This window comes from Petromyzon marinus, unplaced genomic scaffold, assembly GCF_048934315.1.
Source record: "Petromyzon marinus isolate PM22_M1 ecotype Great Lakes invasive population unplaced genomic scaffold, UKy_Petmar_22M1.pri1.0 PM_Scaffold_24, whole genome shotgun sequence".
NCBI lineage: Eukaryota > Metazoa > Chordata > Hyperoartia > Petromyzontiformes > Petromyzontidae > Petromyzon > Petromyzon marinus.
Genome location: NW_027423213.1, coordinates 1,310,382 through 1,382,470, shown reverse-complemented (window position 1 = coordinate 1,382,470; position 72,089 = coordinate 1,310,382). Strand labels below are relative to the sequence as shown.

The following is a 72,089-nucleotide window of genomic DNA, read 5'->3' as shown; positions in this document are numbered from 1 at the left end:
AATGCTATTGCCAATAAACTGCAACTTGAATCACTACCCATGAGATCTTCACTCAAAACTGCTCTAGAGGAGTTGTACAACCCTAGCTGCCACTGCTATTCAGTGGCCTAAAACATGGCTCTAGATTTTGGTGTTATAATTAATGTAGTTCATTGTAAAAAATTCGGTCACAGTCCCTATGATCACTGTTACATTGGATTTATGGCTTTTATTTTGGTGATTTCGAAAAGTTTTTTTTGTTTTAGCCATGTTTTTTTATTGTAGTACGGAGTTGACTGATGGCCTTAATCTTAGTTGTCTTGTGGTTGTTGTTGTTATTTTGACTTGCATCCCACTGGGATTTTTGTGCACAGCGTTGGTGTACGGTGCTATTTCAGGAATATTTTGATATTTTTTTCCTGTATTTTCTGTTTGCACAGTCACATAATCACTTTAAGACGTTTTCTTGTTCATGTTTTTTGTTTGTTGCGGTTGCACCCGATTCAAGAGCCGAATGGCTCACAGGGCTATACCAAATAAATGAACTATGAACTTATTATTGGTACTTACAGCACACACGGCGTCGCTAGGCAACCGAGCGCGAGGAAAGGGGGGTAGAGATGGTGTTTCTTCATTTGAGTTTAGAAAAAAGTTGATTGGCAACTTGCAGCAACAAAAACATCATCGTCAACATCATCAACATAATGACTCATTCCTATTGTGTTCCAGTTATGGTGGTTGCTTTGGTGACGGTGGTTACTACGATGATTGCTGTGGTGATGGTGGTTTGCTGCTAGAGTGAATGTGGTTTATATGCTGTGATTGCAACTATGTTGATTGCTGTGTTGTCATTGCCATATTGGTGGCTGTGGTGATGGTGGTTGTTGCTAGACTGATTGTGGTTTCTACGCTGTGGTTGCTGCGACAGTGATGGTGGTAACTACGGTGATTACTGTGGTGATGGTGGTTGCTGCTATGGCGATGGAAGTTGTTATAATCATGGCGGTCTCTACGGTGACCATCGCGGTGATGTTGGTTGCCGCGATTGCTACGGCGGTTGCCGTGGAGATGCACGCAGTGGTCCTGGCAGTGGAGCAGATCCAGGAGCTCCTGGGCGAAGGACTCCTGGGTGCGAGTCCAGGACGAGACGCGAGACTCGCCGCTGGAGAACTCCGCCTTGAGAGATTCACAGTTACGCGATCAGAGCTGCCTCAACGCATCCAGGGGGTCCTGAGAGAGACACGGAGACTCGTGAACTCGCACAAAGACGCACGCTAAGACTCGCAAATAAACTCACCTCATGATTCACAGACTCGCACAGAGACACGGAGGCTTAAACAGAGACACACAGACTCACAGCTTCACGAGCAGCGCTGCCACTCGCTCACAACTCGCCCACCCGCTCACCCACTCACTCACCCTCCCACTCACCCACCAGCCAGTTACCCATTCACCATCCAGCAATTCACCTACCCCTTCACCACCCAACCACTCAACCGCCTGCTCACCCACTCGCTCACCCAGCCGCTCACCTCCTAACTCACCCACCACTCATACACCTACCCGCTTGCTCGCTCACACACTCACCACCGGCTCACCAACTCGCTCGCCGATTTGCTCACCACTCACTCGTCCACCAACTCGTCCACCCACTCACTCGGTCACCCACGCTCTCAACCACTCACTCACCATCCACCCATTCCTTCATTCACACACTCACCAACCACCTACTCACCCGCCCATCCACTCACCAACCCACCCGCTCACCTACCCACCCACTCACCCACCCGCTCACTTACCCGCTCACTCACCCACTCACACACCTGCCATCTGCTTACCCACCCACCCACCCGCTCGTCCACCCACCCGCTCACTCGCTCATTCACCTACTCACACACCCACCATCTTGCTTACCCACCCATCCACTCACCCAATCGCTTACCCACTCACTCACCACCCTTCTGCCCACCCGCCCACCCACTCACCAACCATACCCGCTCACCAACCCAAGTGCTCAACCACCCACCTGCTCACTCACCCACCCACTCACACACCTGCCACCTGCTCAACCACTCACCCACTCACCCATTCGCTCATCCACTCACTCACACATCCACCCAACCACTCACCACCCACCCATTCATCCACCCACTCACCACCCACCCACTCACCACCCACCCACATCCACCTGCTCACCCACCCATCCATCCACACATTCACCCGCTCACCCATCCACACATTCATCCGCTCACCCACCCACACCCATCCGCTCACTCACCCGCTCTTGAGAAGATAGACTTTAAGTTAGTAAAACATCTGTAAACAAATCAGGATTACTTGTTTTACAGATGATAAAATAGATCAGTAGACAGGGGCTGTATGCGTTTCTACGTTGTAATTTATATTCTGCACAAAGGCGACTCCACAGCAGCTGTGGCGAGGCAAGGCCGGCGATCACGAGAGCCAGATGACAGCAGATAACTCGAGAGAAGCACGCGTTATCGTCTAGCTGTGGGTGTGCTCAACTGAGCGTGTGTTTGTGGCTAAATGCGAGAATGTGGATCGGTGTTATTAAATTACGAGGCTGCAATAAGATCCTTGTATGTATGTCGACCTTCTGTTGCACCGTGCTTAGCCAACCGTGATAATCGGACATTACTCAATTGTATTTTACATCGAGCAATCAGCACCCCTACGTGCAGAGCAAAGCCGCTTGCAGGTGAAATGCTGAGTCGCCTTCTTATTGTGCAAAAAAAAAAGTTGCCACTAGGGGTGCCCTTTAGAAGTGCAAAGGGGATTGCATTCCTCGCAAACCACGTGGCCCAGCTTTGCCTTTGAGAGGCAGTCGCGCCGTGCAGGCGTCCCAGTGTCAGCGCTGTCACCACCGTCACCATCGTCACCACCGTCACCATCGTGACTATCGTCACCACCGTCACTATCATCACCACCCACACCATCGTTACCACCGTCACCACTTTCACCATCGTTACCACCGTCACCAACGTCACCACCCACACCATCGTTACCACCATCACCCTCCACGTGTAGGATTCACGGAATTTGAAGGGACGGGGAGTAATATTAGATGAAAAATCATACATAGGTGTGCAGCATGCATGCACCCACGCTCTCCAACTTATCTAGACCAACAGCTCAGAAAAACTGAATTTGTGACCAAGTTGTCGTTTAGACCGGCGGTCCCCAACCTTTTTGGCACCAGGGACCGGTTTCGTGGAAGACATTTTTTTACGCACTGGAGGGGGGGTCATCATTGGGCCTTTCCCCCTTTTCAAAGAAACTCTCCAGCGACGTTTGTTTTTTGCTCATTTTGGCGAGGGTTAGCTTGTGGGATTTATACCAAAACTGTGACTGAGACAAGTGCGCAGTGCGGGAGAGAGGCGCGGACGGAAGTGGTAAATACAATAATGGGCAGGCCACGCGCAGACTATAATAAGTTACGGATTCCGACTTCTCATAAGGAGCGCGCAATCTAGATCCCTGGCATGCGCAGTTGACAGTAGGGTTCGCGCGCCTATGAGAATCTAATGCCGCCGCTGATCTGACAGGAGGCGGATCTCAGACGGTAATGCAAGCGATGGGGAGCGGCTGTAAATACAGATGAAGCTTCACTCGCTCACCCACCGCTCGCCTCCTGCTGTGCGGCCCGGTTCCTAACAGGCCACGGACCGGTACCGGTCCGCGGCCCGGGGGTTGGCGACCCCTGGTTTAGACCACAGACTCAAAGCGTTGAGAACACGTGGCCGTCCCAGCAACAGGCAGCAGTGAGACAAAGACAACTGTGGACCGGTTTCGTCTAATTAGGACTCATTAGTGCAGGACGGTAATCAATACTTTCTCTTGCCATATGCCTCTGGCAGCCCCATATATGGAGATGACCTTTACACTATGGTGACCCCATAGACAGTTGTCTAAAGGTAACAGTAATCAAATCTGTAAATGATGAGAAAACCAATCACAACAAATATAAATTATGCAGGCTGGAAACAATAGATTTCACAATGGTATCAGTGAAAATAGTATACTTGTTTTCTTCTTCTTTGGTTCTTTCGGTAAAGTCACGTAGAATGAGAATAAAATAATAAATTGATAAAATAAAATAACACAATAACACAATAATATTGGTGAGAATATTATTGTGTTATTTTATTTTATCAATTTATTATTTTATTCTCATTCTACGTGACTTTACCGAAAGAACCAAAGAAGATGAATCATTGCAGTCACGAAAGCTTTAAATCGAAAAGTATACTTGTTTTTTTACGGTAAAGTCACGTTTACACGTTCAGATACAAAAACACTCCGCATGTACCCTCCCCGAGCGAATCTAAGTAATTAAAATAAAACAAAAACAGCACCATGCATTACTGCTCTACTTTGTAGTCGCGAAAGTCTAGTGTGACAAGTCTTGATCAAATCGTGTTTATGCATATACACGTGCCTGAGTAAACATTTTAACGATGATAATCCTCTACAATTGAAAAAAACATCGCATTAAGAAGATGTGTGGGAATATTTACAAGGCCTAAAAGTTGCACAGCGCATACGACTTAGGGGTCTATAGCTGTACGCACTGCCGTGCAGTTGAAATCCTTTAAATTGTGAGAAAAAATCACACGCGGGCAGAGTTATTTGTGGTTGGCGCACTGCTTTATGAACCACATATGTATTAGACAGTCACCCACAGAAGTTGATATAACAGAGCTACCTCTAATTACAAATGTAATTTTCTTCTTGATTTCCCCGCATCTGCCCTCATTCCCCTCCACCAAATAAAAAAATATTCTGCACGAGTTATTTTCAATCTCCCCTTTAATTCTCACACTTTGCCTCTCCTCCTTCAACTCCAATGGCTTCTCGTTCACTACCACTGTCTTTTAAAATACCTGTCGCTGGTCTTTAAACCTCTCCATGGACTTGCCCTACATAATTTTGCCTCTTTCATCTCCTTCCATGTCCTCTCTCATCCTCTTTGTTCCCAATCTTCTGTCTCTGTCCCTCCTCTTTGTGCCAAACCTCATTTATGGTCCATCTACTTAACCTTCTTCCATTCCTCCCATAAAGCCCCACCTCTTCTCCATTGCCCATTCTCTACCTCTTCTCTCCCCTTAAGCCTCCACTCCTTCTCGTCCCTACTCTTCTCCGATCCCATTGCTGTCTATCGCTGTCACTTATTCCTCAAACTATGTACACCCCTGCCATCTAAATCATTCCATTCTGTCACCGCCTTGTGCTTGTTATGTCAAGAGAGAAGGCACTCTATAAATATACACCAAAGCCACCACCGCCACCACCGTCACCACCGCCACCAAGAAAAGGAACAGATTTATTTGTTGGGTCTGGAAGTGGCCAAAGTGCAAATCGGCCATGAAAAAATTTTACATTTAAAATTACACCGCCACCAATTAAAACATTAAACACAAACACAAAGGTTGTCTGTATAACCTCAACGGACTCTTGAGGCAAGTGCTTTTAGCGAGCAACTATGAAAGCCAGCATGGTACACAATGGGGAGGGTGGCCAGCACCATGCCTGGCCGCCTTTATCTCCCGAGTAGTGATGTTTACACACCGCACCAGGTACTCATTGGAGGCTGAGTCGACCTCGGGTTAGCCCAAAACCACTTTAGTGCATCGGTACTGGTGTTGCCAAGTTCATAGCGCAATACGCGAAACACTATACAATTACCGGATAATATGCATACCCACACAGGCTTGTGCATGTGTGGGTGGGTTATTTATACAGCAGTATGCAGCATGGCAGTCAGTCGGCACCTTCCGCAATGCACGTTTGTTATTCATGAGGGTGCACATCCTGATGTATTCATTGGCTGATCACCCGAAGCCACCGTGTGAGCTGAGAGTTTTTCGATCTTACCGGGTACTCGATAGAGCTGAGAAATGCACTGCGGTCAATACTCAGAGTCAACATTTAGAGGTAGAGACCCAGAGATGAAGAGAATCCTTAGCAGCCCGTACATATTAATGGATAGCAGTGATGGTCCCAGCTGCTGACTTGTACACCAGGGGTGAAGAATTGAGACAAGGCTGTGGTCCCAAGATAATTTCACTCCTTCCATTTGTTTTGTATTGAGTGGCATCCTGACGGGCACGACACGGTTCAGACGCGGCCACCAGCTCAAAAAACACGTACAGAACAAACCCTGCGCAGAGAAGCATGCAGAGACACGTGCTCGAAATCACACCAAGACAGAGGAACGCGCAGATGAGAGAACATACACAGAGGTAAGATCCCTCCTCATGTTGACCATGATGAGAAGGAAAGAGCAACATGCAGATGAAAACGTTTCTGGAAGTGACGATGGCTGATGATCAAGAGTAACTTGGAGGGGAGGAGGTGGGAAGCTCATGCACAGGAGGTGCTGGGGCCGATTGTCACAGCGCAGGCGTCACGAGAAGTGACGTTGGTTTGGGGAGGCCTTCATCAAACAGTGGATTTACCACTGGTGATGATGCCCATAATGATGATGAATGCATGGGCAGTCCACTCACATTCGTGCATAATCAGGTGCACGTCCACTCCCCTAGTCACCCCTCCACTAATCTCACTCCCCGAGTCACCCCTCCACTCACCTCACCCCCATTCCCCGAGTCACTCTCACCTCGACTTCTCCACTCTATCGCCAGTTGCCCTGAAGAGGCCCAACTCCGGAGCCTCCCCCAGTGCCACGTTCACTCTCAGCACGAACATCGTGCGGTGCCACCCCCTCCTCTGCTGCATCCCTCCAACTCTTCCTCCGCCATTGCGAGAATCGGCTCCACGAAGGGTCCCACGCTGTCCCCGTCCCTCAATGGACTCGTGTCCTTTGTTGATGAAGGCCATTTAATAAAATAATGATAATTAATTATGCACACACACACAGGTCACCGAAGTAGCCTCAATAGACATGTTAGGGCAAGTTGTGGAGCCTTGTGCTGTGGAACACACGAGGGGGTGGTATGTATTTTGTATGTTGAACTTCTTTTGCACGGTACGTAGCCAACCGTGCTAATCGGAGGTGCAGGGGAAGGGCAACAAAGTAAGCACAAAAAGTAGTTCCAAAGAAATGAGTTTTCAATCTAGATGTAAAAGTGCACAGCTCCAGTGGCTTCTAATATCAGAAGGAAGAGCGTTCGAGACGGCCGCAGAAGCGCTTCTGAAAGTGCGATGCAGCGACCGCCTTTGTTCGATGGTTCGCCAAAATCCGCTGTGGGGATGTGATGTGGCCAACACCATGCACGCGGCCACCTTTGTCTCTCCCAATTGCTGATGTTTATTATAGACACTGCACCAGGTACTCTTTAGAGGGTGAGTCGACCGAGGGAAGGTCCAGGACTGGGTCACACAGACACACACACAGAAAAAGATGCCCTATGTCAAATCCAGAGGCTTCTAAGAAAATGGAGGTGTAAGACGGACACAGCTATTACATGGATGAAGGTGTAATACAGATATTTGTGTTAAGGTGGTGCTGCTCACCTGAGACCAATAACAAAAATCCCACCACTCATTCATCTGTTTAATCTCTGATTGGAAAACGCTGGGCGAGACCTGCGACATTCGAGTGAGCTCACCTACTCACTCACAAACACACAACACTCAACCCAGTCAATCAACATGTTACACACCCTAAATATGACCTGCCTTGTCCTGGGGAAGACCTGCAACATGCTACTGAGCTCACCTCTTCACTCACCTACTCACCCACTATTGCTATGTCATCCACACACACTCGCTTATCTTAACAGACCTCAATAATTGACATTTAGCTCCTGAAGATATTGCTACATGCAATAAAACGCGAGTGTGTGAGTGATTGAGTGATTGATTGAATGTGTAAGTGAGCGTCTGGTTGCGTGAATGAGTGAGCATGTGAGTGCGTGTGAGTGTGTAAGGTGAACGGTAGTGTATCGGCGAATGTGCTGTGCTACAAATCTGGTGATCCGAGTTCAAATCTTGCTCACCAGTCTTTGGGTCTCTGTGTAAGTCTTTACCTCTCTGTAAGTCTATGGGTCTCTGTGTAAGTCTATACCTCTCTGTAAGTCTATGCGTCTCTGTGAGTCTACGGGTCTGGTAAGTTTACTGGTCTCTGTGTGAGTCCATGGGTCTCAATGTGAGTTCATGGGTATCTGTTATCATCATCTGTGTTTGAATGAGTCGATGGCTCTGTGTGATTGACTCCAAGTCTCTCTGTTCGAGTGAGTTTATGGCTTTCTGTGCGAGTCTATGTCTACGTGACTTTACCGAAATAACCAAAGAGTAATTCGTGCAGTCACGAAAGTGCCAAATCAAGTTTGAGTCTATGTCTCTCTGTGTAAGTGAGTACAACATATCCTTGCTTAACGCGGGGGTTGCGTTGTCGAAAATTGCTGCTTAAAGCTATTTTACGTCAAGCAGAAAACTTTTCTACAAGGAAAAACGGTAAAGGGGGAGGCTCCGTTTTAGCACAATATAACTTTTATTATTATTTTTAATTGAGAGTACAGTACACTGTTTTCTATGTTCATTTTAAATGGGTTGTGTATATGTAGAAGATCTATATTATAATCTTTATTTATACTGGAGGAATCTAAAAAGCCCTTTTTCACAGATTTCCAGTTGGGGTGGTACAGAAAGTTACAAGAACAAACGATGCAAAAACACAATCGAAGTGAAAAGTATAGGAAAGGTAAGCAAATCACAAAAAAATAAACTATTTTTTATCTTACCTAGTAAAGCCCTCTAAGCTATTAGCTTCTATTTCAGAAGCGAACTGGCCACAAATGATAGATGAATGAAGTAGCTTATGACGTGGAAATTTATAGCAGCCAAATAATAATAAAAAATTGTGTTACATTTATCAAAATACATACAAAGGACATGAAAGGGAGATATGATGAGTGAAAACTATAAGGGAGTGAGTGAGATGACACTACACACAGATGCTGGAACAAAGGCTGAGGAAGAGGATGACACGCCACGTAACACAGTGCGCACCGGTACAGCATCAGCTCCCAGCAATACAAAACAACGCTGCCAACACCCACACCACTCATAAGAGCAGTCCGTCATGTGCTAATCGAGTTATAGTGGGTGTGGTGTGCGCTAAGCGAAACACATTACATAAAAGACGAGGATGTACTGCATATAGTCCTCTACGTCAGTGAGTCTATGTCTCTCTGTGTGAGTCTGTGCGAGTGACTCTGTGGTTCTCTGTGTGGGTTAATCAATGGTTCTCTGTTTGAGTGAGTCTATGTGTCTCCATGTGAGTGAGTCTATGGCTCTGTGTCAGTGAGACGTTGGCTCTCTGTGTGAGTGCTCTCTCTGAGTGAGTCTATGGCTCTCTGTGGGAGTAAGTGGGTCTCTAAGGCCACCACCATCTTGCTCCCTGCCCAGTGCATCCACCTGGTTGAGCTGCAGAAGTCTATTGTCCACCGCTCCAGACCGCACAGATATCCGACGTCCACCTACAGCACAAACACCGGCAGATTCTTAAACCTGGTGGTGGAAGTAAGGACACGGGAGGGGTAATAGTCAACCACCATTACCACCATTAATACCACCATTACAACCACCAAAATCACCGCTATCGTTAACACCACCATCAATATCACCACCTCCACCACAACGATCACAATCAAAATTACAATCACAATACTCTTTGGTTATTTCGGTAGTCATGTAGGTAGAAAAAATAATAGATCACGACGTTTCGATCGCAACACAAGCAACCATCATCAGGTGAAAAAATATAGCGAGAAAGCTGCTGAAACACGAAGTTATTTTGGCTTGAGATAAGCTCAGCCCAAGGGTAAGTGGGAAGGAGCTAGAGGTAGAATTTGCATGTAAATACAACACCACATCGTGGAAAAGGAAAGAGAGACACAGACACCGAGAGACATCCACACACAGAGAGAGGCACACACAAAGAGACACACGAGAGACGCATATAGAGAAAAACACACCGGCAGAGAGAGACACCCACACAGACAGATGCAGAGAGAGATAGACACAAAGGGAATTACATAATTGCCCATGAATTACTATGGTGTGACAATGCCAATTACCAATGTCAAAGGGAACATCAATGAATGGTAAATGTGGGGTAATATCCCCAGAAGAGCATGTAGACTACATTAAAAAATAAAATAATCAGGCAATATAATATCACATATGGGTTCAGTTTAAAGTTTACTTATGACAAATAATACTGAAATAATTGTGCTCCATAGATTATCTTAATGGCCAAGTTACATAACCATCACGGAATCACTTAAGCTGACCATTTTAAAAGACATTAATTGCAAGATGTTGAGCAAAGGAAATTGTTTGGAAGTTCATCTCACACTAAGTACATGTTACTATAAATCTAAATCTGCATAGTTCTCGATCAGCAAAGTCGCAAACATGTTTTACCACAAGCAAGGAGTTCGGTGTAAAGCTGTTAAGCAAATTAACCACTGCACACGGTTGTAAAGCTCTCTGCCTCAAAGACAGCACTCTACCAAGTGTCACGACGCAGCTGCACACGCCGCATGACAATAGGCGGAGTGAGTGAATCTAAGGAGACACTGACCCTGTCAAAGGGGATCCCATGTCTAGAGTATTTGTGGCTGGTGCTACACATTTCTATGTGATTAGCCATTTCGCTGATCTATCATTTGTGGACAGGTCGCTTCTGGAAAACAGCCACATAGCTCAGTGGGTCTCACCTGGTAAAATAAAAATAGTTTATAGAGTTCGTTCTGCCTCAACGCGTGTTTTCATAACGCCATTTGGATATAGCACGATGGATGTATTAGGGAACACGTTTTATAACACGGATGCTAAGTGGATATAACGCGATTGAGTCAACAGAACCACGTCGCGCGAGTAGGAATGTGCGGTTGTACGGCTGCCTGGGCACAGCGTCACACGAGGCATTGGGATGCTGCTGGATGCTTCCTGATGCTCCCCACGCGCCTCAGTCTTTGTTCAGCCGACACACGCATCTCACGCTGTTATCACGGACTGTGCTTTACCCTGTATTAGTCATTGTAACGAGGGAGTTTACACAACGCGGTGTTATTCAGCAACGCAACTGCCGCGTTATAGAACACTGCAGTAAATATTGTCGCGGTGTGGAAGGAGCAATGAACGTCATCTTGTGGCATGGAAAGGCATCGCAGCCCTAGCGAGCAGCCAGAGACAAAGCCTGCACGCACGGCAAAGTTGTGATTGACCCGGGGACTATTAGCAAGTGACACGTATGGACTAATGGTTACTCTAAATGACGATGTTGACGATGGTTATAACGTGCTACAAATATGCAAAACGCACATCGCATTAGCTCTGACAAATAGCGGACTTTTTTAAAGTTATCGTTTACAATGGTTAATTTGTATATCATGCCAAGTGAGTAATTTGCGTGTGGACCCTGACAGCGGCACTCAATGTCCAACTCTTGCGAATGCTCTCAGGGGATCTTTACCGTGCGCTGCGTTCACTCACTCAGCCCCAATCTCCCTGTCGTGAACTCACCACTCACCCACTCACTCACCTCACCCTTCAACTCACTCACCCTCCTCACCTATTAATTCTCCTCATTAACTCACTCACCCTGCAATCCCCCCCCCTCCATCACCCGGCACTCACCGCCTGTCCGTGACCACCTCTCCCGTGCCTACAACCACAAACACCACCACCACCTCTCCCGTGCCTACAACCACAAACACCACCACCACCTCTCCCGTGCCTACAACCACAAACACCACCACCACCACCACCACCTCTCCCGTGCCTCCAACCACAAACACCACCACCTCTCCCGTGCCTACAACCACAAACACCACCACCTCTCCCGTGCCTACAACCACAAACACCACCACCTCTCCCGTGCCTACAACCACAAACACCACCACCACCACCTCCTGCTGCTGCTGCTGTCGCGGTCTCCGCGTGGCGCCGCGGGTCCAGGGGGAGGCCTCGCGGCCCAAGAGCGGCGCCACGGCTCCCCCCCTCCCGCTCCTGGCCCCTCCCCCTCGTCCCTCCTGGCCCCTCCCCCTCGTCCTTCCTGGCCCCTCCCCCTCGTCCCTCCTGGCCCCTCCCCCTCGTCAATCCTCCTCCCGTTCGCGACGTGGAGTGAACTCAGCCCCGCCCCCCCCGCCCCCACCGCCCCCCCCCCTGCGCGGCCCCGCTGCCCATTGCAAGAATGGCGGGAAGCGGTCGCGGGGCCTACCGCGCGCCGCCTCTCGCGTGATTGGCTCGCTTCGCGTCACGTGGGGAAGGCGGAAGAAGAGTATGGGGGAGGAGCTGCGCGGTAAGGGGCGGGGCCGTGGAGTCACGTGGTGGGCAATGATTGCCAATAAGCGGGCAGGGATGGCTGTACGTCACATCCGGTGATATAGGACACGCCCCTTCGTGACGTGCCTCACACTTCCTTCCGTCCCGCGTGCCGTCAACACGAGCTCAGCATGGCCCTGTTGACCGTTTGCGTTCTGTTAGCCATGCTTGGGATGGAGATCTTCATTTATCTTCGTTTTAAGCTTTCCATCTCATACTTTTACCGCGAGACCACGACGCTGCAAACGGAGAGGATGGGCCTGCAGAATGTGGAGCTCTGTCAGAAGAACAAGACCATGGAAGTGGAGAAAGATGGTAAGCTACCATTTTCTTTGGTTCTTTCGGTAAAGTCACGTAGAATGAGAATAAAATAATAAATTGATAAAATAAAATAACACAATAATATTCTCACGACGTTTCGGCCACAATACAAGCGGCCTTCATCAGGTGAAAGGGACGAGACTGTCTGGAGGACAGCGCTGGAGTGAGAAAGCCACGCTGAGATCGCGATCTTTAAGCTGTGAGAAGAAACAAAGCGCCTTGACAAAGGAATTAACATATAATTTAGCATTGAAATGACTGAGTGATTAGCTTGTGACTGGTCACAGAAAAGGTTATGTTACAGTTAAAGCATACACATCCGCAAAGGCACCCCTTGACAAAGGAATTAGCATAGAATTTAGCATTGAAATAGCTGAGTGATTAGCTTGTAACTGGTCACAGAAATAGCTATGTTAAAGTCAGAGCATATACATTCACCGAGGCACCTAGTACAAATCAAACAAGAGAATGTAGCATTGAAATAACTAGGCGAATTTAGCATTGAAATAACTGAGTGATTAGCTTGTGACTGGTCACAGAAATGGCTATGTTGAAGTTGAGGCCTACACATCTGAGCTAATCACAGTAACTGGGTATACAATACAATATATAATGAATACTATATACTGAACCAATAAAAAATACAAAAATTTTAATTACCTCAATGTTTTCAATAAACTCTATATTCTCCAATCAGCTAAGCTACCAACAATAAGTCGTTATATATCACAATGCTATATGGCGAAAAATGGGTGGATTCTTACGCTCAACTTTAGCACCACGGATAGCTACGGGTCCCGTTCAGACGGACGAGTTCATCGATGGTCGGAACAGAGGAGGGGGAGAGAGACAGCTGCGAGGCGCTGTTATACTCCATGTTGTAAACCATACCATTAACCACGGTTAAGCTATCCGTGTTGCTAAAGTTGAGGGTGGATTCTTACAGCGCCTCGCAGCTGTCTCTCTCCCCCTCCTCTGTTCCGACCATCGATGAACTCGTCCGTCTCAACGGGACCCGTAGCTATCCGTGGTGCTAAAGTTGAGGGTAAGAATCCACCCATTTTTCGCCATATAGCATTGTGATATATAACGACTTATTGTTGGTAGCTTAGCTGATTGGAGAATATAGAGTTTATTGATAACATTGAGGTAATTTATATTTTAGTATTTTTTTTGGTTCATGATATAGTATTCATTATATATTGTATTGTATACCCAGTTACAGTGAATAGCTCAGATGTGTAGGCCTTAACTTCAACAGCCATTTCTGTGACCAGTCACAAGCTAATCACTCAGTTATTTAAATGCTAAATTCGCCTAGTTATTTCAATGCTAAATTCTCCTGTTTGATTTGTACTAGGTGCCTCGGTGAATGTATATGCTCTGACTTTAACATAGCTATTTCTGTGACCAGTTACAAGCTAATCATTCAGCTATTTCAATGCTAAATTCTATGCTAATTCCTTTGTCAAGGAGTGCCTCTGCGGATGTGTATACTTTAACTTAGCTATTTCAATGCTAAATTCTATGCTAATTCCTTTGTCAAGGGGTGCCTTTGCGGATGTGTATGCTTTAACTTTAATATAGCCTTTTCTGTGACCAGTCACAAGCTAATCACTCAGCCATTTCAATGCTAAATTAAATGCTAATTCCTTTGTCAAGGCGCTTTGTTTCTTCTCACAGCTTAAAGATCGCGATCTCAGCGTGGCTTTCTCACTCCAGCGCTGTCCTCCAGACAGTCTCGTCCCCTTCACCTGATGAAGGCCGCTTGTGTTGTGGCCGAAACGTCGTGAGAATATTATTGTGTTATTTTATTTTATCAATTTATTATTTTATTCTCATTCTACGTGACTTTACCGAAAGAACCAAAGAAGATGAATCCTTGCAGTCACGAAAACTTTAAATCGAAATTTAAGCTACCATTCTTAGATGTTCTGTTTGAGAGGAGACCTGATGGCTCATTGGGGCATTCTGTCTACAGGAAACCCACCCACACAGATTCCTACTTGAAACCTGATTCCCACCACCACCCAGCCCAAAAGAATTCTCTCATCAAAACTTCATACCATAGGGCTCATTGCATTTCGGACCAACACCACCTGACCAGTGAATTAAAACATGTACACCTGGCCCTCAAAAGGAATGGTTACTCTGACCGTACCATCCGCCAAGCTGTTTCTCCCTCCATACAGAAACAACCACTTGATACTCCGGCCAAAACCATCACACTACCATATATAGCAGGCGTTACTAAAAAGATTTCCAAAATTCTAAACAAACACAAGATCCAGGTCCGGTTCAATACAGTACACAAAATTCGTGATCTGATCCCATCCGTGAAGGATGGCATTCCTGACTTACAGTACCCCGGGGTTTACAAATTGAGTTGTACCTGCGGTGATTGCTATATCGGGGAGACAAAGCGACATGTCTCTGACCGAATTCACGAGCACAAATCAGATTTGAAACACAGCAAAACGAATTCTTTGCTGATCACTGTTACAATGCTGTGGGTGATCACGATATAATTTTCTCCGATACCAAGGTTCTTTGCAAACCCACGGGTTTTTATCAGAGATTTGTTCACGAGGCAATTCAGATCTACAAACACAGACACAATTTCAACCGAGAAGTTGGTTTCAAATTAAGCAACCATTGGAAAGATGTTCTAAATCGAACTAAACATAAACTAATTTCTGTGGTACAGTATATTTTTCAAGTAGTGGTACCCCAAACTTTCGCAGCTCTCAGCTCCGCCCCCCTCCCGCTCCTGGCCCCTCCCCCTCGTCCCTCCTGGCCCCTCCCCCTCGTCCCTCCTGGCCCCTCCCCCTCGTCCCTCCTCCCGACTCGCGACGTGGAGTGAACTCGCCCCCGCGCCCCGCGCCCCACCCTGAGCGGCCCCGCCGCCCATTGCAAGAATGGCGGGAAGCGGACGCGGGGCCGACCGCGCGCCGCCTCTCGCGTGATTGGCTCGCTTCGCGTCACGTGGGGAAGGCGGAAGAAGAGTATGGGGGAGGAGCTGCACGGTTAGGGGCAGGGCCGTGGAGTCACGTGGTGGGCAATGATTGACAATAAGTGGGCAGAGATGGCTGTTACGTCATAGTGTACGTCACATCCGGTAATGACGTCACGATAAATAACACGCCCCTTCGTGACGTGTCTCACACTTGCTTCTGTCCCGCGTGCCGTCAACTCGAACTGAGCATGGTGCTGCTGATCGTTGGCGTTCTGGTCTTGGCCATGCTTGGGATGGGGATCTTCATATATCTTCTTTTTACGCTTTCCATTTCAGACTTTGACCATGAGACCACGACGCTGTCTACGGAGAGGATGGGCCTGCAGAATGTGGAGCTCTGTCAGAAGAGCAAGATGCTCCGTCTGGAGCTACAGCATCAGCTGGAGGAGTTCATGGAGAACCGAGAGACTCTCCAGAGAGAGATCAGGAGCCTGGTTCAACAGCTTAAAGAGCGCCAGTTGGAGCTGGAGCCCACGAGAGTGCCTTGCAGGGAGAGCAAGTCTCTCCATGCGGATTTTCTCCGAGACTGCAATGCAGCACAGCGGCAAATGTCGCTGCGCTGTGAAAACGAAGATCTCCGGAGGTCGCTGCACGCCCACCTGAGGAAGTTGACCTTCCTGAATCCGCAGAGAGGGCAGGAACAGTTTAGGCTGCGCGGGAAGCTGGTGCGTCACGAGGACATGTGGCATGGGGAAAAGAGGCTGCAAGAAGAGAACCTGCATCTCCGTAGCCAGCTGAAAGAGCTAATATGGACCGTGTCTCAAATGTACAATGCCACCACCACCGACGCCACTTCCACCGCCGCTGCCACAGCTTCCACCACCGCAACCGTTTCCACCACCACTTCTGCCACCACCACCAAGCCCAAGAAGATGAAGAGATTTAGCCATTGGTTCCGAAAATTGCTGAAGCGCAAGTCGGCCATTTAAAAATATTGGGGAAATTGTGAAAATGACACCACCCTAATTAAAACATTACTCAGAAAGACAAACATACCCCATAGAACATCAACTAAGTCATATATAAGACAAAATATTGTACATTTGCATGCAACACTCTAATAAATACTGTATTGTGAGCAAAACATAAAGTTACTTAAATGGAAAAAAAATATGTTATTGTCACTTACCTTTAGTCCGGATGCCGGTCTGCTTGTCGGGAGGGGGCGTAATGAGTCCCTGCACACACGGGGGAGGGGGGTGAACGTCCATACACACACACAACAGCGACAATCATCCGCTGTATAGCCTTACCAGAATGTTGGGGCAAGCGCCTATGAAGCTCTGAATGGCACACGGGGTGAATGGCCAGCACCCTGCCCGGCTGCCTCTCTTTATCTCTCCATACACGAGACTCACAGGCATGCATGCGTCCGTGCACACACGCACAACAACAACGCGACAACCGTCGTTCACCCCTAAGTGGCGGTGACATCACCACAGCACTTGTGCCATGCTCGGTGCATTTTGAGGCCACGTGAAGTGTCGAAGGCTGGCTGGCAGGAGGTCATGTAATAGACGCAGGTGCCATGGATTGACTTAGGAAGATGATGGGCAGATGCAACAGCCGTGCTCCCCACTGTGCCAACTTTATTTGTGTCAGTTGTTTGGCGCTCTGCTCGTTGTTTTGAGCCTCGCTCCTCTGCCCTATGCTGTTGCTGGAGGGCAACTGCCTCCACTTCCCCAGCAGCACCTTTCATGAACCTCCTCCACAGAAGCCGATCATGACACTGCTGATACCAGTCATCAATAAGTCCAATCAGCTCCACATCCTTCTGCACCACATCAGTCCATCTCTTCTCTACCCCGTACCACGCCCATTTAGCACCATCTATCCAGCCAAATTGAAGCTGCTTGGGGATGCCGTGACTGCATACGGACTGCATGACACAATCAACGCAGCCTCGCTTGCTGGAGGAGCCCACAGATGGGCATTTGTCCAGATATTCTAGGAATCTGTGAGCTTACAAAGTCCAGTCTGGTTAAACCCTGAATAGATCGTAGGCAAGCTAACCTTAATGTTCCTTTCGAGAGATATAAGGAAGGGTATAACTGTGGCCAAGAAGACATGAAGATTTTTATGGAGTGACATGCCAGGTAGCTTCCACACTGTTGAGCAGTTGATGAAAATATAATGCTGCTCGAATTATTTTAAATGAGACCTCGGCTCCCAAAACGGACTTGATCATCAGCACACTGCCCACTTCACTCTCTCCTCAGGTGCCCCAAATACATGAGAAATTGAGGAAGGGAGCATTTTTATGATGTAAAATACCCAGGGAGGTGATTTGTTTTCGTGGGGCTGATGGTAACGGCCCATATTTTAGTAGCATGCTTCATGTTTAGCTGTAGTGTCTCCAACTTCTCCTTAGAGTGGGCAGTAATCACCAGATCATCCGCATTCATAATATGGTTTAACAATAGAGAGCCATACCATGACCGGCTCAGGCATCGATCAGCCTCCCATTATATATATACCAGATAAATTCTACTGGTACATCCATGGAAATCGTCTCAAACTACGTAGTCAAAGAAAATGTTCAGTCGTGTAGGGGGCAGAGGACATCCATGTCGCACATTACTCACACATTCTATCATCCCTTAGCTCCATTACGTCGATTTTTCATGAGACAGCAGTTGTCTTTCTATTGTTTATATATGCTTTATCGAAAGAAGAAAATAGTATGTTTGCTTTAATTACTGTAACTCTGTGTTTTATTTAGCTTTGGTAATTTGGGTGATCCAGGTCTCTCTTGCAAATGAGACTCATCCTGGTCGCTTTAGTTCTCGCCTTGTTCAACTCAATAAACTGGTACTCACTCCATTATGAACTCACCCACTTCCTTAAATCTATGACTCACGTAAATACTCCCTCTCTCTCCTCATGAGTCATATATTTACCTGATCACACAATCACCCGATCATTCACTGTGTCAACCTCACGCACTTTTTCATGCTCTCAAGAATGACCCACCCATTCTATCACTACATTAATCATCATCCCCTTCCCTCATTGACCCACTGGTAAAATTAAAATACTCGACAGCAACAACACGTGAGATTGTACTCAGGCTTACACTCACATCAGTGTAAAGAAGCTCCTTTGCAGGTTCCATTTGATAGATTATTTATTTCACGATAACGTATTTACAACGCAAGAATACGACTCACACGAACCTTCCCCCGTACAGTAACCTGTACCTGTTTCAACCCATCTCCACTGCCCCCACTATAAACTTTGCCATCCAAGAGAAGTGAAGTAGAAGACAATAGAGTCTGCTGAGATAATCTACCGGGGAAAACTGCTGGAAGTTACCAGGGCGTGGCCGTGCGGGTATATAAGGGGGAGTGTGGCCCACAAATGGGCTGATGCCTTGGGGACTGAAGAACAACTGCAGGTGGACGACATCGGGGCCGACTGTTGGAAATCAACATGGTGGAAACCATCAAGAAAGACTTTTCGAGATTAATCTACTCTATTAGAAACCACCGGGACTGCAGATAGTCATAGCCTTGTGCAACGTGTGAGTTGCACTCTCACCTTGTAAATATGTTATCGTCGGGAATAAATCATCTAGAAAATGAAACCTGCGAAGGAGCTTCTTTACACATGTAAGAATGCAGGACATGCTTTATCAGCAGGCCGTTGTTTTTGTCTACAACAGACTTATGCACACGATCTTGAAAATGGCATTTGATTAGGATTGTCACCTGCAACCCATTATGAAATCGTCCAACTACCAAAACCCTTGTCTGCATTATACCTAAGACTTTTGACTTGTACATCTCGTAATTTTCAGACGACGGGTTGACCAACGTGGCAATGTTATTTTCTCATTTTATTGACAGTAAACAAAAAACATGGCATAGTTTTTAATTTCCCTGTTAACTTGTACATACGAGTGAAACGGTGGCACAATGGTTTGTGCATTGCACTATGAATCAGGCCACTTGAGTTTGATTCTCGGTTATAGTTAACATCAAACAAACTGACCATGAGCCTTTTCGTTATCAACCCACGTTGAAAAGCATGATGGCGTATGGTGAAACAATCTCCATGACTGATCCAGTATGGGAAGACTTCACCCATGACAATGGTTATACATTTATCACTGTTTTTGTTGTATATTAACACCAAAGGAGTAACTTCATACCTGTCAGCCAGCCTATATATACTCATAGATAAACTTTCGCCTAAACAGCACCATTGGGATGAAGCTGACTTGGTATCTTCCATACTCTTTGGTTCTTTCGGTAAAGTCACGTAGGTATAAAATAAAATAAATCACGACGTTTCGGGTGCAACACAAGCGTCCGTCATCAGATGGCAAAGCATGATCTGCTGTTGAGGCAGAATGTTTAAAAGAGTTTGAAATGGGTGTAGCCCAAGGGCCATAAATAAGTGGACGGGGCCAGTGATGTTAATGTGAGAAATTAGCATGTAAATGTAAGAACGGAGAGCGGCCTCCTCATAGAGGGCATGAAAGGGGCTATGTTAATGTGAGAGATTAGCATGTTAAAGTAATATCGAAGAGTGGTGGAATCCAAAGGCATGAGAGTGCAGGGATTATTCCAGCAAACTTTACCGTCTTCTACCTCGAACCTTCCCTCGTACGGTACCATGCACCTGTTTCCACCCATCTCCACTGACACCACTATAACTTTTGCCATGTACAGTACCCTACATCACCCTCTTCTGCCCATAAAAATATCTGTCCCGGCTAAAACTCTAATTTAACAGGTCCCTGCAGGGTGGGCTGGTAGGAACATTGGAATTTTGCGCAATTTTATTTTTACACCCCAATAGCACGAGATTTCACTTCGTTAAAGTATTGAAAGGGGACGGACGGACGCATTAATCTATTGCAAGCTGGTACACTCATCTATTGCAGGCTGGTACACTCAGTTTACAACTTCGTTCCTACCAGTAATAGGGAACTCTATGTGGGAATCAATGGGATCGCACACGGGATTCAGTGATGTGGGCATGGAGTACAAAACATTTAACCTCTGGGTTAATGCTTAACATAGGCGCTTGAATCAAGGGGGGGAAGGCATTACAACCCAACTTGACCATTCAGTATCATCACCAAACTCTTACGTGGGCTGCCCTATTGAAGGTGTACATTCTTAGGCAAACAATACGCAACATCATTAGCCCTACATTTACAACAAGCCATCAATATGTACTGTAGGTGTGGTCGAGCAGCACATTCGACCTGGTGACACTCCTTCTCGGCACCTCTCTAAATTAGTCCGTCGGCCTCCCTCATCGTGGCCATCTTCATTCCGGTCGATCCTGAGAGGAGAGTGCGGGGGCAGTATTTCTGTGAGGAGGATGCTCCCCTCCCTGGCATTCATCACGACGCCCCTGGACACGGCTTTGTGAGCCTGAACGATCCCTTGTGACGTCAGTTCTCTATATGGTTTAGGGCGACTCGGATTAACCACCCATCTCTGGCGTCCCATTTGGATGCGAACACTTTGCGGGCAGAGGATTTTAACAATTCCACTGGGCTTTGCCAAGGATGGTGTAGTTTGGCGGATTTTCTAACCCGGACCTCAGGACAGTGTAACCAGGCCCGATCACCCTGTTCAGAGGGTACAGGCGTCTCCGTTCATTTCCGCAACCGTTTGTTTGCTATTTGCGATCTGCCTGACTCTGCTATCGCGGCTTCACGAGCTTCACAGAGCTTTTTTAGTGGCAGTCTGAGGGAGGCTGGTGACGACACAACTTTAGCAGGGAAAGCCACCAGTTGGTCCTCAATAGGTGGCTCAGGGTCTCTCCCATACATCAAAAAGAAGGGGAAGAGCCCGGCCGATGCATGTGGCACTCTACAATATGCCCCTAGGACCCCTGGGATGTGCAAGTCCCAGTCCATCTGATCACCATTTACAACATGGCACAACATTGCGGACAGCGTGCGGTTAAGCCTATCTACTTGTCCATCACAATGCAGGTGGTATGGTGGCGTTCGAATTTTTCTTAGTGCCCACGATATTACAAACCTCTCGCAACAGGTTAGTAGAAAAATTCTGACCCTGGCCTGCTAGACGTTTCTCAGTGGGGCCCTTGTCCAATACATAGCCATGGAGAAAGGCTTCTGCTATTATTGCAGCCGTTTGGTCATTTATCGGCCATGCAACGAGCCAGTGTGTGCAATACTCCATCCCCTCGAGCAAATATTTATTTTATCCTTGCTGTTTTAGGAAATGCACCCAGGATATCCAACGCTACTAGTTCGTTTACCCTCACCACTGCGATCGACTGCAGTGGAGGCTGTATAGGATGGGGAGCAGGTTTCCTTTTTGCACACTCCTGACAATGATTACCCGCTCGTGTACATCTTTTGACATAACTGGCCAAAAATATCGAGCCTGCAGTGTGAGCAATGTGTTTCGGTGGCCCAAGTGCATTTGTTGTTTGGCGTGCACTTCTAGTAGCAACTGTTTTTGCAAGGGTTTTTGCACCACTAGGCAACAACGCTGCATCTTCATGTCCCACCTCATCAGGAGTCCTCGCCATGGGATGAATGGCTCCCCATTTTGACCAGTTTGAGCACATTCAGCTGCCTGTGCAGCCAATGACTGTATAATTTCATCCTGTTTTTGCAATCGGATTCATTCGGTCCTTATCAGCCCAAGATCATGATCTGTGGGTGGTACATCATTTTCTATCGTTGCTGTGTTTATTGACATCACCTGTCTTGGCGAGTCAGGGAGGGTCGGTTTACACCATGCTGCTCCTGTCGCTGCTGCTACGACCGATCTCACTAACTTTTTCCACTTAGCCCGAGATGTTGGCCGAATTTTCCCTGTTGTTTCACTCCAGGTCGATGTGATCGAGTGGTGTGCTAGTGATGTTGGTGATGAGGGTTTTGGAAATGAGGTGCACGTGTGATCTGGCTGGGTGTACAGGCGACACGCCTGGGTGTTTCTTGGTTGTCTCGGGATGACTTCCCCTCGGCAACCTCTCGCGATGTGGCCCGACCTCCCGCAGTGGTAGCAGTACATCACCGCATGGTCCTGAATTCCTCCGTGGTTGTGCCATGGTCGCTGATGCTGTAGTTGACACCTTGAATCGTTGAACCCCTGGATGGCCACAGCCATCTCTTCCAAGGTCGCCTGCAGATCACCCTCCATGCTGGGCATTGCGGCGGTCCCTGTTGTTGCTGTCCCTGTTGGCTCCGTTGGTCCTCCTGCTCCTCCATTCTCCATCACCCTTGTCACATGGGCTGCTACTTCACATGGTGCCCTGGGATCTGTGTGTGCCCAGAGGCATTTAGCAAACTACATTGAAGTTTGCTCACTCTCTGGCAAAATCGGCAATGTAATGCCACTTTGATAGAGGAGAATTTGTAGCCGCTCCGCCACTAGCACGTCTCAGGTTGTCATGTCCATCCTTGGAAATGCCACATCTGCAACCGCATGCAAGGCACTTCTATAAGCCATCAGTGGCTCGCTATCTCCTCTTCTCCAGGATGAAAATTGCTGCCTTGCGCTGGACGCAGGACAGAAAACATCGGCCATCCCTTGACAACCTTGTTGGGTTGTGGCAGGTTGATTTTCCGGGATCATAAAGAAGGCCAATAGTGCTCTGTCATCCAACACCGTAGGCAGCAGTCGTAGCACTTCATCGTCAATCAATCGGCTGACTCTGACAGCTGCTTCAAATCTTTTGATGAATGCAATACAATCACCTCCCGTATTTTTATGCATGGTGGTCAAGGTCTGTTGAACAGCTTCTAGTTGTGGTTGAGTCATTTGATTGGTTCCCGCCTGCTGCTCGACGGGGGGAAGCGATGGCTGCTGCCCTATGGCGCTTTCTCCTCGCCATTGCGGTCCATGGTGGAGATGGATCTGGCTTCAGCCGCGCACTACCTGTTCCTTCCTCTTCTCTTTTCTTCATCATCGAAATTATCAGTCGATCCACCACTGAGGTAAGGTGGTCCAACCTGTCCAACAGCTGCCGCCAATTTTCTTTGTTCGGCGATGCTGGTTCTTGGGTCTTTGGCGGAGCATCCACTTCCATCGGGAACTTGGCTGCCAACGGGGTCCGGCTCTCACTCCCGCCATTTGCCGAGTCTGAAAAACCTGGAGCGCTTAGGGTTGATAACTCGTTCTCTGCAGGAGCTCTTCGGCGGGTCTTCCTTCTTGAACTTGTAGACTGTATCCCACCACTGCCACCAGAAGCTTCTTTGCAGGTTCCATTTTTGAGAAGAGAGTGCAACTCACACGCTTCACAAGGGTATGACTATCTGCAGCCCCAGTGTTTTCCACTACATTCATCTCGAACAATCTTTCTTAATGGTTTCCACCATATACAACAGTCGGCCCCGATGTCATCCACCTGCAGTCGTCCTTCAGTCTCCGAGCTAGCGCCCCAATTGCGGGCCTCGCTCTCCCTTTTCTACCCACGCAGCCTCGCCCTGGCAGCTTGCAGCAGTTTCCTTGGTACATTCTTCCAGCAGACTCAACCGTCTTCTACGTCCTTTCTCTTAGATGGCAAAGGATATAGTGGTGTCAGTGTTGATGGGTGGAACAGATGCAGGGTACTGTACGAGGGACGGTTCATGTGAGTCGTACTTTTGCGTTGTAAATACGTTATCGTGAAATAAATCATCTAGACAATCTAACCTGCGAAGGAGCTTCTTTAAACACGTGAGTGTTAGACTGCGTATTTCCATTTTACCAGTGGGTCAATGAGGGAAGCGGATGGTGAGTAAGGTAGTGAGTGATGGGATGAGTAGGTCATTGGTGAGATTGTGAAATAGTGCGTGAGTGATGTTGGCACAGTGAATTATCAGGTGGTTGCCTGAGTTATCAGGTCAATATATGACTCATGAGGAAGGAGAGGACGTATTTATGTGAGTCATAAAGTAAGGGAAGTGGGTGAGTTCATAATGGAGTAAGTAGTAATTTATTTAGTTAAAACAGGCGAGAACTAAAGAGACTAGGATGATTCTCATTTGCAAGAGAGACCTGGATCACCAAAATAACAAAAGCTAAATAAAAACACAGAGTTACAGTAATGAAAAGCATATATAAACAATAGAAAAACAACTGCTGTGTCTCATGGGAAATCGATATAATGGAGTTAAGGGATGATAGAATATGTGAGTAATGTGCGACATGGATGTCCTCTGGCCCCTACACGACTTAACATTTTCTTTGACTACTTAGTAATGAGACGATTTCCATGGATGTACCAGTAGAATTTATATCTGGTATAGATATAATGGGAGGCTGATCGATGCACGAGTCCGGTCATGGTATGGCTCTCTATAGTTAAACCATATTATGAATGCGGATGATCTGGTGATTACTGCCCACTCTAAGGAGTTGGAGACACTCCATCTAAACACGGAACATGCTACTAAAATATGGGCCGTTACCATCAGCCCCACAAAATCAAATCACCTCCCTGGGTATTTTACATCATCAAAATGCTCCCCTCCCTCAATTCCCCATGTATTTTGAGGCAGTTGTGGAGAGAGTGGAGATATTTCCGTACTTGGGCAGTGTGCTCATGACCAACTCTGTTTTGGGAGCCGAGGTCTCACTTCGATTCATTCGAGCGGCATTATATTTTCATCAGCTGCGTAACATTGTATGGAAGCTACCTGATCTGTTACTCCATACAAACCTTCATGTCTTCTGGACCACAGTTATGCCTTCCCTTATTTCTCTCTATAGGATTATCTGCAATGGTTTGAAACATTTGGTCTAGCCTGCCTACGATCTATCCAGGGTTTAACCAGACTGGACTTTGTGAGGAGGCCAAAATTTCCTAAAATATCTAGACAAAGGCTCATCAGTGGGCTCTTCCGGCAAGTCAGGCTCCATTGGCTGGGTCATGAAGTCTATATGCACTGTCACCGCATCCCCAAGCAGCTTCAATTTGGGCGGATAGATCATGCTAAACAGGCGCGGCATGGGCTACAGAAGAGATGGACTGATGTGGTACAGAAGGATGTGGAGCTGATTGAACTTGCTGATGACTGGTAGCAGCAGTGTCGCGATAGGCCTATGTGGAGGAGGTTCATGAAAGACTCTACTGGGGAGGTGGAGGCAGTTGCCCTCCAGCAATAGCGTAGGGCAGCGGAGCGACACTCATAACAATGAGCAGAGCGCTATACGACTGAAACACTGAAATTTGGCACAGTGGGGAGCACGGCTTTTGCATCTGCCCATCATCACCTTAATTCAACCCATGGTACCTGTGTCTATTCATGACTTCCTGCCAGCCATCCTTCGACACTTCAAGTGACCTCAAAATGCACCAAGCACCGCACAAAAGCGCTGTGGTGATGTCACTGCCACTTAGGGGCAAACGGCGAATATTGTCTTCTTGTTGTGCGTGTGTGCACGGACGCATATACCCCTGTGAGTGTGTGTGTGGGGAGAGAGTGCAATGGTGAACACTGTCTACCATCCCACCGATCCCAGTTCGATTCCCACTCACGACCAACACCTTTAACGATTATATTAATGGTTGCTGGGCTTTCCGTCGATTGACTCAGCCTCAAATAAGTGCCTGGTGTGGTGTGTAAATATCACCACTGGCGAGACAAAGGCAGCCGGGCGTGGTGCTGTCCACGCACCCCCTCGTGCGACATTCCAGCCTTCATAGGCGCTGCTGGCTAACAGCACTTGCCCCAACATTCTGGTTAGGCTATTCGGGGGATGACTGTCGCTGTTGTGTGTGTGTGTGCTTGCGGGCGTTCACCCCCAACCCTCCCGTGTGCAGTTATGGGGACTCATTATGCCCCCTCCCGACAAAAGGTCCCACATCCAGACTCAAGGTAAGTGACATTAAAAACATATTTCTTGTCCTATTTACGTAACTTTATTTTTTGTTTACCATACAGTATTTATTACAGTATTATTTGCAAATGTATAATATTCCGTGTTATGACTTTAACAATGCTTCAAAATTTTTGTTAAACCGTAATACATTTTACAACACTTCCAGTATGTGAATTTAAATACAGTACACTATTTTATTCAGACTTATGAACTGTTCGACTCACTAACGATTCTCTGTAATGGAATCCAAAAGTTGTACTATTCATTAACATCTCCCATTGGTATGGTTGACTACATGTGATGCAAAATAAGTTAAACATAGATAAATATATATTGTACAACACTTTCCCCAACAGTGTTGAGGCTACATGGGGGACCTTTGTGTTTGTGCTTGTGATTGTATTGTGGAGGTCTTCTTAGGTGCTGCTCCTTGCTAATAGCACTTGCCCCAATAGTCTCTTGAATCTATACGGGGAACGTTTGTCTTTGTGAATAATGTTTTAATTGGGGCGCTGTCATTTTCTAAATTGCCCCAATGTTTTAAAATGGTCGACTTGCGTTTCAGCCATTTTCGGACCCAATTAATACATCTCTTCATTTCTGGGGCTTGGTGGCGGTGGTGGCAGCTGTGGCAGTGGCGGTGGCAGTGGCGTTGGTGGTGGTGGCATCTTTGTAAATTTGAGAAATGGCGCATTTCAGCTCTTTCAGCTGTCTATTGAGATGCCGGCACTCTTTGCGCATCTGCACTTCGCCGTGCCACTTTTCCTCGTGACGCGCCAGCTTCCCGCGCAGCCTAAACTGCTCCTGCCCTCTCTGTGGATTCAGGAAGTTCAACTCCCTCAGGTGGATGCGCAGCGACCTACGGAGACCTTCCTTTTTACAGCGCAGCGACATTTGCCGCTGTGCTGCATTGCAGTCTCGGAGAAAATCCGCACGGAGAGACGCACGCTCGCAGCCAGGCACTCTCGTGGACTCCAGCTCTAACTGGCGCTCTTTAAGCTGTTGAACCAGGCCCCTGTTCTCTCTCTGGAGAGTCTCTCGGTTATCCATCAACTCCTCCTGCTGATACTGTAGCTTCAGATGGGGCGTCTTGTTCCCCTGACAGAGCTCCACATTCTGCTGGCCCATCCTCTCCGTTTGCAGCGTCGTGGTCTCGCGGTGAAAGTCTGAGATGGAAAGCGTACAACGAAGATAAATGAAGATCTCCATCCCAAGCAGGGCCAAGAGCAGAACGCCAACGATCAGCAGCGCCATGCTCAGCTCGTGTTGACGGCACGCGGGACAGAAGCAAGTGTGAGGCACGTCACGAAGGGGCGTTATTTATATAACTTCTTTACCGGATGTGACGTACACGTTGACGTAACAGCCATCCCTGCCCACTTATTGTCAATCATTGCCAACCACGTGATTCCACGGCCCCGCCCCTAACAGCGCAGCTCCTCCCCCATACTCCTCTTCCGCCTTCCCCACGTGACGCGAAGCGAGCCAATCACGCGAGAGGCGGCGCGATGGGCGGTGGGGGGGCGAGATCACTCCACGTCGCGAGCGGGAGGAGGAGGGACTAGGGGGAGGGGCCAGCAGGGACGAGGGGGAGGGGCCAGTTGGAACGAGGGGGAGGGGCCAGGAGGGACGAGGGGGAGGGGCCAGGAGGGACGAGGGGCCAGGAGGGACGAGGGGGAGGGGCCAGGAGCGGGAGGGGGGGAGCCGTGGCGCCGCTCTTGGGCCGCGAGGCCTCCCCCTGGGCCCGCGGCGCCACGCGGAGACCGCGACAGCAGCAGCAGCAGGAGGTGGTGGTGGTGGTGTTTGTGGTTGTAGGCACGGGAGAGGTGGTGGTGTTTGTGTTTGTAGGCACGGGAGAGGTGGTGGTGGTGTTTGTGGTTGTAGGCACGGGAGAGGTGGTGGTGGTGTTTGTGGTTGTAGGCACGGGAGAGGTGGTGGTGGTGTTTGTGGTTGTAGGCACGGGAGAGGTGGTCACGGACAGGCGGTGAGTGCCGGGTGATGGAGGGGGGGGATTGCAGGGTGAGTGAGTTAATGAGGAGAATTAATAGGTGAGGAGGGTGAGTGAGTTGAAGGGTGAGGTGAGTGAGTGGGTGAGTGGTGAGTTCACGACAGGGAGATTGGGGCTGAGTGAGTGAACGCAGCGCACGGTAAAGATCCCCTGAGAGCATTCGCAAGAGTTGGACATTGAGTGCCGCTGTCAGGGTCCACACGCAAATTACTCACTTGGCATGATATACAAATTAACCATTGTAAACGATAACTTTAAAAAAGTCCGCTATTTGTCAGAGCTAATGCGATGTGCGTTTTGCATATTTGTAGCACGTTATAACCATCGTCAACATCGTCATTTAGAGTAACCATTAGTCCATACGTGTCACTTGCTAATAGTCCCCGGGTCAATCACAACTTTGCCGTGCGTGCAGGCTTTGTCTCTGGCTGCTCGCTAGGGCTGCGATGCCTTTCCATGCCACAAGATGACGTTCATTGCTCCTTCCACACCGCGACAATATTTACTGCAGTGTTCTATAACGCGGCAGTTGCGTTGCTGAATAACACCGCGTTGTGTAAACTCCCTCGTTACAATGACTAATACAGGGTAAAGCACAGTCCGTGATAACAGCGTGAGATGCGTGTGTCGGCTGAACAAAGACTGAGGCGCGTGGGGAGCATCAGGAAGCATCCAGCAGCATCCCAATGCCTCGTGTGACGCTGTGCCCAGGCAGCCGTACAACCGCACATTCCTACTCGCGCGACGTGGTTCTGTTGACTCAATCGCGTTATATCCATTTAGCATCTGCGTTATAAAACGTGTTCCCTATTACATCCATCGTGCCATATCCAAATGGCGTTATGAAAACACGCGTTGAGGCAGAACGAACTCTATAAACTATTTTTATTTTACCAGGTGAGACCCACTGAGCTATGTGGCTGTTTTCCAGAAGCGACCTTTCCACAAATGATAGATCAGCTAAATGGCTAATCACGTTAGAAATGTGTAGCACCAGCCACAAATACTCTAGACATGGGATCCCCTTTGACAGGGTCAGTGTCTACTTAGATTCACTCACTCCGCCTATTGTCATGCGGCATCCGCAGCTGCGTCGCGACACTTGGTAGAGTGCTGTCTTTGAGGCAGAGAGCTTTACAACCGTGTGCAGTGGTTAATTTGCTTAACAGCTTTACACCGAACTCCTTGCTTGTGGTAAAACATGTTTGCGACTTTGCTGATCGAGAACTATGCAGATTTAGATTTATAGTAACATGTACTTGGTGTGAGATGAACTTCCAAACAATTTCCTTTGCTCAACATCTTGCAATTAATGTCTTTTTAAATGGTCAGCTTAAGTGATTCCGTGATGGTTATGTAACTTGACCATTAAGATAATCTATGGAGCACAATTATTTCAGTATTATTTGTCGTAAGTAAACTTTAAACAGAACCCATATGTGATATTATATTGCCTGATTATTTTAATTTTTAATGTAGTCTACATGCTCTTCTGGGGATATTACCCCACATTTACCATTCATTGATGTTCCCTTTGACATTGGTAATTGGCATTGTCACACCATAGTAATTCATGGGCAATTATGTAATTCTCTCTGTGTCTATCTCTATCTGCATCTGTCTGTGTGGGTATCTCTCTCTGCCGGTGTGTTTTTCTCTATATGCGTCTCTCGTGTGTCTCTTTGTGTGTGCCTCTCTCTGTGTGTGGATCTCTCGGTGTCTGTGTCTCTCTTTCCTTTTCCACGATGTGGTGTTGTATTTACATGCAAATTCTACCTCTAGCCCTGCCCACTTACCCTTGGGCTGAGCTTATCTCAAGCCAATATAACTTTGTGTTTCAGCAGCTTTCTCGCTATATTTTTTCACCTGATGATGGTTGCTTGTGTTGCGATCGAAACGTCGTGATCTATTATTTTTTTCTACCTACGTGACTTTACCTAAAGAACCAAAGAGTATTGTGATTTTGATAGTGATCTTTGTGGTGGAGGTGGTGATATTGATGGTGGTGTTAACGATAGCGGTGATTTTGGTGGTTGTAATGGTGGTATTGATGGTGGTAATGGTGGTTGACTATTACCCCTCTCGTGTCCTTACTTCCACAACCAGGTTTAAGAATCTGCTGGTGTCTGTGCTGGAGGTGGACGTCGGATATCTGTGCGGTCTGGAGCGGTGGACAATAGACTCCTGCAGCTCATCCAGGTGGACGCACTGGGCAGGGGGCAAGATGGTTGTGGCCTTAGAGACCCACTTACTCCCACAGAGAGCCATAGACTCACTCACAGAGTACACTCACACAGAGAGCCAAAGTCTCACTGACACAGAGCCATAGGCTCACTCACATGGAGACACATAGACTCACTCACACAGAGAACCATTGATTAACTCATTGGTTTTTTCGGTAAAGTCACGTATGTAGAAATACCATAAAATTATATTAAAATAAATCAATCACGACGTTTCGACCGCAACACAAGCGATCTTCATCAGGTGTAAAAACAAATAGCACATAGGGTGACATCAGCGCAACACATAGAGAGCGTTAAACTGCACGGAGGTAAATACAACAAGAAGATGAGAGACGAGAATTCAAAAAACCGAAGAAAAATTTACGTGATGCAAAACCAGTCGGCCAACGACACAGTTAGACACCTGCCTGGCAGACCACGAATTTCAGAAGAGTGCTAAATTTCGTGTTCATCCTCTGGGTTGAACATACCAGCATAGACAGAGTGAACAAATACGAGGTATAAGATAGCAGAAATACATATACAGGGACACAAGAGGTAAGAAGAGGAAAGACGGACAGAGAAGCAAGAAAAAAGGGGCCGGAGGGATGAACAGACAGAGGCTTAAAATAAGTAGTAGAGGTGGGGGGAGGGGCGGAAGAAAGCAAGGGGCACCCCACCCACCCCACCCCACCCACCCATCCCCACCCATCCCCACCCATCCCCACCCCACCCACCCCACCCCACCCACCCCACCCCACCCCTCCCACCCCTCCCACCGATCCTCCCCCCAACCCTCCCCTCAACGCTCCTTTCACTCCTCCCGTCACCCCTCCACCCCTCTCCTTTCTGCTGCGTCAGGGCCAGAGGCTGAGAGCACGGGAGAGGAGGCTACACGGGGAACTGGGCCGCGTCAGGGGCGAGAGACGCGGGGCGACTCGACACTTCACAGCGTGGGTGAGTGTGGGGAGTTCGTGGTGCATGGGGGACGGTGGGTGGTGTGGTCCAGAATATAAACCACCTGTGTAGGATACACGGGGGATTTTTGATTGGTGCTTAAATGTGTGTGTGTGGAAAACGGTGTAGTGTGTGAGTGTGTGTGCGGTGGGGGGTAGGGAGGTAAATGTGTGTGTAATGCAAATTAGTATCTGGGGCGGTGTGTAAACATCACACATTGGGGAGACAAAGGCGGTCCGGCGTGGTTCTGACCACTTACCATTTCGTGTACTATGCCAGCCTTCATAGGAGCTCAATAACAGCACTTGCCCCACCAGTCTGTGGAGCTCCATGGGGGATGTTTGTGTTGGAGCTCGTGCTGTAGGTGTAGACGACGCACGACCGTGGATCCTCTGTAGGGAGCGCGCGTCTGCTGTGGGTCGCATGGAGCTGCACAAGCGGACACCGCCGCAGCGATTCCCATACCGAGTCACGAGATAGGCGCTGGGAAACACCACCATGGTGTGCTTGCCTTGTATGGTCAGTCGTGTGACTGATTATTATAATATATTAATTCACACCTGTGCACCGTGTCATGGCAGTTTCTCTGTTTTTCCTTCATTGCATTTTTATTTCAGAAATATTTCACCTGCAAAATAGATTGAGTTTGAATATCTCATGCGAAAGGGTGCCCAGGGCATGTGGGGTCGTCCAATTGCACAGTGTTTAGCGCACATCACTACACACCCATGGACTAAATCCAGAGGCGAGTGACAAATGAATCAGTTCTGCCCCCCTCGCTTCACCAACCCGCACTAGTCAGCGTGGTGAAATATGGTAAAAAATCAACACGACCGACAGGGCATAGGGTGCCCATTATCCAGAAGTGCTTTACTTTATGATCACATCCACATCTAATGTGGATTTGGTTATTTTTCTTTAGTTTTCTTTGTTGCATAAATACAACTTGACAAGATGTGTACTGCTTCATTCTGGTACATTTACTGTTTTTCAGTGCATTTCAGCACTGGGTGTGTTTGTTGGATTTATTGTTTGTCACGTGAGGTTAAACACTAACAAAATATTTTATGAACCAGGCAAAGTTCACTAAGCTATTAGATTTTTCATTAAACTGACAGATGCTGTAACCTGGTCCCTTGGGTACCCAGGCCTTCCTATAGTATAACTCCAGGAATCGGCAGATTTTTATTTTATTGTACCAAGTAAGGTCCACTGAGCTATATAGCTGTTTTTCAAAAGCAACCTGGCCACAAATCGTAGCTCAACGAAGTGGCTTATCACGTGGAAATTTGTAGCAGCCAAATACTGTAAACGCATATTTCTAAATGTGGAGGGAAAAAAACTCGAGGATCCAGAGAAAAACCCACGCCACCACGGGGAGAATATGCAAACTCCAAATATCCAGGCGTCGGGGTTGGAATCGAACCCACGACCTCCTGCATTCCAGGCGAAGGGGATAACTTGTTGCCACCACTGAGCCCCTTGTTAATCTGATGTGGTATACTGGTACAGCCCCTGGTGGCCTCGGTCACTTTACTGACCTTTGCACCATTGTGTAGTCGGTTCAATTGAGTCGCAGACATACTCTTTGGAGGCAACAAATTTATTTATACCAACACGAAGGGGTAACTTCCCTTTTACCAGATAACAACCTATGGTGGTGGACCACCAGGCTATCTGCGCTAACACTCTGGGATAGCTACAATGAGCAGGACTCCAGCTTGAGTCCTGCCCATGTGTTGGTGACTCTTCACGGACGTTGAATGTAGATCTTTCAGAAGACAACAGCAAAGCTGAACCCCGGTCCCTCTGGGGACCCGGTTTATATGCTCACCAGTCGTGGCCGGCTCTGCCCTTGGCCACGACTACCTTCTCGATTCCTATTGCAAGATCTCGCCCTGATACGTGACTACCCACTAGCCCCAACTTGGGGCCCCTGTGTAGACTTTACCCGTCATGTACCTTCCAGGGTCAACCAGAGTGCAATGGCCCACATTAACCTCATTCATGGTTGACACTTTCACACCCCTCCTATAGAGAACAGCACTGCACGCCACACGTGGTGCCACTCAGCGCCATGACTCAGCGCTCACCAAGCCCCACTAGGGCTGGTACTACACCCACATATATGGGGTGTCGGTGATGTAATTACATCGCACGCCGTGCCTCTCAGGCCGGCACTACACAGTGGCATTCCCGATGTCACTACATTACCCCCCCCCCCCCCATTCGTAGCATTCAGCCGTCCTGGCTGTCAACTCCCCCTTAAAACTAACCAAGTGAATAAGTTCTAGATTTGAAGCTTTCGTGACTGCAAGGATCCATACTCTTTGGTTCTATTCGGTAAAGTCACGTAGGTAAAAAATAAAACAACAAAAATCATGACGTTTCTTCCACAACACAAGTGGCCTTTATCAGGTGAAGGGGACCGTACTGTCATGAGGACAGCGTTGGAGTGAAGACAGTCCATCCCAGGTCGCGTCCTTTTAAGCTGTGTGGGAGGAAACAAAATGCTTTGACAAAGGAATTAGCATAAAATGACCGTAACGCACAAGAGGACCGGCACGGAGGGGGGGAGGGGGTGTGAATTGGAACGTAGAGGACCGGCACGGGGCGGGGGGGGAGTTTACAAATGTAGGTGTGAAGTGAAATAAGCTTCTATGAAAGTTTGGTATATCACTATTTGGATAAATACCATTGAAAATTAGTTTAATGTTTGGTATGATTTAGAACATCTTTCCAATGGTTGCTTAAGTGAATAAGGTGAAAAAAACGAGTAAAAGTGACTAAACGCTATGTGTGCCTCAATAACAATAACAAATAGCATATAAATAACCAAGCCCACCTATACAATATATACACTAGCTGCAAATGTACAGAACAACACGAGAAAATATAAAACGCGAATGCACGGAATCCCCTCCATCACCAACAACTCCCATCCTCACCGTGTAACAATACCCATAAGCACAACAAAGGCTAGGTTCAGCCAATAACCGATATGGCCTACTGAGTGTGACAAGCAACTGATGGTGTGGGAGTGTGTGTGCATGGGTGTCACAAAATCCGAAGAGTTTTTGAGCGAGTCCTCGTGGCTGGGCCTCCAGTGGAGGTGGGCTCACTCTCCCTGGAGGTCCCAGGGGGAATATGCAACTGTCCAGTCGAATCCGGCTCCTAACGAAGAGCAGTAGGCCGGGTCGACGGGTTCTCCTCTCTCGAATCAAGTGAAGACAGCGCAGGCGGCGGCTCGGGGGACATCAGGCGCGCGGCACCTGAGGGAGGAAGCACACGACTCCGCTGAGGACCAACCTCAACGTGCACACATGCCAGCTCGCCGGACACATCTGTCCCTGGGCGCCCACAGTGTGGAGATGGAACAAACTCACAGGGAGCAATAAAGGGCTTAGGGCAAGAGGAGTGTACAAATCAACTCCGCCGCCCCAAGCGGATCTGGACACACTGCGGTCGAATGACCCGAATCACATCAACCAGCCCTCTCCAGGGTTTGAGCAATTTGGGCGATGTACCCACCGGTACCTGTGGACAGTGCAACCAAGCTCTGTCCCCAGGTGCCCATTCATGTTTTTGAAGTACGGAAGCCCCTCAGCCATTCATTGGCCAATCGGCACGAATCAGAATTTACCCTGGAAGTCTCCCGCACTTCTGAAAGCTTTTGAAGGGTACAGCACACGGAGTCAGAGATTTAAGATTTAGCCTTGTTGGGTGCGGCTTGTAACTGAACATGAATCAGGGGGTCGTGTTCTCGCTGACCTGATGACTCAACATGGAGGTCAGAGTTCTGTGCAGCCACCTCAACCATACCATCCATCTGCGGATTGTGCGGTGACATGCGTACTTTCTTGGTTCACAACTAACGCACACCTCTTGCAATAATTTTGAAGAAAATGTTTTGCCCTGATTGTTCAGAAGACGTTCGGGAGCACTCTTGTCCATTATGTAGTGGGTAATAAACTGGAGGAAGCTTACTCTGAGGCAACACATTTATTATAACATTAACAGGTTATTACACAATGGGGTAATGGCCCCTTTCACCCGATACTCTATGGAGGTAGTCCCTCCAGACTAGCTTGCCTCTCACTGGCTATCACGACATCTATACTGCTGGGGCTTGAGTCTTCGCTTGAGTCTTCACTGGTTATCAGCTGGAGCTTTCACTGGTACAAGCTCGAGCCGACCCTAGCCAGGGGTTCGGCTCTGCCCATTGGGCTCTACTCTTCAGGGCTCCAGGATGCTCTTCAGTCTTCGGCCGGACAACAACTGCTGGGACCGCTCAGGGACCTGACTTATATATAGGCTCCTGGCTCACTCCGCCCCTGGCCACGCCTTCCTTCTAGGACCGTCTCCGAGGGTCTGGAGAATGACATCATCTCCCCAGCCCCCTTCCCGGGATCTGGGGTCCCGACCGTTGGTCACGATGCTCCCCCAGGGATTGCCTTGGCCAACGGCCCGTCATCATTAATCCAGCAGGTTCAGCCTCCCCTCTGCTCCCTACTGACACAAGCTAGTACTGCCGGCTATGATTAGTGGCGATCATGTTCAACCATGCCACTACAATTACATAGCCATTGAGGAATGCCTCAGTGATCTTTGCCGCCAACTGTTTGGGAAGCGGCCAGGCCACAGGCCATCATGAGAAATACTCGACTCCCACCAGAAAATATTTATTCCCACGAGCGGCTTCTACCGCGTGTACTGCACACACCCCTTCAACAAATTAGCAGCATCCTCAGCCATGCCAGGCCAGAAGAAATCTGACTTACGTGTGGCCAATGCTAGTTTATGCACACCCAAGTGCAACAGACGCTCGTGCACCGCCCAAATGACCTTACCCCGCAGGGCGGTGGGCACAACAATGTTGGAACATTGCATCTCTCCGTCCCAATGCATGAGCAATCCACCTCTGAGAATGAAAGAGGCGACACCCCATCGATCCTCGCCCCCATCAGTCTCTCTGACTCCGCATCGCAATTTAAGCAGGGAAGCGTCCTCAACCTGGAGGCGCCCCCATTCTTCGTGGTCCAATCCAATGACAGCATCACGCGCCACTGGATCCCCAGCTCCCTCAGATGTTACAACCTCGGCCGATGCCGTAAGGGTAGGGGGCGAGTGTTCGTTGCGCGGCTTACAGCGACCGGAGCCCGAAAAACTTGCGCAACTCTCGTTCGTGGGTAATCGCGAGAGGGCGTCCGCGTTCGTGTGATGGGAGCCTTTGCGATAGGTAACCTGAAAAGAGTAGTCACGGAGGACCTCCAACCAGCGTGAAAGTTCGCCAGATGGCTGGTCAACCTGCAGCGCGTACTGCAGCGCCGCGTGGTCCGAGCGCACCTCAAAGTCTCTCCCATACAAATATGGAAGATACTGTTGCAAGAAAAACACGATAGCTAACAGTTATCAGCATGTGACACAGTACTGCTGTTCAGCCGGAGACAGCACTCTGCTTCCTTATGCGATAACACTCTCGATGCCATTGACAACTAGAGACAGAACAGCTCCAATGCCAGTGTTACTAGCATCTGTATCAAGGACAAACGGCAAGGAAAAGTCGGGGTAGTGGAGGGGAGGGGCGTTCACCAAGCCATCTTGGAGTGCAACAAATGCGGCCTCCTCATGGGTGGTGCCGATGTCACAAGTCGAGGAGACTGAAGTGCTGTGACAAAAGGGCCATTGCCTGAATCGTCTCTTACTATAAACATTTCATTTCAAAGCGGTGTTATCGAAGAAGTTTTTTTGGAAGATAAATAACATCGCGATGGGGGGAGGGGGAGATAGCGGGATTGAGGGGGAGCGATTAGGGGGGTTATAGAGGTGGGTGTTGAGTAAAATAGTATCAGTGTCTTGTGCTTGAGCCTAGGGGCTATGCCAAGGGGCTAGGGCATTGAGAACACGGATTCGAATGAACGTCTCATCTTGCCACATGCTTTTTTTACTATCTCCATCAGTAACAAAATCAATCTACAAAGCAACGCTGCTTCTAAAATGGGTATAGTACTCTGAAGCATGTAAAAATGGTAATGTACTGTCAATCGTACTTTAACAGGAGCATTGTCTCTTTAAAGGTCACGGTTTTTGTTGTTGACATGAACTCTATTGGCTTCCACCTCCCTGTTCACAGAGATCGTCAATAGAGGCTGAAGTCTGTTACTCGCGCACAGTCAGTCGAGGGAGTGATAGCCCTCACTGTGCCCTTCAGCCCGTGGCGTTGCCTATGGGACTCATTGTCCCGTAACATCCCGAGTTCACAATGTCGATTAAAGCGACACCTTTGTTTAATAACGATCCATGAAATTAGTGGGACTTTATATAGTGTGACAGTCTTGTCTTTGGTAATACTGTACTCATGTTTGTTTCTGTTGCCTGGTTTTTAATTGGTAAAGCTGTGATCGTGTTTGATCCCTCCACTGGTATCCGATTAATTTCTGCATCAAGCACAATATCCCCTTTACTGTCTTCAAGTTCCACCATGGACACGCTCCTGCTTGCCTCTCCCATCATCTTATTCCCCTCCCAATGTTCTCCTATATCGTCCCTACCATCTCGCTTTACTCCCCTTCACTCATTCTCCGCCCAGCAACCAAGGCTTCCTGTTGGAACTTCTAATCAACCTTTACTCATTCGGAGGTCACTCATTCCCTTTTCTTTTGATGCAATTATTTGGACCTGTCACTTACCATCCACAGATTTCTCCTGTGATCATCACTTTATGTTCTCTCTTTAGAAATGTAGGCTGAATGTACACCTCCTTGTTCCCAATGATGATTGTATCTCACTGATGTGCACATCACCTTGACAGAGGCTCTTTTTAAAGGCACTCTAATTGATTATTTCTCATTTCACAGCCTCCACTACACTACTCAGCAGATTATACCCCACTTTGTTCGTCAAGACTTGCTTGAGGCAAATATAAGTATGGTCCAACAACTTCTATGACTAACACGGCACGAGTAAGACTGCCTGCAGTCCAACCAAAAAGGCTGCATCATTGAAAGCTGGTTTCAAGCCTGCCCTCCACGTGTGTTAAAAGATCTTACTCACCCATGTGATGATAGTTGAGTCTCTGGGTGTCAGCATTTCTGCTCTGATATTGCAAGTGTTGGATACTAGTGATTTCTTTCATTTTTCTTAGGGTACCTCTCACTTTATACTCAAATGGCTCAATGCAGAAGGTGTAGGGTCTTTGGTTGCTGTGGCTTGCATGAGCTCTTCAAAGGGATATGACGAAGAGCGATTCTGCATTTGGGAGCATAATTACTTCTAGCATGCTAGTTTTCGCCTTCAACTGCTGAGGAGCTTGCCACTGGCATTTGTAATTGCGCAGGAAATATTAAAGTAGGCTCCCCTGAGCTGACTGAAGTTTGCAAAGTCATCCTTTATTTGACTGAGAGTTATTATTCAACTGCTGCAGCTTTTCCATCAGGCCCCCTCTGTTCATGCCAGATCTGAGTTTTGCATTGCCTTCTTAGGCCCTTGTAGCAGTTTTTACGTTCGTTTTTCAATTAAACACCACGTTTAATCACTAATCCATTCATTTCCAATATTGCAACAGGTTGTTGGGCTGGTCTTGGCGGCGTTGTTTACATAATCTTGAAATTGTCCCAAACTGTTGGTTCCTCATTAGACAGGAGCGTGCATTACCACTGCCCACCTCCACATTACAACCATCCCCACCATAAGAATTATATCCAGTATGAGCTGGAGAAGCTTTTGTTGAACTTCGAGAGTACTACTAAGAAATGGGGTTTACGTTCATCCCCACATAAAACAAAGCACCTGCCTGGGTATTCTGTCATCGTATTCTCCCATCCCTCCACTCCCCATGAGCAGTGGGGCAGTTTTGGACAGAGCAGAACAATTTTCCATACCTGGAAAGGGTGCATGTGACTAGCTCCAGTTTGGCAGCAGAGGTCATGCTCCGAATCGGTTGAACATAATTATCTCAGCTGCGTAACACACTGTGAATGCTACATTGCCTGTCGCTCCATGTAAAGCTCTGGGTCTTCTCAGCCAGATATCCCCTCCCTTCTCTACATTTGAGAAATTTGGATCCCTTTTAAAGGGACATCCACACTGGTTTTGCATATTCAAGTTGTCTACGATCCACCGTGGACTTAACAAACTAGATTATGTGAGCAGCTTAGATCCTTGAATGATCTGGACAAATGCCCATCAGTGAGATACTAAGGCAGGTGAGGCAGCATTGGCTGGGTCATGTAGCCCAAATGCCCAGTCACTGTGTACCCAAACATCTTCTGTTTGTCCAGATATAAGGGGCTTATCGCTATAGGCAAGAGTTTGACTGCAGTGTAACAGAAGGATGGTGGAGCTGTTTGGGCTTGCCAACAGCTCGACCAGTGGTTTCAAGATCAGCGTCTCTGGAGGAGTTTTGTGAAGGATGTCCGCCTCCAGCAATAACGGAGGGCGGAGGAGTGATGCTCACAACAACGAGCGGAGTGCAGAATGAGTAAAATGCAGCAAGGTGGAACAGTAGGGAGCACAGGTGGTAGATCTGCCAGTCATCCCTGTCACTCAACCCATGACACCTTTATCTATCCTGTAACCTACTGCCCATGAGCCTTCGACAGTCCACATGACCTCAATGTGCACTTAGCCTGGCACAAACACTTTTTTGACGTCACCAATTTTGAGTGGCGAATGGCTTTTATTGTTATTGTGTTTATGTATCCACCCCTTCATGTGTCGTACTGGCCTTCTTAGGTGCTCGCTAGCAGAACTAATCCCAATAATGTAAAAAACGATATGGGAGATTTTTCTCATTTGTATCTTGTATGTTTGTGTACATCGCCTATGTGTGTTTGTGGCGAGCCATGCTGCACAACAAACTCAGCCACAGTTATCAATAGCACGTGATATCTACACTGGTTTTGGGTCCTCTAGGTTGTGTCTGCATTAAATGAGTGCCTGGTACAATGGGTAATCAGTATAACTTATGAGACAAACGTGGCCAGGTGTGGTGCTGGCCATTTCTACCCCACTTTGCGTGCAGGTCTTCAAAGGGGCTCACTAACAGCACTTGACCCACCAGTCTGTGGAGCTACATGGGGGATGTTTGTGTTGAAGCTCGTTCTGTCGGCGTAGAAGACGCTCGACAGTTTATCCTCTGTAGGGAGCACGCGTCTGCTGTGTGTAGCGTGGAGCTGCACGATAGTGAAACCAATAGAGTTGTTGCGCCTTGGGCGTAAACATCAATGTATGTCCATTTGCCAGGTGTTATTTTTTTCATTTCCTGTGGAGATGTGTGCTGTATGAGAGAAAAAGCGACTAAGCCCACGCCCTCACCCCCTTCTCCCTATTGCATTATCTCCTCGTACTATTTGACTACTCATAAAATCATACGTATATAGTGACACCCCAGGGATAAATTAATATTGCTTGTTATAGCACCTTCTTGTAGAAAGAACGCTGGTTAAGTCAGACCGGCCTGTATATGTACAGTATAGATATTTAGTTTGCAGCAATGCAATACACACAGCTCAATACACAAAGAGTTAAATGTATAAATATCTCATACTAAAGAATGGATTACTTGGGTTTACAAACATGATGTACAAAACTCGTTATAGTCTCATGCTCTGCATGCTGTTGTAAATGCACGTGGTGCATACTCACTGACCAGATGCTTCGTTATTATTGATACTAATAAAAAATGTTAAATTAAGAATTTTCTTCATCAATTTCTCACGTTAAACAAATATAGGGAGGCGTTCATCCAGCGGTAGAGAGACAATGGCTGCTGATGATGATGTAACGTGCCGCTAATTTTGAAGAATTCCTAAGAGACAGTGCAAGTGGAGATTCAAAGGCATAGGAAGGTGGTTGCACAGACACCTGGACCACTGCTGTCCTGTATAAGTGATTTATTTAACATAATGAACATTACAGTAACATTGACGTTGCCTCATGTGTGTACTTTAAGTTTTGGCTTCCCCACACAAACACACTACCTCCACAAAAGGTCATGTTTACTCATTTCTGTGAAGCGTATTCAAGTTTAATTTATTAGGTATAGCCCTGTGAGCCATGCGGCTCTTAAGTCGGGTGCAAACGCAACAAACAAAATATGAATCTACATTGCAGAAAACTATTGAACCACAACCAGACCAAAATAAAGCTACAAAAACAATGTAACAGCAGTAATCATAGGAACTGTGATTTTAAAATTAACAAACGATAAACATAACATGTACGACAAAACCTGCAGCCATAGCTGGCAGCACGACACTCCCAGTGTATGATGTGTGAGTGAGTCAGCAGCAGCGTGAGTGAGTGTATGATGTGCGAGTCAACGTATGATGTGCGAGTCAGCGTATGATGATCGAGTCAGTATTAGGTTGAGTGAGTACATGATGTGTGAGCCAGCGCATGATGAGTGAGTCAGTGTATGATGTGTGAGCGAGTCAGCGGCAGAGTGAGTGTATGATGTGCGAGTGAGCCAGCACACGATGAGTGAACCTGTGTATGATGAGTGAATGGGTCAGTGGTTGTTCGAGTGTATGATGTGTGAGTGAGTAAGCGCATGATGAGCGAGTCAGTGCATGATGTGTGAGCGAGTCAGTGCATGATGTGTGAGTGAGTCACTGCATGATGTGTGAGTGAGTCAGTGCATGGTGTGAATGAGTCAGTGTATGATGTATGAGAAAGTCAGTGTCGGCTCCCTCTGCCCGCGCTGTCGCCCCCCCCTCCCCCCGGCTCCGTCGCTCCCCCCCCCGGCTCCCCCGCCCCGTCGGCCTCCTGGCTCCATCGGCTCCCTCCGTCGGCTCCCCCGGCCCCCTCACAAATGGCCCCGCCAGCCGCTGCTGGGAGCGCGGTATGTGACGTCATACCACTGCTAGACAACCTCAGAGCACCCTCTACCCATACATTGAGAGCATGGGAGTGCCCACTACATAGGGACTACCCAAGATCAAACCTGGCTCCCACCCTCTAATCGTCACTCAACTAGAGGTGACGCTATCCCGATCATTGCACATTACAACGCAATTTGCCGTCTGCGTGGCATCACGATGGTCGAGGCAGTGAGCACGTGGTGTCACGCAGCTGCTTAATCTGCTAAACCTGTGTGGTGTTTTGAATTAGGTTTACATTTTACTTTTCTTTATCGTAGTGTTGTGTTCATGTGAATGTTCAAATGCTTGCACTGAAGAGTGTTTTGAGATGCCTAAAGTGTTTCGATGCAATTGTATGTATTTCTATATATTCCAATGACAATTTTTAAGCTTTCATTACAATTTAAATAACTCAATTTATTCACAATCAAATACCTAAAGTCACAATTGTACCTAACCGAGACCTCTCAGATTTTAGTAGCAACATTTTATTTTTATAATTATTATTCTTTCCCGTACCTGTCTAAAATTACACGACTATGCTTACAGGTGACACATGGTTTGTTTTCATTTTCTTCAGGTGACTCGATGCATTTGTCGTGATGGCATCAAAAGTTTCTGCATGTGAGAGCATTAAAACCAACAAAGTGAATCTGCAGAAATACCTCCAGGCGAAGTCTTCAGAAGTGCTTGACTATTCCTATCAAACAGGGATAGTCCTGGACAGTGTATATGCGTCCCTCAAAAGCGAGAATAACCCCATGGCACGAACACGGGACCTGGTTGACCTGGTGCTCAACAATGGAGAAGAAGTGTGCATGAGATTCCTTAAAGATGTGCTGGTGCCACTGAGATCCGAGATCCCTCTCTTGGGTCAGTGGATATCACAGCATGAGCAGCAGCTCAACGTGATGGGTGTCGATCTGAGCACAACTGCGGGTAAAGCCATCCCTGGAGCAGCTTCTCGTGAGTGATGCTAAACTTCACGTAACCACTCGCATGTCTCTGGCAAGTTTAAGCGAAGGAATTGCTTTGAACTGATATGAACTGTCATTTGATATTCGCAAACTGCACCACTCTTGCATAACAACATCCCTCTCAGGAGGAGGACATTCATATTCCATTCCATAGCAGGGTATGTACAAGGGATCAGAGATTTGGAGGAAAGGATGGATGGATAATGGAAATGTGTGTCAGTATCAAAACATTGCATCCACACTGTACCCCAACATTCCTGAATTTCTGTACTATCCTACACCTCCCTTTCCTTGCAAATGACTTAAACATGGTGATTTTCTCTCACCTCTTCAGACACAGGCATTTTATTTGAGCTGGAAGAATATAATGAGCTATGAAGCTCTCTTTCAAGTGTCAAGCCCAATATGTTTGGCCATGGCAGCAAACCCATCAGCTGCCTTGGTCTCCATGACTTGGTACAATCTGGATTCCACCAAGGCCATTTCGTTGAAACTGTTTCCCTATTGAGAGTGAATGACCACCTCTCTTAAATTATGGAAGCTGCTTCTAGTTCTTGACTTTTGGGCTGCTTTGGATACCACACACCACTCCATCCTATTGAATCGGCATGGCTACGCAGGCATCTCTCACACTTCCCCATTGCTTCTGCTTGCCCTCTAAAAGTGAGCCCTATTTTTGCAAGCAAGGACTGCCTTCTGTTCAGAAGTCCCAATTATATGGTGTTCCACGTGGCTCGGTTCTTGGCTATCTGCTCTTCTCAGTATAATGTCTCCTCCTTTGTGGACATTTTTTACTCCTAATTTTTTTATATTGACTAGCTATGACTGCTATTCTCTTTGGTTCTATTCAGTAAAGTCACGTAGGTAAAAAATAAAACAACAAAAATCACGACGTTTCGGCCACAACACAAGTGGCCTTCATCAGGTGAAGGGACCAGGCTGTCTCGAGGACAGCGCTGGAGTGAAACACAGCCACGCTCAGACCGCGACCTTTAAGCTGTGTGCGAGGAAACAAGGTGCCTTGACAAAGGAATTAGCATAAAAATTAGCATTTGATTGGCCGACTTAGCATGATGAACGGCGTAGAGGTGGTGTACATGCGGGTGCACATGCCGGTTGGCGCGGAGGGGGAGTTTACCTATTGATGGTGTGAAAAGGGAATTTTTAAGAGCTCATTGCATTTCGGACCAACACCACCTGACCCGTGAATTAAAACATGTACACCTGGCCCTCAAAAGGAATGGATACTCTGACCGTACCATCCGCCAAGCTGTTTCTCCCTCCATACAGAAACAACCACTTGATACTCCGGTGAAAACCATCACACTACCATATATAGCAGGCGTTACTAAAAAGATTTCCAAAATTCTAAACAAACACAAGATCCAGGTCCGGTTCAATACAGTACACAAAATTCGTGATCTGATCCCATCCGTGAAGGATGGCATTCCTGACTTACAGTACCCCGGGGTTTACAAATTGAGTTTTACCTGCGGTGCTTGCTATATCGGGGAGACAAAGCGACATGTCTCTGACCGAATTCGCGAGCACAAATCAGATTTGAAACACGGCAGAACGAATTATTCTGCCGTAGCTGATCACTGTTACAACGCTGTGGGTGATCACGATATAATTTTCTCCGATACCAAGGTTCTTTGCAAACCCACGGGTTTTTATCAGAAATTTGTTTACGAGGCAATTCAGATCTACAAACACAGACACAATTTCAACCGAGAAGATGGTTTCAAATTAAGCAACCATTGGAAAGATGTTGTAAATCGAACCAAACATTAAACTAATTTTCAATGGTACAGTATATTTTTCAAGTAGTGGTACCCCAAACTTTCGCAGCTCTTAAAAATTCCTTTTTCACACCATCAATAGGTAAACTCCCCCTCCCCCCCCACGCCAACCGGAATGTGCACCCGCATGTAAACCACCTCTACACCGTTCATCATGCTAAGTCGGCCAATCAAATGCTAATTTTTATGCTAATTCCTTTGTCAAGGCACCTTGTTCCCTTGCACACAGCTTAAAGGTCGCGGTCTGAGCGTGGCTGTGTTTCTCTCCAGCGCTGTCCTCGAGACAGCCTGGTCCCTTCACCTGATGAAGGCCGCTTGTGTTGTGGCCGAAACGTCGTGATTTTTGTTGTTTTATTTTTTACTAACGTGACTTTACCGAATAGAACCAGAATATGGATCCTTGCAGTCACGAAAGCTTTAAATCTAGAAATGACTGCTATTTCTAATGACACCCCGCCTTTTAATGCCATTGACTCATGAAACGGAACCTACTCTCTCCTCTTAACTCTTGAAAAATGTTGATACTCCTACTGATACTCCTGCTGTTATGGAGTGACTCATGCAGCAAGCTATGGCTGCAAAGTTTGGTAGTACATGTTATGTGTATCTTTTATTGTAAAATTTAAATTAGTTCCTATGATCACTGTTACATTGCTTTTATAGCTTTATTTTAGTGATTTCTAAAACGTTTTGGTTTAGCCATATTTATTTGTTGTAGTACAGAGTTAGACTGATAACTTTAATCTAAATTGTCTTATGGTTGTAATTGTTTGGCTTGCATCCCACTGGGATGTTTGCACACAGCATTGATATACGGTGCTTTTTCCGGAAGACTGCTGTTTTTTCCTGGATTTTTCTGTTTGCGCGTAGTCACTTTAAGATGTTTCTTGTTCCTGGTTTTGTTTGTTGCAGTTGCACCCGATTCAAGAGCCGAATGGCTCACAGGGCTATACAAAATAAATGAAACTGAAACTGGATTGGTTATACTTCACTCCAGATTCAACGTCAAATTTGTAGACCTCGTCATTTGTAAAAAAGTCCACGGGAGATAATGACTCCGAATATATGATTCCCGAGAAATTAAAATAAGATCAGATACAGAGGGATCAGGCTACTCATGGTCACCATTGCCCAAGTGGTGAGAGACTGGGTTCAATGTTTCCTTGGAAAGCTGATGGAAGTTGTTGAGCAAATTTGTCATTGGAAATCGACACTCTCCACAATGTAGTGGCTGCCACAGTGTTTGCTGATGATGCAGTAGCCAGATTAGTTGAAGTTCAAGTGAACCTACGATGTATCACGTGGGATGCTACGAGTGTTGTGATTCATGTGTCTGTTCTTGTGGAAGTGACAGCACTTCATCTTCTCTGCTGCTAGGACCGTGGCTGGTGTACTGCACTCCACCAGTGTAGCCCCCGTGCTACGTGATGTAGGCCAGCTTGAGATGGGAGAGGAAACACAGCCCCAATACCAGTGAAATATAAAAAAAAAAATCAACATCCTAGACAAAAAAAAAATCGATAATTGTAGGATAAGGCAAGCAGTGCATTTTACACACAGATTGATAGAATTAGGTTGTGATGATGCTGATGTACACGGTAATGCTAAATGTGGTACTATCTTTTTCACAGGCAAAACAAACAAGACACATGGTGGTAGCATTTTTGTTATGATAAAACATATTTTTTTACAAAAGGTACAGTGTTTATAAAAATTGCATTTGGAGAATACACATCGTGAAAACTTCCACACAATAATTCATGATGTACATGATGTTGCTGCATTATCCATGGTGAATGAATTCGCTACGCTTTTTTTACATAGTTTATTTTAAACATATTTGTCTGCTATAGGAATATGTTTTTTATTGTAAGTGAAACTGATCTGCTCGTTAAATTATTTGTGTCATTTAGATAAGCCTGGTGATGATTTCAGAGAATTATTGCTGAAGCTGACATCATTAACACGAAACTACGACGCACGACCTGGAGAACCTGCAGTGTTTTTGCTGGAGAGGATGGTGAAGCCAATTCTGGTTCCCTACTACCGCCATCAAGAAACCAAGGAGCACGAGTTACTAGCGAGAGGCAAGCAGCACGAGGAGCTGATGAAGAGAGCACAGAGAGAAGGGATTACTTACAAGAAGCTCTTTGATCACATTGGAAAAAAAACACACCCCCGACTGGTTATTGTAGTGGGGACTCCAGGCAGCGGTAAAACCATGTTGAGCAAATTCATTGTGCACAGCTTGCTGTCAGGTGAGAAAGTATTTGCACGACGCTTTGAGCACATCGTGCTCATAAGGTTCAGGGAGATAAATGATATTGGAGAGGTGTCACTGGCAGAGCTGTTTTCTAAGCTGCACTCATGTTTGGGAAACAAAGCGGATGAGGTTTTCGCAAACCAAGAGAGAACCCATTTTGTTATGGACGGGTTGGACGAGTTTGGAAAGCGCCTTGACTATGCCAATGCGTGCACCGATCCACGTAAGACGGCAACAGTAGAAGCCATCATTGCTGCCCTAGTGAATGGAAATCTCTTGCCCAAGGCCTCGGTCTTGATAACGACCAGACCCATTGCCATGGAACAACTGAGTCAAGTGAATGTTGATCGAGCTGTTGAAATCACTGGGTTTTCCAACAAAGATAAAATAGCATTTTTTAACAAATTTTACCAAGATAGGAGTCTAGCAGAAAGGGCACTCAAGCTCCTGCAGGAAAATGAAACAGTGAATACATTGTCCCAGAACCCTTCATTCTGCCATATAGCAGCCATTACACTGAAGGAACATTTACAAAAGTCTGAACATTCTGAGATTATCCTCAAATCAATGACCGACCTCTTCACACAATACGTGTTTGGGCTCATAGTACACCATGGACGTGGCAGCTGCTGTGCCAAGGAAATTGTATCGTCTCTTGGCAATATGGCTCTGAAGGGGGTTCAGCAAAACATCCAGATGTTCAGCCAAAAAGATCTAGAAGAGTTTGTTGTTAGTTCTTCTGAACTAGGAAGTACATTCATCAACAAAGTGTTCACATGTGAGGGCATTAAACAAGGGAGTTGTTATTCATTTTCACACTTGACAATGCAGGAATTCTTTGCAGCGATAGCTCTGCATCTGTCACATTCAACATGGCCAGTGAATGACGTCATCAAGGCTATTAAGGACAGCAAAGATGGGAGGTTTGATGTGTTTCAGAGGTTTTTTTGTGGACTGGCATCAAGCACTCCATGGAAGTTCTTTGAGGGTATCTTGGATCCTCCATCTGCAGATTATCAAAAGGAAATAATCGAGTGGCTCAATCGCAGCATGAAGAATCGGATGGTTGACAAACACAGGCTCAACAGTCTCCTGCACTGCGTGCACGAGCTGCACGACCGCAAGTCCCTGAGTGATGTCACTCGGTCCATGACTGAGATAGACCTGTCATTCACAAGGCTGTCCCTGCCAGACTGCGCTGCCATCTCCTGGATCCTGCTGCAGCGAGAAGAACCTGTGGAGACACTCAACCTGTTCGGCTGTGGCATCGGCACCGAGGAAATGAAGAGGCTTCAGCGTGGACTGCACAGATGTAAACATCTAGTGTAAGACTGGCACACCTTGCATTCACTACTTCACAAATTGTGTGTGCATAATTGTGCGTGATATCAACTCAGTTTCAATTGAGCACCAGGTGCAGTGTGTAAAACATCGCTACTCGGGAGACAAAAGCAGCCGGGCGTGATACTGGCCACCCACTCCATCATATGCCATGCCGGCTTTCATAGGTGCTCCCTAACGGCACTTTCCCCAGCAGTCTGTTAAGGCTATACGGCAGATCTTTGTCTATAAGAATCCTCACTTATTAACTGTGCATACAGTACAATGTAACTCCATTCTCACGTAAACACTCGGTCTTGCGTAGCCCAAGCATGAACACAAATTTTGACAAATTCTTCCCCTTGCCACTGCCATCATTGTCCTCACTCACTTCACTCCTCTCCCCGCACGCCACGCTCACCCCTCCCTTGATACCTCCCATTAACCCCCAATCTGCTCCTGCCTTCACTTTTTCCATAACCCATCCCCCACCCTTGCCCATACCTTCACTCTCCAGCCGCATACCCACTCCCACTCATCCACTGAGGGATGAGGTTCGGTGAGTGAGTGCGTGCCTGCTTGAGTTGGTGGGTGACTTGGTGGGTGGATCGATGAGTGAATATGTGGAGTTAAGTGAGGATGTGAGTGGCGTGTAAGTGGGTTGGTGAATGAGTGAATTAGTGTGTGAGTGGGTTGGTGAATGAGTGAATTAGTGTGAGTGGGTAAGTAAATGTACAGTGAGTAGGTGGGTCCACAGTGAATGCTGCACTCACTGTACGTTAAAGTACAAAAGGAAAAAAAAGTTATGCATATTCATGGATGCTGTAAAGTTTTCCATCATCTTCAGCAACATTTAATTAGCGATAATGATAGCCCTCACACTATATGCAGGGAGTGAGGTGACCTTAGGCCATACTGAGAAAATGTAGCCCTGATTGCGACTGCGGTGGAGAGTGAGGGTAACGGTTTGATCCACGTGTCCGATTCAAGCCCCTGGTTCACAGTGGATCATGGTCAGTGATTGTGCTCACCACTACAGAGACAGCTAATTGGTAATGGGTGTTAATCTTAGTTGTAAAGCATTAAAGAGACAATGATCCCCCAAGTAGCCCATATAAACTGGTGGGGAAAGTGAAGCCAGTGACAGGGAACAAGCACACACTATTACACTGCACTTTAGAGCACAAAGACAATCTCCCCGTGGAGCCTGCATACACTTTTGAGGCAAGTGCTGATCGCACTTCCCTGACCAGCACCGTCCTTGGCTGTCTTTCTCTCCCCATTGCTGATGTTGACACACCACCAGGTACTCATTTAAGGCAGAGTCACCCTACGGGAGTTCCAGGACCAGAATTTTTTTCATCACTCACCACTGATGCTGTTTACGGATATTGAACCCAGGTCACTTCGTTTGTAATGTAATGTGCCAACGACTTTCCCACCATTCCCCTAAACGCATATAAATACACAATCAAAGACACTCGTATATACACACAGACATGTACACACACAAACGTACACATAGTGTACATATAAACTCACACACTCCTACACATGTACAAGTACAGCCTTTGGTCAGTCTACTGCTGGATAAGGCACTCCCACACCATGCAGGTCTTGGGGGTTATTTGACCAGACATCACCAATCTTGTCAGTGTGGGTTGGTGTAGAGCATAGAGATGAATGTTGTTCCATTGCCATAACGCAGCTCCGCAGGCTACAACAACTGTTGTTATACATGTTAGTCTTGGGTAGAAGCACCATCCAGCCTCGAGCCTATTTAGATTTTCAGATTTATTAGACCTTACATGTGTAGTGTTCGATTTCACTCGGACAACTTTTGTCTTTCTTTGAACACCGTTTTATTTACAACTCTCAGCATGTCCTCAATATTTTACAGTATCCATGTCGCCACGGCTCGCTCGTTGTGCTTCACTCGACTCGCTCGCCACCTTTGTCTCTCCACTCCCCCACGATTACTTCGCTTACTCAGCCGCTAACTTCTTCATCTCTGCTCTCCTATATCACCGTCACTATGCTCTCTCCACTGCTAACTGCTTCGTCTCTGTTCAGCTTCGCTATCGCTACGCTCTCTCCACTGCTGGCTGCTTCTCTTCTTCAGCTCCGCTATCGCTACGCTCTCTCCACTGCTGGCTGCTTCTCTTCTTCAGCTCCGCTATCGCTACGCTGTTTCCAAGCTCTGTCTCCAACTCTGTCTCCCAAACTCTGTCTCTCCAACTCTCTGTCTCCAAGCTCTCCACACTTCAATTCCCCGCTGTTCACTCCAAGCTCTCCAACTTCAACAACCTTGCTCCAATTGCCGACCCCCCAATTTATCCCCACTCTCATTACTCCCCAATTAATTAGTCCGTGTCCCAACGACGCTCCGCATCGTTCGAACCTGTTTCTCCTCCAGACCTTTAGGTGCCACTCTAGCCTTGGCAACAGCTCCAGCCAATCACAGCCGTCCTTGGTTCACCCAGCTTAATTGCCCTAATATAACCTGCACTGTATTTGCCTTCGCTATAGGCTGACCCAACATAACCCGTAGTGTCTGTGTTATCATGTAATCACGCTGAACACATCTTTGAATTCAAAGGGAAACCCATGGAGACGCGACCGCTGCACAGGCGTTAGTTCAGGGTTTTGCATATATAGATCTCGCAACCAGTCCGGATCATCTCCATCACCCGGCAACATCTCACTCTGTCCCGTTGCCAAACACGCCTCCCCTTCCGGACCCGGTGCTGCCGTTGCATGCGCCAACGTTGTACCCTCCAGAATGACGACCGATTCGTGTCCCACGTTTACAATTTGTATTAAAGGGTCGCAATTTGCCGGTACAATAGTCAAAGCCCCTACCAAAGTGGGCATCCGTGATACAGCATTTGAGGGCGTCAGCAATGTACCCTCCTGTTGCTCGCCGAAAGGCAACTGTTTTTTAAAGCGCAGCGGCACAAGCATCTGCGTGCCAGGCGGAACGCGAACGGTGCGGCTCACCACGGCCTGCACCACGGCATTCGCAACCGCAAGCTTAAAAGACGTTCCCAAAAATTTTAGACATTTTTCCGATGGCAATTCCAAACACTCCTTTCTCTATAGAAATTCTAAGTGGCATCCTTTGCAAATAATCCGTTCCCAACAAACACGGTACCGCCAAGGCCTTGGAAACCAAAATATTCCCCGTAACGCTCACTTCGCCAATTTGATTCGTCGCGACCATACAACCCATAATACCGAGACTGCCACCATTTGCTACTATGCACGGCCCATCAACCGGTTCTAGGGCCTGGGGCAAAGTTGGCAATAAGCAAAAAGTTTGTAACGAGATAAGGGTCGCAGAAGCCCCCGTGTCAACAATAACTCTGACCATCACCCCTTGAATAAGTGCCATCACATCCGACGACCCCGGCGCAGCTCCCAAAACACGATGCACCAACGCGCCCCACACGTCCTGACCGTGCGCAACATACGAATGAGATGTGAATGGGTGAGATGACGCAGATTGGTGATGTGGAAAGAGCGGCCGTGTATTGAATGTATCGCGACTCACCCGGAATCCTCGGTCCTGGGAGAATCCTCGGTTGTAGCTGGTCGGCGCCCTTGGAAGGCCGCCCCTGCGCCACCAGCAGTCGCGGGCAACATGTCCTCTCCGTCCGCACTCGTAGTACATCCATACACCGCGGGGCGAAGCAGCATGCCCGCGGGTGGCACCCCGGCCGCCGCTGCAATCGGCGGTGCCTCGCCCACCGCCACCGCGCTCTCGGACGCGGCAGCGCTCAGCAACAGCAGCTGCGCACCCACCACCGCTGGCTCATCGCGGAGGTCCAGGTTGACTTTGATGTTCCTGGCGATCTGTAGAGACATGTCATCGTCGTTGTTGCTGTCAGGAAGCGAAAGGACGACTCGTAGCTCCTTGGCCAACTGCAAAAGCTTCTCCTGCAGCAAGGAATCCAGGGCCTCCTGGTCCATCGCCAGGTATGCTACTTGAGCGAGGGCCAACAGCGCGCTGCGGAATGCAAGAGGGGATTCCGTGTCCTCCCGCTTCCTTTGCTGGAATCTACGTTTGGCGACCGACCGCGGCTCGTACACCTTGCTCATTGCCGCGAATGCCCCATCCAGTGTTGACCTGACGGTGGCAGGGAATCCATTAAATGTCGCCAAGGTATCATCATCGAGGGCCGTCGGCAGTGCCCGCAGAGCGGCACCCTCAGTCCACTCCAGAGATTGATAAGCTGCTCGGAACCGTCTTGTAAATGCCGTCCAATCCCCAACTTTGGCCTCGAACCGCTGCACATGAAGTCGCCGTGCTGTTCCCGATGGTGGTGCTTCATCGTCGTCGGATTTCTCCAATCGCTCCGACCCCGCGGCAACATCTGCTGGTCGACTTGACACCGTCGGTTGCATCTGGTCCGATGTCACAAAGCGGTTAAACGCCTCCATCAATGTCGCCATCCTGGCCTCCCACTGGGCCATGAGGACTCTCCAATCACTCGACGGTGCGGGGGTCTCGGCCTCGCTCGAACCGCTGTCTCATTCTCTAGACTCTCGTTCAACCAGGCCCTCCGGAGGAGTATCGGCCACTTGGCAGGACACGGGCAAGCACGTCCTCGTCGTTGCTGTCGTCGGATGAGTCCACCGGCACGTTCTTCTTCTTGGCCGCCTTCCTTGACATCTCGGCATGGTTCGTAGTCACTCTGACACGAAATGTAGTGTTCGATTTCACTCGGACAACTTTTGTCTTTCTTCGAACACCGCTTTATTTACAACTTTCAGCATGTCCTCAATATTTTACAGTATCCATGTCGTCACGGCTCGCTCACCGTGCTTCACTCGACTCGCTCGCCACCTTTGTCTCTCCACTCCCCATGATTACTTCGCTTACTCCGTCGCTAACTTCTTTGTCTCCGCTCTCCGCTATCACCGTCGCTATGCTCACTCCACTGCTAATTGCTTTGTCTCTGTTCACCGCTATCACCATCACTATGCTCTCTCCACTGCTAACTGCTTCGTCTCTGTTCAGCTTCGCTATCGCTATGCTCTCTCCACTGCTGGCTGCTTCTCTTCTTCAGCTCCGCCATCGCTACGCTCTCTCCACTGCTGGCTGCTTCTCTTCTTCAGCTCTGCTATCGCTATGCTGTTTCCATGCTCCATCTCCAACTCTGTCTCTCAAACTCTGTCTCTCCACTCTCTGTCTCCAAGCTCTCCACACTTCAATTCCCTGCTGTTGACTCCAACTTCAATTCCCCGCTGTTCACTCCAAGCTCTCCAACTTCAACAACCTCGCTCCAATTGCCGACCCCCCAATTTATCCCCGCTCTCATTACTCCCCAATTAATTAGTCCGCGTCCCAACCACGCTCCTCGTCGTTCGCACCTGCTTCTCCTCCAGACCTTTAGGCGCGACTCTAGACTTGGCAACAGCTCCAGCCAATCACAGCCGTCCTTGGCTCACCCAGCTTAATTGCCCTAATATAACCTGCACTGTATTTGCCTTCGCTACAGGCTGACCCAACATAACCCGTACTGTCTGTGTTATGTAATCACGCTGTTTCCACTATGCACCTTCCTACTCCACTACACATGTACACTAATATACACACTCTCATATATGAATATACACACACTCACTCACATGTACACACTTTACACACCCCTGTTTGAGTCTGCAGTTTTAATGTGACAGTATTTTTTTACATGAAAATGAATGCAAGGAATCTTCATATAATAAGGATTCACATTCATGAGGCGCAATTCATCCAGTGATATGAGTGCGCCATGGACAAATTAGTGAATATACGCATGTATGTGCGTTATTTACTTTCGTTACTGTGTGTGTATGTAGGTGTGTAGACGAGGAGTAGTAGTGTCGTGATTAGCGCTACGCTACGCTATGAACCCGGCGTCCCGGGTTCGATTCCCGCTCACGACCAACACCGGTGACGATTATCTGAACCGGACCTGGGCCTCCCTCTAGGTCGACTCAGCCTCAAATGAGGACCTGGTGCGGTGTGTAAACATTGCCACTAAGGATACAAAGGCGGTCGGGGTGGTGTAGGTCACTGTTGTATATGTTGGTTGTGAAAATTTTGATGAAAATAATACAAATTAAATGAAATTTGGAATTTGCGTAATTATCCGCAATTATGTTAGGTGATGCAATTATGCGCATAAATTATGCTAATTCGAGATATAATCATATTCATTAATGCTCGTGTGTGTGATTATGCTATTGCAATCCGTTATTATGATTAGGCCCCGCCTCGCTGACGAGGGTCGGATTATCAATCGGAATAATACAATTCTTCGTATGAAGTTATACAGGTGCTGTGAGCATGCCAGAGTCAGCTCGGCTTCCTTGTTTAACTTCGTATTATCGATCGGTATAATACAATTATTCTCGTTTTAACATTTACTGAGTGTATTAGTGTGTTTATGTCAGGTCTCCAAATTGAGATCTCAACGCAGAATACAGTTCTTATAAATAAGATTATTACGCACGAAATCAGGAAGGACACACGCAACCACTTCTGCGTTAATCAATTTTATTCTAAACAAAACTTTAACATAAGGATATGCGAACTCTCAAGCTCGGAATTTTCAACACAGCATCAACACAGTAAACATCAACGATTGCGTTGTTTCACTTTGACAACTGCACATATCATTAATTCCACTGCGTAACGCGAGCTTAATTGGTGATAGGGAGAGTCGTTAAAACATGCAGGCACGCTATTCTACACAAAAACCTTAACACTCTAATATGGAAATTTTTGTACTTGAAATTGTCAGCATAGTACTACAGGCAATGTTCATTTCATTGATCCATCTCTTCAACCCTCAATAATCACGTTGTTAATTGGGTAACGGAACAATTGATTGCTTCCTCTGGGTACCACGAGCATATGGAAAATACGAATAAAAAGTCCTTAGTAGTTCATCCGACGCTATTCATGCGAAAAGGCAGTCAAAACAATTATTATTCTCAAAGGCAAAAGTATACGTCAATGGATTCATCGGCAAGATTATGCCATTAAAAGAAAACGAACGACTGAGATACTTCTAAATGACCGTATCCACGTAACTCAATAGGCAGCAATGTTCTTCACGATCAGCACCTTGGAATGTCACTCTTCTTGATTGTCCCGATATGCGTGTTGTGTGTCTTTGTGAAACAGACGCAGGGTGATGCGTCGTGAGGGTGAGAGTGTGGGGGGAGGGTTATACGAACTGCTTTGTTCTCTTGCTCGGGGCGTCGGCTTGGCTGCTCGTGCTGGCAGATACGGTCTCTTTCCACTGATGTAGTAGCTGCGCCGCACGTGCTCTCTGTGGAGATGCTCGAACGCGCTCTTTGCTGGTTCGCTGACTCTTTTGCTTCCATTGCTGGATGAGCCAAGTCAGCACACGCTTGGCTGCTGGCAGCTGGCACTCAATGTAGAATAAAAGTCTTTTAGCGATATTTCTTTCAGCTCTGAACTCACACTCGGTGGCACATCGCTACTCTGCCAGCCTCGCATCCTCGGTTGATCGCGGGGCCCCCTTGGAGCCTGCCGCTCGCCACCCTCTTCTGGCGCTTGCTGAGCTGTTGTCTTGTTGAACTGTCGAGTGTGCTATTGTCGCTCACTCTCAAAACTTGAAAATTGTATTTGCACACCTCTTACACAACTCTGATAGCTTAGTATGATACAGCTTATCGCAATCCTCGATTCTGCAAGCGACTCAAAACATCAGGATGAATGTATAATAACTTTTAGCGATACTCTGTCTGCCCATGCCGAACTCAGCACCTAACGTCCCCTCGCCCCTCTTCTCTGCGGGACACAGCACCCATTGCTAATGTCTCGAGGCCATGCCTCGGAGCTGGCTTGATGTCTTCTTCCGAACGCTGTCTCGCTGTCCTTTGCGGAGCTTAAATGTGAAATTCCCTCTCCTCTCTCCGCGTCTCTTGCGAGAGAGAGAAAAAACAGATGCCCTCCCCGTCCGCTGTCTCACCGCGGTCGCGCGCGTGATTGCCCCCCTCCCCTCTTGGTGACCCCGGGCGGCTGTGTTACATCAAACAGGTTTGTTTGTGAATTGTCCTTTGGCAATCTGGAGATTTTGCAGATAGTCGCTAACCTCTCTTTGCCCCGGAGGTTATTATTTATTTATTTAAACGACCTTTTTACGATCTCCCGTTGCTGTTTGCTGGTCCTTGTCGTAGCGGTGTTCATTTATTTATTTATTTCAGTTACTATTTTAAAAATATCGGCAAATATTATTGATTTTAATTGTGGAAAAAGGGCCATATACAACACCACCCACCCCCTCGTGTGCCGTTCCGGCCTTCATAGGTGCTCGCTAACAGCACTTGCCCCTACAGTCTGTTAAGGCTACACGGGGGATCTTTGTCTTTTTTGTAAGATGAGGTCTTGCAAAACAACACCCTTATGAACACAAACACGTTTCAGATTATAAAGGTACAGTGCAGTAGAAATGAATGGATGATTGTGAGTAAACTCCTTTTTGTGAATGCCACCTATGATATATAAAATGTCTAACACAGAAGCATTGAACAATGAGCAGCTTTGCTCATGAACGTGTGTGCTCTGGTCACGTGCACCGCCATTGTGAGTGTCCCTCACTCACCGCGTGTTTGACTCCGCGGTTCCCGTGGGCTCAGTGAGTCAGCGCTGTCCCTTCCCCTGTCCACCCGGGTTTAGGCTGAGTGAGAACGAGATCAGAGACAGGGGACTCCAACTTTTAGCCGACGGGATGTTGGAGAGAGAAGGGAGTTTGGAGACGTTAGTGTTGAGTAATTTCGTGATGCACACACACTAATATAGGTACACCTAAACAAATATATACACATATACGGACACAAAACACAAATATACTCACTATACCATAATAATGTATTTAAACGTCGATTATAACTTAATTTATATGCACTCATCAATTAAGTTATTAGCCACACTTATTACAGCACTGTTAACCACTTAAATAACAATACAATTACATATTGACTTAAAGCTTTCGTGACTGCAGGAATTCATACTCTTTAGGTTTTTCGGTAAAGTCATGTAGATAGAAAATAATATTTGATTATTTTTCTATCTACGTGACTTTACCGAAAGACCCAAAGAATAACAATGCAATTACCATTGTCACATTACCTACTATAACCAATGATATTGTTTCAACTATATTGTGTTAATACAGTAGATCATCGATTATCCAGCAGCATCGGAGGGGAGGGGTACTGGATTTTCAAAAAACACCAGATGATCACATTATTTAAAATAGCTTGTTTTTGCACATTCTTGAATAAGATTATGTTTTTAGGTGTTCTGCATATATATTGACTGTTTCAAATAGTTTACGATATAAAAATCGCTTAACTAAATATACAAAGACAAAATAAATATCTTGCTGTAAATAGTGACTATTTACTGTACCGCACTCAGCACTCCAATATCGAAGACTCTGCATGGGGTGATGTGCGTACAACGCTCTTGTTCAACAACTTGTGTTAGACATCGACTTGTGTTTGACAACTTGTGTTTGACAACTTGTGTTTGACAACAACAACAACATGTGTTTGACAACAACATGTTTTTGACAACAACAACTTGTGGTTGACAACAACAACTTGTGTTTGACAATCGCCGGACTGATGCAGCCTTCAGACCGGTGCTCTGGCGAACGCCGAACTGCACGCAATTTTCGCCGGATCAAGCTGTATATTTACTCTTTCTATTACTGTAGTTGTTAGTCATGAAAATGTATATAAGTGCAGTATTTTCATTGTTTAAGTTGTATGTAGTGTATAATGTACTGTATATATTTTTTGATGCGGAAATGGGAGGATGTTCTGAGGAAATTAGGAATGAGAGGCTACTGGAAGAGTTGTTGTGGAAATGCCGATATGCAGGCCAGGTGCTAAGTTACCTTGTGCCAGACAGTTGTCACTGGGGGTTTCCTTTAATTACATTGTGATGAGATGTTACATGAAACGCTTTCAGATGTGACCGCTTACAGAATGATGCAATATCGAAGATAAATCATGATTATTTGATCTATATATACATACACAGAGATTCTACAGATAACTTTTAGCAGACTTTTGGGTCATGTACTGTTCGGGAACACCTAATGAAGACCAGAACGGCACATGAGGGGTTGGGAGGCCAGCACCACACTCAGCCAACTGATGTTTACTTACTACACCAGGTAGTAATTTAAGGCTGAGTCGACCTAGGTGAGGTCCATGGCCGTTTTAGATATTCATCAATGAAGTTCGCCGTGAGCGGCAATCGAACCAGGTTTGTGGCTCACTGTGCTAACCACTGCACCACTAATTCCCACGTGCATGCACACAAATATGCATGCACTAAGATACACATGTACCAAACACGTATAGAGATGGACTTACACAAATGCACACATAGTAGACATTCACACACACATCACATTCAACCCAAAAATCTAAACAGCAGTTGCTATTTGCAAGCTCCTATTAAAGTTGACACGAGGTTCATTTGTGCACAGTAGCCACAAACACGACCCTCAACCACTGTCCCATCAACCACCACCACCCCTCACCATCCCCCACTCTGTGCCCAGACCCTCCACCCATCCCCTCTGCCCCGACTAACCACCTCTTCTCTTCCTGCAGTCTGTATCTTTGTTCACTGACGGACAAGTCGGGTTCCTCTCTCAGTGTCATCCTCAAGGCCAACACAGGTTTGAAGATTCTCAGGTAAGCTCTGCTGTTCGTTTCTCACGTGTGCTCTGTGCACTAACTGCTAATTATTGGTGCAACGCGTTGTCAAGTAAACATTTGAATGTGAACACATTTAATCTTGCTGTCCTGCTTAATCGAGTCCACTTTAAAAATGTTTTACTGTAATCTTAACACATTTGTTTAGTTTAACACATAGGTTAAAGCAATATTCACAACATTGTTAGCAGATACATTAATTGAAAACATCTCCCTGTGTTCTCGATGAAAATGTACTTCACTTGTGTGTGATCCTCTCTTGTAACTTTGTGTTTATATAAACACAAACACTTCATATTATAAAGGTACAGTGCAGTATAATTGAATGGATGATCGTGAGTAAACTGATATTTGTGAATGCCACCTATTATATATAAAATGTCTAACAGAAGCATTAAACAATGAGCAGCTTTGCTCATGACGGTGTGTGCTGTGATCACGTGCACCGCCATTGTGAGTGTCCCTCACTCACCGCGTGTTTCACTCCGCGGTTCCCGTGGGCTCAGTGAGTCAGCGCTGTCTCTTCTCCCGTCCACCCGGGTTTAGGCTGCGTCGCAACGAGATCGGAGACAGCGGCCTCCGACTTTTAGCAGACGGGATGTTGGAGAGAGAAGGGAGGTTGGAGACGTTAGTGTGAGTAATGTCCTGATGCACACACACTTATATAAGTACGCCTAAACAAATATATACACATATACAGACACAAAACACAAAGATATTCAGTAGCATAATAATGTTGTATTTTAACGTCGATTTTAACATAATTTTTATGCACTTATCAATTAAGTTATTTGCCACACTTATTACAGCACTGTTAACCACTATTAAATAACAATACAATTACAATTGTCACATAACCAACTCTAACCAATGATATTGTTTTAAATTATATTATGTTAATATATTAGATCATCGATTATCCGGCAGCCAGATTTTCAAACACAACCAGATAATCGCATAATTATTTAAAATATCTTATTTTTGCATATTCTTAAATACGATTACATTTTGATTTAAAGCTTTCGTGACTGCAGTAATTCATATTTTTAGCTCTTTCAGTAAAGTCACGTTGAAGGGAAACAATAAAATAATAAAATATATATAATGTATTTTTTATTGTTTTATATATTTTATTATTTATTGTTTCCCTTCAACGTGACTTTACCGAAAGAGCTAAAAATACGATTATATTTTTAGGTGTTCTGTATATATATTTAGTGTTATTAAATAGTTTGCGATCTAAAAATCGCTAAAAGTAAATATACAAAGACAAAATGAATATTCTGCTGTAAAAAGTGACTATTTACTCTTATTGGTTCTTTCGGTAAAGTCACGTAGGATGTAAATAATAAAATAATAACAATAAAACATTATAAAATTATCACGACGTTTCGGCCACAACATTTACTAACCGCACTCACCACTCCAATATCAAAGACTCTGCATGGGGTGATTTGTGTACTATGCTCTTGTTAAACAACTTGTGCTTGACAACAACAACTTGTGTTTGTCAATAGTTGGACTGATGCAGCCTTCAGACCGGTGCTCTGGTGAATGCCGAATTCCACTCAATTTTCGCCAGATCGCACTTTATATTTTCTGTTTCTATGACTAGTTATTAGTCATGAAACATGTATATACGTGGAGTATTTTCATTGTTTAAGTTGTTGTATGTAGTGTGTAATGAACTGTATATATTATTTGACACTGAAATAAAGCATAGCTGCTTGTTTTGTCACGCACTTTGTGCCGATCGCCGGACTGGTTCAGCCTTTGGAGCGGTTTTACCGGTTTCATCGGATGTTGGAACCCAGATAGGCACGCTCTGGATATAATCAATGATCATCTGTATTTAATGTCATAGATTACAATTAAGAATTTTATATAATGAACGGCTGCAATCTTGACATTAATTGCCCACCCATACGTTTACATTAATAACACCACAACCTGACTCTTATTAAAGCCATAAATCACCAATGGCTCTTATTCGCCAACCCGATACATTTGAACATTATTTGATCCTTACCCAATATACAGTTTAAACTAGCCTTTGCCTCGTGATGGGTTACGTGGACATCTGTGAAAAAGAGCTTTTTAGCTTTTCAGATTCTCTAATATAAATAAATATTCAGATTTATATTCTGGCTCCTCTGCCTGTATCTAGTGGCCTTGCATGGACAAACGCGATTTTTAATACAAAATATTGCAGACCTCGCCAAATGCGGTGGGTTACGTTCCTGTAAAATGCCGTGTTGGACAAAGCCACATTAAACAATTAATAGACAAATAGGATTGCGTTCCTGGGTCCGAAATGATTACTCCCTCTGTTTAGCTGATTCTACGAGATTTCCACCCTTATTGTACTAAAAGGTGTTGAGTTGCTCTCCATTTCTTGTGAGTGTGTACACTTTTATTTTCCAGTTTCACCCCACTCAGTGCCTCTTCTCTCCCTGTAGTCTGATAGAGTGCTCACTGACGGACAAATCGATCCCAGCTCTCCATGACATCATGATCACCAACAAAGCATTGAGGAAGCTCGGGTAAGTTATGCAGCTTGTGTCTCATACGCGCTCTGATTGTTGCTACAAACAAAACAACTGAGATTCGTCAGTAACACTGTGGCCTTAGCAGGAGAAAATATGGAAAAGGCAACGTTTTGGAAATTGACCTTCACACCATGTTTGTGTGCTAAGAGAGCCATTGCCAGAAGTGGAGTGAGTAGTGGAGTGTATTCCAGTGCATTTAATATTCTCTTTGGTTCTTTCGGTAAAGTCACGTAGAAAATCAAATCAAATAATAATAATAGAATAGACGTTCCGATTGCAACACAAGCAACCATCATCAGGTAAGAATGAAAAAAATGGCAAACTTAGAAACACAATGCAACACAACACAGAACCGAACAGCACAACAGCCAACACCCCACCTGGTTGACCCCGCTCCTCCAAATAATGACAATATTCATTATCAGACCAATGAACATGACCAAACGACTGGAAATGCGCCTGATCTTAAATCTGCAAGATAAGCAGGCTTTAGCCTGGAGTGCTGAGATGGGTGACCACCGCACATAACCACAGGAGTTATAGGCAGCAGAGCTAAGTTGCAGACAACAGACTGCAGTGTGCAGCACAATCCACCGTTGTACTTCACTACGATCCTAGATCTGCAGTCCTGCCATCACATGCCTGCACTGACCCGCGTGGTGAAGTATGGTGAAACAGCTCTCATGGCATGGGGAGACCTTCATCCAGCATGGTTGTTGTGGGGGCTGCGTGGGTCTTTGTGTGAACCCGCGTCAGCGTGAACCTCTCTCTTGCTGCAGGGTGGATGGCACTCGCTTCAGTGAGGAAGGGAAGCAGGAGTTGAGGAGCAGATGGACTCACCGAGGAGGCCTGGATATTTAGATATAAGCTGAGAGGCCGTGCTGGCCCTGCAGCAGATGGAGCTGGTCCACGCACGACTTGAACAGCAGCCCGGCTCATTTTACCTCCACCGCTCCGATCGTCGACCCTGACTCTGAGACGACAATGAGCTGGGAGCTTTCTCTGTGAGCTCCACATGGAGCCAAGGGTGAACGCGACTCCAAGATGCTGATGAGTGTGGTGATTCCAATAATGTGTAATAATGTGTAAGTGTATTTATGAATATGTGGTATAGGGAAGCGATGTTGGTGGCATGTGGAAGGGGTGTCGGTGGCTTTTAAATGGTCTGGCAGCTCACCATTGTTTCACTGAGTAGGAATGTTTGTCATGAATGTGCGTACATAGGGGTGTGTATCACACTCATGCAGATATCCTCGTCTATTTATGTATGACTTCAATATTCACCCTCTATCTTTTTTATATTCATGCATTTTAACTTTCAGTTGCGCTATGATCGGTCTAAAAATAATCTTCCAAGCCGACTTCAGATATAAGAAATGTACTAACGATTGTTATAAAGTTGTTTTACTCTGAATTCTCTTTCATTGCTCTAATTGATTAGTTTTCGATTTTGGTGCCTCGGATCACACTTGCAATTGAAACTATCCAGGTTAAAAACCTGGCTAAACAAATACACTTGATATTTCTTATCTTTGATTATACACATCTGTATACCAAATAACAGCACTTCAGCCTCGAAATGCTTAACAACGTATCAATAATTCAATTTTAATGTATACATTTATTGGCAGACTGTCATTGTCTGGATGTGGTCTGGGAATGTTTATTGCTGTTGTTTTACTGCCTTTCCCAAGCTTGGGAACTGATGCAATTTGAACTTGCATACTTTTAGGTATTTGTTTAAGTAACGCCATGGTGGTGTGATGTCATCTTCCTCGCCTGGTATGCAAGAGTTCAGGGGTTGGATTTCGACCCTGACACCTGCTGTATAGTTGGAGTCTGCATGTTCTCTCCGTGGTCACTTGTTTTTTTTTTCCTCTGGGTTCTCCAGTTTTTCTCTCCATATTTAGAAACATCCGTTTACATGTATTTGCTGCTATAAATTTTCACGTGATAATCCACTTCCTCGAGCTATTATTAGTGGCTTGCTTCTGAAAAATTAGATAATAGCTCTGGGCCTTTCCTGGTAAGATAAAAAAAAAGAGTTTAGTTTCATTTGTATATTTTAAGTGATTTGTTCACCTTTACTTTACTGTGCACTCTTATCGTGTTGTATTGTATTGGTTGTTGTAACTTTTGTCCTATCTCTACTGCACTCATTGCATTACTCCAGTATAAATGTTCAGATTCTGCTATTAAGTGTAGATTTATATTTATATACTCAGCCTTAACTGAGTATCCATCGCAGTGTGTAAACATCAGCACTGGGGAGACAAAGGTGGCCGAGCGTGGCACTGGCCACACCACACCGTCGTGTGCCATGTCAGCCTGAATAGGTGCTAACTAACTGGACTTTCCCATACAGCTTGTGGAGGCTACATGGGGAATCTGTGTATGTTTCCTCGTGTGTGTGTGTGTGTACTGTATATGGGGGATCTGTGTTGTACTTGTGTGTGGGGGTAGCCGTGGTTTAGATGGTGATGATGAAACACGGGAACAGAGAAGAGACTCCCAGCGACTCCACTCCTCCGCTCCCAGTGTCAGCGCGTTGAGCTTTTGATGCAGGAGGTTTAGGAAATGTCCATTTGTCTGACTCCACTTGCTTCTCTTGCTTGTCAAGCATTCTAACTTCTCGCATGGACTACGTGCTGGAGAATACAAACTCGGTGTAACTCACAAGAGGACTCTCCTGGTTACTCATGCGGCGTTGCCATTTAAATATTTCAATGTTATTGAATAGTTTTGATATTGTGCGCAATGCTATCATCGACCGTACTAATGGTGTCACGAGACTAATAACATAATGTTTGGATATCTCACGGTGCAGTGCAAGCATTTGTGTTCGATAGCGGCCCACAAAAGTGGATATCACAGAGCTACCAGTCAAATGCATTCCACTAACACTCGGTTTCAGACAGACCCATAAACTGAGATATCCGCAGACTCACATTTAGATATAAAGACTCATATAGACACAAAAAGACAAACAGAGAAATGTACTCACACTGAGCTAGAGACTTACAGGGATGCATAGACTCACACAAGGCACACAGTCTCGCTTCGACAAACACACTCACAAAGAGACTCATATCAACTCAAAGCTACAGACTCACGAAAACGTCCAGAGAATCATACAGAGAGCCCCCCCCCCCCCCAACTAGCACCGCCCACTCTACCACTAGGGATGCCCATTCCATCATGAGACCCGCACACTCCCCAACGAGGCCCGCCTACTCCCTCACTTAGCCCAACCCACTTCATCACTAACCCAGCCCACTACCATTAAGATCTGCCAATTTCACAGCTTGCCACGCCCACTATACCACTAATCCCTCCCACTATTATCCCACTCCTAGTTAATTTTCTGATCTTTAACCGTCTGGACCACTGTTATTCTCGTCGTCTTGGTCTCCCTGAATCAACCCTCACTCTCCTCCACAAATACAAAATTCTTCCACACAAGTTATTTTCAATCTACCATTTATTTTTTACATTTTACCTCTCCTACTTCAACTTCACTGGCTTCCCGTTCACTACCGCTGCCTTTTAAAATGCCTGATGCTCATCTTCAAATCTTTCTAGGGCCTTGCCCTACCTCATCTTGCCCCTCATCTCCTTCCATGTGCCCTCTCGTCCTCTCCGTTCCCAATCTTCCCTGTCCCTCCATCTCCCTACGCCCAATCCTTCTCTCTGGACACCTCCACTGGAATAACTTTCCCCAGCACATTAAGCAGTCCCCCTCCTTAACCTCATTCTGTTCCTCTCTTAAAGCCTCACCGCTTCTCCATTTCCCATTCTCTACCCCTCCCTCCCCTATCATTTTGTCTTCTGTTTTCAGATGGCTGATGTAGATGCAGAGTAACAACTACAATTTCACATTCAGGTGGTCAAGCCAGATAACCACGTCAAGAGTAGCGCAGTGTGTCATTGTCATGTGGATCGGACATTGCTTCATTGTATGTTGATTGGTCTGTTCTGGATGACCACAGTTGAACACTGGAGAGTTTTTAATTTTCCATTTGTGCATCAGCTATCTGCATCTGCCATTGTTTGTGCAGTGGATGCGGTTTAGGGTGGACCATGAGCTTCTTGGAAGATCAAACCCAGGGATCTGCCTTGGGCCTTTCACAAGGTGTTCGTTAACATCTCGCCACCAGATGAAGTGAACACCACTACGGTGTGCTCGGGATGGGTGTTCAGTCGTGATCATTTTAATCCATTCTATCTCACACCTGCCCACCGTGTCGTGGCAGTTTTTCTGTTTTTCCTGCATTGCATTTTTTATTTTAGAAAATATTTAATCTGGAAAATCCATTGCGATAGAATATCTTACGTGCAACGGTGCAAAGGAATATCAGGTGGAGCAGTTGCAGTGCTTAGATGCACCACACGACAAACCCATGGCCTGAAAGCAGTTGAGTGAAGAAGAATCAGTCCTGCCCCCCCTCGCTTCACCAACCCATACAGGGCGTAATGGTGAAATATAGAAAAAAAGCATTTACTCGTTGGTTCTATTCGGTAAAGTCACGTAGGTAAAAAAGAAAATAACAAAAATCACGACGTTTCGGCCACAACACAAGTGGCCTTTCAGGTGAAGGGACCGTGCTGTCATGAGGACAGCGTTGGAGTGAAGACAGCCAAGCCCAGGTCGCGTCCTTTAAGCTATGTGGGAGGAAGCAAAACGCTTGACAAAGGAATTCGCATAAAAATGAGCATGATGTACGTAGGAGGTGCATGGGCCATGATGGACCAGGAGCGGGTGGGGACCATGACGGACCAGCAGCGACCGAATTCGCGAGCACAAATCAGATTTGAAACACGGCAGAACGAATTCTGCCATAGCTGACCACTGTTACAACGCTGTGGGTGATCACGATATAGTTTTCTCCGATACCAAGGTTCTCTGCAAACCCACGGGTTTTTATCAGAGATTTGTCCACGAGGCAATTCAGATTTACAAACAGACACAATTTCAACCGAGAGGATGATTTCAAATTAAGCAATCATTGGAAAGATGTTCTAAATCAAACCACACATTAAACAAATTTTCAATGGTACAGTAATTTTTTCTTCAAGTAGTGGTATTCCAAACTTTCACAGCTGCATATTTCACTCCACACACTCACTCCACTCACTCACTCACTCCGCTCACTCACTCCACTCACTCCACTCACTCACTCCACTCACTCCACTCACTCACTCCACTCACTCCACTCACTCACTCCACTCACTCCACTCACTCACTCCACTCACTCACTCCACTCACTCCACTCACTAACTCCACTCACTCACTCTACTCCCCCCCCCCCCCCCCCCGCTGCTGGTCTGTCATGGTCCCCACCCGCTCCTGGTCCATCATGGCCCATGCACCTCCTACGTACATCATGCTAATTTTTATGCTAATTCCTTTGTCAAGCGTTTTGCTTCCTCCCACATAGCTTAAAGGACACGACCTGGGCTTGGCTGTTTTCACTCCAACGCTGTCCTCATGACAGCACGGTCCCTTCACCTGATGAAGGCCACTTGTGTTGTGGCCGAAACGTCGCGATTTTTGTTATTTTCTTTTTTACCTACGTGACTTTACCGAATAGAACCAAAGAGTATGGATCCTTGCAGTCACGAAAGCTTCAAATCTAGAATTGATAACCTCTACGGGGAGGGCTTTCACCTATCTGTTAGCGCTTTCAACAGACAACGGGACAATAAGTCAAAGCTCATCGAGACGCTGACCTTCCTCAAAAGATGCCGCGACAACAAGGTAATACCCATCGCTTTCACACTAACATCTGCTGCTGTATCCTCACCGAATTCTAAACAGATTCTGTTTAAGGCCAGCCTATCTTTTATCTCAGAGAGGATAAGACTACTCCGTTTTGACTCGATACTTTAGACAAGACTCTCCTACAAGCTCATTTAACGCTAACACAAAAATGTCACCTGCTGATTGGAACCACGTAGACAACATGACTGCTTCTTCTGCCGATTCACTTTCAGTCAAATACAAAGCTAACTTGATTTCTAAATTCAACCACCTATCGAAGAAGAACCCAGTCCCACATATAACAAAACTAGACGTTAACAAAATCGTCATTAATCAGAGTAGCACCCCGATTTCGGACAATCTGAAAACAGTACTGGCTAGAGGGCTAAATTTTACTGTCACCCCGAAACATTCCTGTAGATATCATCTTTCAGGTCGATGCGGCCCTTAAAGGCATAGGACACATCCAAGCAGACGTTGCGAGAGCTGAAATATCCACTATTCCTAAGAATGCTAAGAAATGTTGATTTAAAGCTTTTGTAACTGCAGTAATTCATATTCTTAGCTCTTTCGGTAAAGTCACATTGAAGGGAAACAATAAAATAATAAAATATATATAAAACAAGAAAAAAATTCTCACGACGTTTCGACCATAACACAAACCATCGTCATCAGGTGTGTCGGTTTGCATGCATTTATTTATTTTTAAATGGTGTATTTTAAACGGTGTTCTTTGTAAGCCATCTGGCTACCATGAGAGATTCGTTCATGAGGCTATCCACATATACAAGCACAGAGACAATTTCAACCGAGAAAATGGATTCTGGCTTAGCAATCATTGGAAAGATTTGATAAACCATTTCAGGTCTTAATTGATTGTTCACGCTTACAGTGGCTTTCAGACAGCATACATTAATTTTTCGTCTCCCCCCTCCTCTTTTCAGAACATAGATGGACTAGTCCTTCTAAATAAACTGCCAAATCGCTGCACGTGGCGCTGACGTTTTTTATAAATATATAAATGCACCGTTTAAAAATAAATAAATTTATGCAAACCGACACACCCTGATGACGACCGTTTGTGTTATGGTCGAAACGTGAGAATTTTTTTATTGTTTTATATATATTTTATTACTTTATTGTTTCCCTTCAACGTGACTTTACCGAAAGAGCTAAGAATAATGCTAAGAAACCCATTAGCAACACAAGCAAAAATGAACGCTCTGAACTCGCGAATTTAAAAACCAGAAGTGATATAGTCATCCTCTCAGCCGACAAAGGCAACGCTACTGTAATTATGGATAAAGATTCGTACAACAACAAAATCCAGAACCTACTCAACGATGGAAGTTACTCAAACATTAAAAATGACCCTACTAATAGCCTAACTATAAAAACCAACAAGATCATCACAAGTTCGACCTCCCTAATCGAACCAACTAAACGTCCCTCCTTAAAACCTTCTGCTGCAAGACCCCCTAGATTCTATGGTCTCCCCAAGATTCATAAAGAAGGCACTCCACTACAACCCATCGTATCCACGATCAACTCCCCTACCTATAAGCTAGCATGTTTTCTGTCAGATACCTTGCTACCTTTCACTGGCAAGACCTCAGCAGTACTTAACTCAGCTCATTTGGTCTCTATGGTCAAAGACGTTGTACTGTCCCCTGACGATATCCTTGTCAAGCTTCGATGTGGTCTCCCTGTTCACCAAGGTCCCGGTACCTGATACCATTGAAATAATTGAAAATTTGGTCCAACATGGACTAGACCCCGATACACCTGCGCTGATTAGACACTGCCTCACCAATACCTACCTACTTTACTTGGAATGGCAGCTTCTACAAACAAAATGAGGGTATCCCCATGGGTTCTCCATTATCACCAGTGATAGCCAATGTTTTCATGGAGAAATTTGAATCAGACGCCATCCAGACTTCCACCCTCAGACCTTCCCTGTGGAAGAGATATGTGGATGACACTTTCGTCATTTGGCCACATGGCCTCCCAGCTTTGAACCTTTTCCTACACCACATCAATTCTAGACATCCCGCCATCAAATTCACCATGGAAGTGGAGAAAGATGGCAAGCTACCATTCTTGGATGTTCTGTTTGAGAGGAGACCTGATGGCTCACTGGGGCATTCGGTCTACAGGAAACCCACCCACACAGATTCCTACTTGAAACCTGATTCCCACCACCACCCAGCTCAAAATAATTATCTCATCAAAACGTTATACCACAGGGCACATTGCATTTCGGACCAACACCACCTGACCAGTGAATTAAAACATGTACACCTGGCCCTCAAGAGAAACGGATACTCTGACCATACCATCCGCCAAGCTGTTTCTCCCTCCATACAGAAACAACCACTTGATACTCCGGTCAAAACCATCACTCTACCATATATAGCAGGCGTTACTAAAAAGATCTCCAAAATTCCAAACAAACACAAGATCCTGGTCCGGTTCAATACAGTGCACAAAATCCGTGACCTGATCCCATCCGTGAAGGATGTCGTTCCTGACTTACAGTACCCCGCGGTTTACAAATTGAGCTGCACTTGTGGTGATTGCTATATCGGGGAGACGAAGCGACATGTCTGACAGAATTCGCGAGCACAAATCAGATTTGAAACACGGCAGAACGAATTATTCTGCCGTAGCTGACCACTGTTACAATGCTGTGGGTGATCACGATGTAGTTTTCTCCGATACCAAGGTTCTCTGCAAACCCACGGGTTTTTATCAGAGATTTGTCCACGAGGCAATTCAGATTTACAAACACAGACACAATTTCAACCAAGAGGATGGTTTCAAATTAAGCAATCATTGGAAAGATGTTCTAAAACACTCACTCCACTCACTCACTCCACTCACTCACTCCACTCACTCACTCCACTCACTCACTCTACTCACTCACTCCATCCACTCACTCACTCCATCCACTCACTCCACTCACTCACTCCACTCACTCACTCCACTCCACTCACTCACTCCACTCACTCACTCTACTCCCCCCCCCCCCCGCTGCTGGTCCATCATGGCCCATGCACCTCCTACGTACATCATGCTCATTTTTATGCTAATTCCTTGGCCAAGCATTTTGCTTCCACACAGCTTAAATGACGCGACCTGGGCTTGGCTGTTTTCACTCCAACGCTGTCCTAATGACAGCTCGGTCCCTTCACCTGAAGGCAACTTGTGTTGTGGTCGAAACGTCGTGATTTTTGTTATTTTCTTTTTTACCTACGTGACTTTACCGAATTGAACCAAAGAGTATGGATCCTTGCAGTCACGAAAGCTTCAAATCTAGAAAAAAAGCATTACTACAGATAATACATAGGAAGGCCTTTATCTAGCAGTACAGCAAGTGGGTCTGTGAATTCCATCTGGTTGCAGAACTGTGAGTGTTATTCTCTCATGTGCAAGGTGGAGTTTCTCCCGGTACTCCGGTTCCCTCCCACACAAAGCCAAACACCTGTTTCATGGAAATAGTCAGCCGTCCCAGGGCAGGCTTAAAAAAATTAGTCTTGGGATGCCAGTGATGTTATCGCAGATAGATGGACAACATTGTTATTATCATATTTGAAATTCTCTCTCTCTGCTAAGAGCACTCTTTCCCTCTCCTCCACACAAAAAGCTGAGACAAAGAACCCCTAATAGCCATACAGGCTCTAGAGTCAAGTGCTCTTTGGGAAAATGGCTCAGCCTATTTCTTATCTCGTAACACCCATGTCCCCAAAATGCAGCTCTCCCTTGAGCGCCGTCTTTAGCAAATACACTCGGCTCCACATTCTCCTTTACTGCATCAATCCATCTCTTTTCCAGCCTGTGTGATGTCCGTTTATAACCCTCTATCTGCCCCAACATAAGCTACTTGAGCATGTGGAGGCTGGGTATGTTGGCTAGATGACCCAGTCAACTCAAGTATTGCCCGTTGGAAGAGCTCACGTGATGTGAGCTCACAATCCAGCCTGGTTAAACCCAGGATGGATGGGCATAAGTAGGAGAGGGGGACGATGCCAACCCCAACTGCAAGCGATGATGAAATTATTTATTACAACTTTCATCAGCTGGCTGAAACCAGGCCACTGTCGGTTTTAATGGGGTCCGAGATGGACACCCACCACCAGAGTGGAAGACTCTCAAGCGCATC

General features: G+C 46.5%; 2 protein-coding genes across 5 annotated transcripts; both read left to right on the top strand.

Moving 5' to 3' along the window:
- The first annotated feature begins 12,383 nt into the window (after nucleotides 1-12,383).
- LOC142922977 (uncharacterized) lies at nucleotides 12,384-18,457 on the top strand. Its single transcript, XM_076063911.1, has 2 exons — nucleotides 12,384-12,612; nucleotides 15,911-18,457. The coding sequence occupies exons 1-2, from the start codon at nucleotides 12,429-12,431 to the stop codon at nucleotides 16,561-16,563; spliced, it is 837 nt and encodes a 278-aa protein (XP_075920026.1). The 5' UTR covers nucleotides 12,384-12,428; the 3' UTR covers nucleotides 16,564-18,457.
- A 12,122-nt stretch (nucleotides 18,458-30,579) lies between these two features.
- Nucleotides 30,580-63,577, top strand: LOC142922982 (NACHT, LRR and PYD domains-containing protein 3-like). Of its 4 annotated transcripts, XM_076063917.1 has the most exons (8): nucleotides 30,598-30,649; nucleotides 31,537-31,632; nucleotides 43,075-43,460; nucleotides 47,187-48,861; nucleotides 59,510-59,593; nucleotides 60,161-60,247; nucleotides 62,074-62,157; nucleotides 62,943-63,577. In XM_076063917.1, the coding sequence occupies exons 3-8, from the start codon at nucleotides 43,097-43,099 to the stop codon at nucleotides 63,022-63,024; spliced, it is 2,376 nt and encodes a 791-aa protein (XP_075920032.1). In that variant the 5' UTR covers nucleotides 30,598-30,649; nucleotides 31,537-31,632; nucleotides 43,075-43,096; the 3' UTR covers nucleotides 63,025-63,577. The 4 variants fall into 4 exon arrangements, 2 of the variants coding, with proteins under 2 accessions (XP_075920032.1, XP_075920033.1); XR_012940451.1 differs by lacking the exons at nucleotides 43,075-43,460; nucleotides 47,187-48,861 and having other exon boundaries at nucleotides 30,580-30,649; XM_076063918.1 differs by lacking the exons at nucleotides 59,510-59,593; nucleotides 60,161-60,247 and having other exon boundaries at nucleotides 30,626-30,649.
- The last annotated feature ends 8,512 nt before the right edge of the window (nucleotides 63,578-72,089 follow it).

Excerpts from the sequence above, each read along its gene's own strand:
- LOC142922977 (XM_076063911.1), top strand. The coding sequence starts at position 12,429 with ATGGCCCTGTTGACCGTTTGCGTTCTGTTAGCCATGCTTGGGATGGAG. Across the intron at positions 12,613-15,910 it reads CATGGAAGTGGAGAAAGATG|ACTTTGACCATGAGACCACG; the intron begins GTAAGCTACCAT and ends TTTCCATTTCAG.
- LOC142922982 (XM_076063917.1), top strand. The coding sequence starts at position 43,097 with ATGGCATCAAAAGTTTCTGCATGTGAGAGCATTAAAACCAACAAAGTG. Across the intron at positions 43,461-47,186 it reads CATCCCTGGAGCAGCTTCTC|ATAAGCCTGGTGATGATTTC; the intron begins GTGAGTGATGCT and ends TGTGTCATTTAG. Across the intron at positions 48,862-59,509 it reads CACAGATGTAAACATCTAGT|TCTGTATCTTTGTTCACTGA; the intron begins GTAAGACTGGCA and ends CTCTTCCTGCAG.